The sequence below is a fragment of the Helianthus annuus genome, chromosome 16, assembly GCF_002127325.2.
Source record: "Helianthus annuus cultivar XRQ/B chromosome 16, HanXRQr2.0-SUNRISE, whole genome shotgun sequence".
NCBI classification, from domain to species: Eukaryota; Viridiplantae; Streptophyta; class Magnoliopsida; order Asterales; family Asteraceae; genus Helianthus; species Helianthus annuus.
The window spans coordinates 76363100-76435188 of record NC_035448.2 but is presented as its reverse complement, the minus strand read 5'-3'; the positions used below and the strand labels follow the sequence as shown (position 1 = coordinate 76435188).

Here is a 72089-nt window from a genome sequence, read left to right as displayed (position 1 = left end):
GGCACAACAACTTTCCGTCAACAGTTTTGGTATCTACAGTTTAGTGAGCTTACTGATGGGGTAGCTCCCCACAACGTGATTATAAATGCTTTATCTAAACAACTTACGTTTTCAAAAACTAAAACTTGACACCTCGTGGACTCGCCAACATTATGTTGATACCCTACTGCATGCTTTGCAGGTACCCAGTGATTCAGGAGCTTGCAGCTTGCGGATGTGTAGTGGTCGTCTAACCCGTGTGTTGGGTTTTTAACAAACTTGAACTAAGAATCTTGTCTTAAACTATTTTGTCTATGCTTCCGCTACTTACTTAAACTTGAATACTTTTGAACTTTAGTGATGATATTTGCCAACCTTTTGGTTGGTGAGTATTACTTATGTTATTAATTAAATTGCTTAGTATAATTGATGGCTGGATCCTGGTCAGTCACGCCTCCAAGCGGTGGTGTTCCGCATGTGGATTTTGGGGGTGTGACAGATTGGTATCAGAGCCATTGGTTATAGTGAACTTGGTTTTAAAAAGGGGAAATCTTTTTGAGAAAAACCAGACTATAACCCGTGACTCGTGACGACACTACACTCCAAGTGCAAGACTCAACGCATTAGACCTCATAGCTCGGACTAGTGTTTACTTGCTTGCTTGCTTTATGTTCTCCGTTTTTGCTATACGTACTAGTGTGCCTAGTTAGATAGATACACCTCCCTTTTCTATGTCATTCTCGTTATATTACGACATCACACTCATACTATGTTTTCTGAATATGAAGACAATGAGTGGACGTGGAAGAGGAAACATTAACATGACTCAGGCTCAATTCACTAACCTGCTTAACACGGTGGCTGCAGCTTTCGCAGCTCACCCTAGAGGTAAACTCGTTATCCTAGGATGTTTAGATCCTACCGCCGCATCGTCTTTTACCCCTAAACCTATTCGCTTCGCTTCTCACAACAGGTCAGCATGCACCTGCGCAACCACACGTGTGTACTTTCAAAACTTTCATGGATTGCAAACCTCTCCCATTCAATGGCACTGAGGGTGCCATAGGTCTTTTGCACTGGATTGAGAAAGTCGAAGCCGTCTTTGCTGTCTGTGAGTGTCCCCCTACAAATTGGGTGAAATTTGCTACTGGTACGCTCGAAGGAAACGCGCTTTCCTGGTGGAAGGCGCAAATTCAGATGTTTGGATTGGAAACTGCTAATGCTACTGCGTGGGAGGATTTCAAGGACATGATTAAGGAGGAGTATTATCACAGGGATGATATCCACAAGCTCGAAAACGAGTACTTTGAGCTCAAGATGGTTGGATCAGAGATCGAGGGATACACCAAACAGTCCAACGACTATGCTGCTCTTTGCCCAAACATGTCTCGACCCATGTACCGAAGAATCGAATTGTACATCAAGGGTTTGGCTCCAGAAATTCGAAGCCATGTGACTGCAGCCAACCTCAATACCATTCAGCCGGTCGTTCATCTTGCTCAGAAACTCACTGACCAGGCCGTGGAACAGGGCAAGCTGCCCAAAAGGATCAGTGCTACTGCTAGAACTTCTAATGACAACAAGCGTAAGTGGGAAGGAAATCAAAGCAAGGATGCTAACCCCACTCAGGCCCCGACACAGCAAAGGAAAACTGACAACAACAAGGGCCCTCAACAACACGGTGGCTATCGCGGGAATCACCCCAAGTGCAACAAGTGCAATCGACATCACAGTGGGCCTTGTGGGAAAAGTCAGTGTCAGTGATGTAACAAGATGGGGCATGAGGGCAAGGACTGTAGGAGTCCACGCCCCGCGGGGCAGAACCAGCAGCAGCAGCAACATCATGGGAACGTCAAGGGTTGTTTCCAGTGTGGAGCTGAGGGGCACTTTAAGAAGAATTGCCCTGAACTGAACCAAAACCGCAACAACAATCAGGGAGCTGGAAACAACGGTCAAAACAACAATGCTGGGAATGGTGCAAGGGGAAGGGCTTTTGTGATTGGAGCTGGAGAAGCGAGGAATGACCCCAACGTCGTGGCGGGTAAGTTCCTACTCGATGACCGTTATGTTTCTGTATTATTTGATTCTGGAGCCGATGCTAGCTATGTGTCCCTACGTATTAGTAAGAAGCTTAAGCACCCGCCTTCGTTACTAAGTTCTAAACATATCGTCGAGCTAGCTAATGGTAGAAACATCGAGACCTCACATGTTATCAACGACTGCAAACTAGTACTGTCCGGCCAGGCCTATAGCATCAATCTTTTCCCTATTGCTCTTGGAAGCTTCGACGTCGTTATCGGTATGGATTGGTTATCCAAACATCGCGCGGAAATCCTCTGTAAAGAGACAGTGGTTCGCATTCCCCGCCGTTCTGGCAAACCCCTCATCGTGCAAGGTGACAAAGGCGGAGAAGTCACAGGCATCATCTCATTCTTGATGGCCCAGAAATGTTTACGAAAGGGGCACACCGCTATCTTAGCACTTGTCACCAACACACAGGAAAAGGAAAAGAGGATTGAAGATTTTCCTGTGGTACGCGACTACCCCGAGGTGTTCCCTGAAGAACTACTTGGACTCCCTCCCCACCGTCAGGTCGAATTCCAAATCGAGCTAGCTCCCGGAGCAGCGCCTATAGCTCGTGCGCCTTATCAACTAGCCCCCGCGGAACTTAAGGAACTCTCTACGCAACTGCAGGAACTATTGGATAAAGGATTTATCCGTCCTAGTTCGTTGCCCTGGGGAGCACCAGTGCTCTTTGTTAAGAAGAAGGATGGCACATTCCGAATGTGCATCGACTATCGTGAGCTGAACAAAGTTACCATCAAGAATCGCTACCCTCTCCCGCGTATCGACGATCTATTCGATCAGTTGCAGGGATCGAGCTACTACTCTAAGATCGACCTACGATCGGGCTATCATCAGCTAAGAGTCCGTAATGAAGACATCTCCAAAACTGCATTCAGAACTCGTTATGGTCATTACAAATTCCTTGTCATGCCCTTTGGAATGACTAACACGCCTGCGGTTTTTATGGATCTCATGAACCGAGTTTTCAAGCCTTACCTCGACAAATTCGTGATTGTGTTTATCAACGACATCCTGATCTACTCGAAAAGTCAAGAAGAGCATGAACAACACCTACGCCTTATCCTCGAACTCCTTCGCAATGAGCAACTGTACGCCAAGTTCTCGAAATGTGACTTCTGGCTTCGAGAAGTCCATTTCCTTGGGCACGTGGTCAATAAGGACGGAATTCACGTTGACCCAGCTAAGATCGATTCTATAAAGAATTGGCCAACGCCCAAAACCCCAACCGAAGTTCGCCAATTCTTGGGGTTGGCAGGGTACTATCGTAGATTTATCAAAGGATTCTCAAAGATCGCTCAGCCTCTCATGGCTCTCACTCAGAAGGGTATTGCTTATAAATGGAATGAAGCTCAGGAATTCGCATTTCAGAAGCTAAAGGATAACCTCTGTAGTGCTCCTATTCTCTCGTTACCTGAAGGTACCGACGACTTTGTGGTTTACTGCGATGCGTCCATTCATGGGCTTGGTTGCGTGCTGATGCAACGCGAGAAGGTTATTGCCTACGCCTCTCGACAACTTAAGACTCACGAAAGGAACTACACTACGCACGACTTGGAACTGGGAGCAGTGTTTTTTGCGCTTAAGATATGGAGACATTACCTGTAGGGTACCAAGTGCACCATTTACACCGATCACAGGAGTCTCGAGCATATCTTCAAGCAAAAGGAATTAAACATGGGACAACGCCGATGGGTCGAACTCTTGAATGATTATGAATGCGCAATCAAGTACCATCCGGGCAAGGCGAATGTCGTGGCAGACGCCCTCAGCCGAAAAGATACTACGCCCAAGCGCGTGCGAGCGCTACAACTTACCATCCAGTCTAACCTCCCTACTCAGATTCGAAATGCTCAAGTCGAAGCTCTGAAACCGGAAAACATCAGGGCTGAGTCCCTGTGAGGATCGAGGCAGCGATTAGAACAAAAAAAGATGGCGCTTACTACGTGACAGGGCGCATTTGGGTTCCACTCTACGGAGATCTACGTGAACTCGTAATGAACGAAGCCCATATGTCCCGTTACTCAGTACATCCTGGTTCGGATAAGATGTACCACGACTTAAGGACCACCTATTGGTGGCCTGGCATGAAAGCCCACATAGCAACATATGTCAGCAAATGTTTGACCTGCGTGAGAGTCAAGACTGAGTATCAGAAACCAGCGGGCCTACTCCAACAACCAGAAATCCCGAAATGGAAATGGGAACAAATTTCCATGGATTTCGTCACTGGCCTACCTAGATCCCAACGCAGGAATGATACTATTTGGGTAATAGTAGATCGATTGACCAAGTCCGCACACTTTTTGGCTATTAAGGAGACAAACAAGTTTTCTACCTTGGCGGAGGTTTACTTAAAGGAAGTAGTTTCGAGGCACGGGGTGCCAACCTCCATTATTTCCGACCGAGATGCTCGTTGTACTTCGGAGTTGTGGCAAGCTATGCGCAGATCCTTCGGCTCACGTTTGGACATGAGCACCGCTTATCACCCACAAACGGATGGGCAGTCTGAACGCACCATCCAAACCCTGGAAGACATGCTTAGAGCATGTGTGATCGATTTTGGCAAGAATTGGGAGAAGCATCTACCGCTAGTGGAGTTCTCCTATAATAACAGCTACCACACCAGCATTCAGGCAGCACCCTTCGAGGCATTGTACGGTCGTAAATGCCGATCACCTATTTGCTGGGCGGAAGTTGGTGACAGCCAGGTCACAGGCCCAGAACTGGTGGTAGACACGACGGAGAAGATTGCCCAAATCAGACAACGCATGGCGGCAGCTCGTGACCGTCAGAAAAGCTACGCTGATAAGCATAGGAAACCGCTAGAATTCCAGGTCGGGGACCGGGTTCTACTTAAAGTCTCTCCCTGGAAGGGTGTGGTTCGTTTTGGTAAACGAGGCAAGCTTAATCCGCGATATGTTAGACCATTCGAAATTACCGAGAGGATTGGTAAGGTCGCTTATAGATGGAATCTGCCTGAAGAGCTGAGGGCGGTGCACAATGTTTTTCACGTGTCTAATCTAAAGAAGTGTTTGTCAGATGAAACACTCATAATCCCCTTCAAGGAACTCACTATTGACGAACAACTACACTTTACTGAGGAACCGATTGAGATCACGGATCGCGAGATCAAAACCCTCAAACATAGCCAGATACCTCTCGTGCGAGTTCGTTGGAACTCGCCACGTGGCCCAGAGTTTACCTGGGAGCGGGAAGACCAGATGAAGTGCAAGTATCCCCAGTTGTTCCCAAACGAAACCCCCAGCACTGAAGCTACAACCGAATTTCGGGACGAAATTCCAAACTAACGGGGGAATGACGTGACACCCCGTTGAAACACTCTCACACGTACTAGCTTGTCAGTGGCTGCCTTAACTTTCGGGACGAAAGTTCTTAAAACTTGGGGATAATGTGACACTCTAGGTTTTCCCGAGCAACCTTCTTGTATTAGCCTTTGGTGTACTTATATTATTATATGAAAGTTCGTGAATTACCTTGACGAGTTATGTGATCCTTGTATTAAGTATGTGAATCATATATATATATATGTATGTGTATAATAGTGAACTGAGACCACGAACCCGACTCGAGACCACTCTCGGTCTCGAGTAAACAGTAAACGGTTGGGCCGGTTGGGCCGCAACCTCCCCTAGCCCACTCGGAAACCCACTTAGGGTACACCACGTTACATACATAAACCCGAAAACCCTCACACTCTCCTCTACACTCTCTCTCTCACTTCATCCTCACTCCCTCTCTCTTTAGAAAACCTTAAACCCTAGCAATCAAGCTCACCTCCCTCTCCCTCTCTCGGATTCAATCGGAAACAACAAGGAACTCGGTCAAGCTCATCACCATCACCCGGATACTTCATTTTCTCACCATCTTCCTTGACTTGGTGCCTTTTCATCAACCGGTTAGTGTTAATGTGTGTTAAGAGTTTTGGTGTGTTAATGAATAAGAAACATGTCTAGTCTAGAGGTCTTTTGTATGATTTTTGTTTGATTGGTGAGTTTGATATTGTGTGTGAACTATTATATGATGATGTTTGATAAGATGTTCAAATGGCAAAAGAATGATAGTTTAAGAGTGTTTATGACCATCCGGATTATGTTCAATGTTATAAAACAAATGTTTCTTTTGTTTCTTGCAAGATGATCTTGATATCTAAGCGATTTTATTCATAGAATGCATGGTTATGTAGGAGGAACATGTTTGTTAATAGAGAAACCCTAATGATGAACTAGATGAACATGTGATGAATACGTGTTAAATGTGTTTGAATGTTGTTACAAATATTTGAAAAACTTGTTGTTTGATCCATTTTGGTTAAGTGTTAGACAAGGGAACATGTTTGTGAAACCTTATTGGATAGTACTTAATGGCATGAAATCAGAATTCTGTTGCATAGTACAATTCGGGCAGATGCATCAGAATCAGCAGGTAAACGACTCAAGACCAACTGTTGCGACTCGAGACCATGGAGCTACAACTCGAGACCGCAACGGTTGCGACTCGAGACCTGGGCCAAGCAACTTCAAAACGGACTTCAGGGACTCGAGACCATCAAGGTCTCGACTCGAGACCACATCGTGACAACTCGAGACGGGACTCGAGACCTCCGAAGTTGCGAGCCATGCCTGCACCACTCGAGACCAACCATTACAAGTCGAGACCTCCTGGTTGCGACTCGAGACGCATGTTCTCGAGTCGAGACCACCTTGTCTCGACTGGGCTGTCCACTTTAGTTATTGGGCCATAATGTGATTTGTTTGGGCTGCCGGTTTAACTGAACTATGTGTTAGTTGTTACTGTTGACTGATCGAATAGTAGAGCAGGCCCAATAGCTCAACATGTAACTGTATGCATGCTATGTGTTAGATTATGTGTTAAAAATACGTGACATTCTCTGTACCCAAACCTGACCTATACTGGTAACCATGTTAGGACGTGGTGACCAGCGTGTTTGACAAGTAACCTAATCTGCCGAGCAACCCAAGGTGAGTTTACACACTAAAAGCATGCGCCCCAAGGAGGGACATGGACAAACTGCCAACTTTGGGAAAAAAATACTTTTGAACTATTATTTCCGGGGGAAATCCGAATGGGTATTTACTATCTCTGGGGGAGATACGTTTGGATAATATTTATAAATCACAACTAGCCAAGCTAAACGAAACTCTATCACCTTAAGTCCCTGCTTACTGTACCGATTAATCGCCTGGGGCGAACGGGTTATTAGTTGATAGCGCTATTAGGTTTGACAACCTCACACTGTGACCGGGGGAGATCGGGCGTGAACTAGTAGACCTTGCATCTTGGTCAATGACGATAGACATTGACTCGGGGCACAACAACTTTCCGTCAACAGTTTCGGTATCTACAGTTTAGTGAGCTTACTGATGGGGTAGCTCCCCACAACGTGATTATAAATGCTTTATCTAAACAACTTACGTTTTAAAAAACTAAAACTTGACACCTCGTGGACTCGCCAACATTATGTTGATACCCTACTGCATGCTTTGCAGGTACCCAGTGATTCAGGTGCTTGCAGCTTGCGGATGTGTAGTGGTCGTCTAACCCGTGTGTTGGGTTTTTAACAAACTTGAACTAAGATTCTTGTCTTATACTATTTTGTCTATGCTTCCGCTACTTACTTAAACTTGAATACTTTTGAACTTTGGTGATGATATTTGCCAACCTTGTGGTTGGTGAGTATTACTTATGTTATTAATTAAATTGCTCAGTATAATTGATGGCTGGATCCTGGTCAGTCACGCCTCCAAGCGGTGGTGTTCCGCATGTGGATTTTGGGGGGTGTGACATATAATGTTCTATTATCCAACAACATGATCCAATATAATATTAAACTAAATCCATGGGTGAGGACACCCATGGTGACAGTTTCCAGGGGGGTATAGGTTTGGGTTTCAATGATATAGTTACAATCTAGTTAGGAAGTTAAGTGATAAAGTTAGTGTGTTATGAGTGTTATTAATTATATAGTGTGTTAGGGTGTTCGGGGACCCTAACTAGCCCAGAAAAATAAAAACAATGTGTTTGGCAATATTTTTGTGTTCCGGGTAAAGTCCGGTTGTTCGGTTGGGTGTTGTCTGTTAAAGTGCTAAATTAATCCATAAGGTGTCTTTTATATTACTTTTAGTGACACATTTAATTCCCAACACTTTGGAAAGTATCTAGGACTATTTTGCCAAGTTTTTGCACTTTACTAGCATAGTTAAATGCTGAATTTTGTTTATTTAGTGCAGAATTCTGCATTTAAAGTGTGTTTTAGGCACTTCCCGGCACTATAACTATCACCTAGTGACGCAGTTTTATGGTCCTCACCTCCCTACACTACCTACTAGTGTAGTATTCTATCTCTGGCTCAAACTGGCCTAAAAAACATTGTCTGTCTAGGTGTTGGCATTGTCAGCATGTCTCTGGGTTATCCGCTCACTGTGCTAACTATGCTTTGTGCATCAAGTTTGTCACTAATGTTTTTATGAAATAAATGAAGTGACAGTATGAAATGTGATGCATATGTATGTATGTAAAAGAAAACAGAAAGCAGTTTAATCACAGTTGTAATTTAGCACAGTCATTTATCACAAATTAATTATTAATTAATTGTACGGAAACCTGTAAATGTGAGGGTTGTCACACCACGCTTCTCGACAACTCAAGATCCACGAACGGAATTACACGACACACGATTTAGAACTCGGAGCAGTAGTCTTCGCACTAAAGATTTGGAGAAATTACTTGTACGGTACCAAGTGCACGATTTATTTCACACCCCGACCACGTAAAACAACAAAGCGTGGCGGAAACGTCGGGGAGTGTTGTAACAGAATCATTGTTTCATAACACATGGAAATTGAAATGTTGTTTTATTGATTAAATGAAATTACAATGTCTTAACAACAAATAAGCATAACATAATTAACTAGTCTTGCATCTTTTAATGTCACTAAGGCCCAAGTCCGCCTATGTGTATCTTGATCAATCCTATGCATCATCTCCTGAAACACATGTGAAAATAGGTAAATCAGCATAAAAAATGCACGCAAGTACATAGGTTTTGTGAAAATAGGGTTCATGACTTAAGTTTAAGAAAATGTTTAAGAAAATTCAGTCATGAACCTTGTAAATTGTTTTGTTTTGTAAACCATTTGAAAAGCGATAAAATCAGATGATATGTATAAATAAAAAGAATTATGTATGGTTAAATGATTAACCAAGTAAAATGAGTTGTATAAAATAAACTGTTTTGTAAAACAAGGTCTTGTGAAAAATATGTTATTTATATAAAAATGTATAAATCCAAATTGAATGATTTAAATAACGCTACGACATGTAATATAATACAAGCACTTATATATAGGAAGTACCAGCGGCGTATCCACCATTCTTGTATCACATTACACACGTCTCGTTACTTAAATCACTTACCCAAACAAACCATCAATGTAAATTGCCCATGTCTAAACCATTTGTCAAATGTCTTTGTGAAAACCATGTCAAAATGTTTATATCAAAATGTAGTCCATGAAATGTGTATATCAATATCAAAATGTCTATGTCAAATGTCAATCAAGTGATGTGTAAACAAAATGTCATGTATGGCAAGTGAAGTATGTATCAACTAAACCATAGGTAAAAATGCACAAAACAATGTATTGAAGTAAAACGTGGTTTAAATCAACGTTATGTTTTGTGGAAATGCATGCTATACTGAATACAAACATTTATGCGGTATTGTGAAAATGCATACATCCAAGCCTTATGATTGTGGTGATAAACCCCTAAACGAAGTTAAAGGTCTATCTGTCTTATGTTTTATCGAATTCGGTCATTCCTTCCATCCAAACATACCTAGGATGTCAGGAACGAGAGTTGTCAATTCCTATGGTACCATTACCTACTAACGAGCGGCATGATCAAAGTTAATGAATGTATATGGTCCCACTTAAACAAACCAAATGTCATACCCAAAATGTAAGCTTGTGATGAAAATGTACTAAGCATGATGAACATACATAGCATGTGATGTAAAACAAATGTACTAAGTATGATGAACATACATAGCATGAAAAGGTAATGTAAAACAATGCACTAGGTATGCATTAAATGGACATACATAGCGTGAAATGTCATGTAAAACGATGTATTAAGTATGCACACAATGGACATACATAGCAAAAACATAATGAAATCATGTACTAATAGTGTACTAATGAACATAGCAAGTATATGATATGAAAACATGAAAAGCATGAAAGTAACAAGTAGGCACATGTGTTTCACCCCAAAACGTGTGGAAAAACAGTAAAAGAGGGGACTATTATGACACTTCGGGCTTTCCCAAACAACCTTCTTGTACTAGCACGGTGTGTGCATATATTATTAAATGGAAATTTGTAAATTTTGTAAATTATATGGGTGTGTCATGCGATCCTTGTATTAAACTATGTGCATGTAATACACACATATATATACGGCTATAATAGAGAGCCGAGACCGACGAACCCGACTCGAGACCACTCGGTCTCGAGTAAACAGTAAAGGTTGGGCCGGATTGGGCCATACACCCCTTTGAGCCCACTAGAAACCCTTGTAGAGTGCACCACCCAAACCGAATATAAAGCCCCTATCCACCTTCTCCATTACACTCTCACACACTTTCTCCCTCACTAAAACCCTAGAAACTACAAGACCTCCTCTCCTTTCTCTCGGATTCAACCAACAACAACAAGGAACCTCGGTCAAGCTCGTCATCATCACTCGGACACCTCATTTTCTCACCTTCTTTCTTGACTCGGTACCTTTTCATCAACCGGTTAGCATCTTTGACTTTCACTAGGTGTTTATGTGTATAATAGTGCTATTTGCTTTGAATGATTGAAATGATGGATGATATATGTGAGCTCTTGATAGTTGAACAATGAATGATTGAAAGGGTAGAGTGTTTATGATCATCCGATTTATGTTGTTAGTATAGGTCATAGTGTTTAAAACAAATGTTACATGATTGTTGCTTGTGAAATGCATGTTTGAATGTGTTGAAGGTTTATTGATTTGCTTCTATGTCCACGTGAATAAATCGGTGAATCATAGTGAATGTGTTGGTTGAATAATCAAGTTATGAAAACCCTAAAATGATGAACATATGATGAATATGTGTTGAATGTGTTTGAATGTTGTTACAAATATTTGAAAAACTTGTTGTTTGATCCATTTTGGTTAAGTGTTAGACAAGGAAACATGTTTGTCAAACCTTATTGGATAGTACTTAATGGCATGAAATCAGAATTCTGTTGCATAGTACAATTCGGGCAGATGCATCAGAATCAGCAGGTAAACGACTCGAGACCAACGGTTGCGACTCGAGACCATGGAGCTACAACTCGAGACCGCAACAGCTGCGACTCGAGACCTGGGCCAAGCAACTTCAAAACGGACTTCAGAGACTCGAGACCGTCCAGGTCTCGACTCGAGACCACATCGTGACAACTCGAGACGGGACTCGAGACCTCCGAAGTTGCGAGTCATGCCTGCACCACTCGAGACCAGCCATTACAAGTCGAGACCTCCTGGTTGCGACTTGAGACCGCACGTTCTCGAGTCGAGACCACCTTGTCTCGACTGGGCTGCTCACTTTAGTTATTGGGACACAACGTGATTTGTTTGGGCTGCCTGTTTAACTGAACTATGTGTTAGTTGTTACTGTTGACTGATCCAATAGTAGAGCAGGCCCAATAACTCAACATGTAACTGTGTGTATGCATGCTATGTGTTAGATTCTGTGTAAAATATACGTGACATTCTCTGTACCCAAACCTGACCTATACTGGTAACCATGTTAGGACGTGGTGACCAGCGTGTTTGACAAGTAACCTAATCTACCGAGCAACCCAAGGTGAGTTCACACACTAAAAGCATGCGTCCCAAGGAGGGACACGGACAAACTGCCAACTTTGGGAAAAATACTTTTGAACTATTATTTCCGGTGGAAATCCGAATGGGTATTTACTATCTCCGGGGGAGATACGTTTGGATATTATTTATAAATCACAACTAGCCAAGCTAAACGAAACTCTATCACCTTAAGTCCCTGCTTACAGTACCGATTGATCGCCGGGGGCGAACGGGTTATTAGTTGATAGCGCTATTAGGTTTGACAACTTCACACCGTGACCGGGGGAGATCGGGCGTGAACTAGTAGACCTTGCATCTTGGTCAGTGACGATAGACATTGACTCGGGGCACAACAACTTTCCGTCAACAGTTTCGGTATCTACAGTTTAGTGAGCTTACTGATGGGGTAGCTCCCCACAACGTGATTATAAATGCTTTATCTAAACAACTTACGTTTTCAAAAACTAAAACTTGACACCTCGTGGACTCGCCAACATTATGTTGATACCCTACTGCATGCTTTGCAGGTACCTAGTGATTCAGGAGCTTGCAGCTTGCGGATGTGTAGTGGTCGTCTAACCCGTGTGTTGGGTTCTAAACAAACTCGAACTAAGAATCTTGTTCTAAACTATTTTGCCTATGCTTCCGCTACTTATCGGAACTACTATTTAAACTTAAAACTTTTCAACTTTGACTATGATATTTGCTGACCTTGTGGTTGGTGAGTATTACTTATGTTATTTAATTATATTGCTCAGTATAATTGGTGGCTGGATCCTGGTCAGTCACGCCCCCAAGCGGTGGTGTTCCGCATGTGGATTTTGGGGTGTGACAACTATGTACTCACTTGGGGGTGCTTAGAAGTCTTGAACAACAACCAAGCAAAGCTAGAGGGATCACGGAAAATCAAACAGCACCCTATATAGATAACTACATAATTAACTGGACCAAAATCGGGAGATTGGATAGTATGAGGTTTCGTAAACCAAATGAGTATTGGAACTCATATGATATGGTTTGACAAAGCCTACATACTAAAATGAAACCTAACCTAAGTGCTTACGACCCATTACGACTCGTATAGGTAGCTTATGCTACGTTAACGCGTCGTTCACGTAAAACGCGTTCGGACCACCTAACTAGTCCTATGACAAGTGAAATATGCCTTAACATGTTTAATATTGTTGGTAAATCAGTTTAGATGTCAAAAATTACATTACATAGGCTTAAAATGAATTTTGGCGCGAAAAGGGTATTTTGGTAATTTTCCTAAGGCATAAGAACTACTTATCATACAACTACTTAAACGACGTGACCATAAGGTATAACCTTGGAAGGTTATTCCCTAAACAACTATGGTCACCTAAACTATTTGGTTAGATCCTAAAGATCGACCAAATGGGTCGGGTTCGAAAGCATAAGCGATTGATTAGATCGCTTACCTTTACGACCCTAAACAAGCACAAATCTAAAAGTGACGAGTTAAACATGCTAGAACATGTTTAGTTAAGTTAGAAAAAAGGTTTGGTATCAAAACAAACGGTTTTGATACCCTAGAGTAGTTTGGTTACAAAATACGTGAGAAAACGCGTTTTGGCCGAAATTACGACTCGTCACTGAGCCTAGAAAACGTGGTAATCAGTAGGTATAGTCACTAGGGACTATAACCATTGTGATTACGCTCACGTTATGAAGTTCAAACAAACTTCGCATTGACCATAAACTGGTCAATGCAGAAAGTCAAACGTAGTTTGACTTTAACGCTAAAATGAACGAAAAACGCGAAAGAATACTTACAGAAGGTCCCCGCAAGATTTGACCCGATTCACTCTCGGGTAGGAAGCATATACTTCCACTTAGAGAGTGTAGAATCAGATTCAAATTTGAAATATGAATGAAATGGGTTGGGTTTATATAGGCATGGCACAACCGTTAGGATCGTTCATCGCGAAACGTGCTTTGATCTAGGCCGTCCATGTGTGCCCCTTGTTTTGGGAAACCTTGGGCACCCATAGATTTAGTCCATGGTTTAAGAAATACCATTTGCAAGAGGTTTTGGAGTGCATAACAGCTGTTAACAGCTGGTTACAGCAATTTTGCATATCTGGGGAGGCCTCGCGCCCCGCGTAAGGTTTATACATGTCTTACACGCCCCGCCTGGGTGTCCCAGTTCAGCAACAAGTTTGAAAAATGACAGTTTCAGTCCCTGCATGCTTTTAAGGCCATTTCCGACATGTTTAAGGCCCGTCAAGCCAACTTTAAGGCCCTAAAATGATTCCTAACATTGTGGACATGAAACATGCTAAAAAATAAACCGGATGTCGGTTCGTTTGGTTGTACAATCGCGATGTTTGCTTAATTACGACGTAATGCGCATAAGCGCGAAAAACGATCCAAATTGCGCGACGAATGGATTTTTGACAAGCCAATCACTAAAACATAATACTTTAATGATTACATAAATTTTTGGATGTCCGGATGTATTCAGAACGTAAGTTATGCGCGAAAATGCAAACTTATGCACTTTTTGACGCTTTTAGTCCCTGAATGACCAAAAAGTTTATTTTAGCACACCGAACACCTCAAAGCCTATTTCTAAGCTATGTAAAGGATATTTAGGGTATGTTTAACTTATGGTCAAGTTCCGGAATGTCCGTTAAAGTACAAATTGACATACTTTCGCAGTTTGTCGAATTTAGTCCCTGTAAGCGAATAAACTTGATTTCGGCATACCAAACCTTCCAAAGCTTGTTTCTAAGTTATGTAAAGGTTATTTAAGGTATGTTAAGCCTATGTCACTATGCCAGAGTGTTTGTTGCATTAAACTGGTTATATTTACGCATCAGTGCGCGTATAACCTTCCAGAAGGCGATTTAGAGCCCGAAATTGAACAAGAATTGATATGTGCAAATGATACACATATTTTTACAAATCCCAAGTATGAAATACAATATTTCATTGGTTTTGTATTTGTTTGATGGTTGAAGTGACACAGGTGTCACAGTCTCCCCTACTTCAGGAAATTTCGTCTCGAAATTTATCTTAGAGGATACTTGTGAGAGTTTGAAACATGGAGTTGAAAAGATCAAACAGTACTGGTTGGAGTCCTGAACTTCTAGTAGCTTTGAATAAAATCATGCTTGCAATGTGAGAGGGACACTTATATACAAGTACATAAAGTGTTATTGGTGCGTCCACCGTACCTCCATTACATTGTTCACATTTTGTTTTTGTCGTCATTATCGGTTCTTACACATAATAAATTTTTATTGGGTTTCTGTGCACTGAATTTCATAATTATGTACGGGTCCATAATTACGTAATCCCTTGCATAGTTTGCACAGTGCATTTTATAACGTGTAGGAGAAACCAAATGAACAAACTTGTGATGAGTGTGACAAGACCATACTAGGGTCCTTTTTAATTGAGTCAATAATGATCTCTAGACTGCCAAGGAGTCTTTTCAGCTTTTATCATCACATGTCATTCTTAACCAGATTCTGAATCAATCTTTTGACTAGACCACTCAAAGGGTCTCTTTTTGAATCATGGAATGGTACCATATAATCCAAGGGTCTTGACTATCACGTAGAAGCCCAATAAGGATTTAAGGTAGTACCTTTTTGAATATCCTACTACGAATCCCTCATATGAAGATATGAAAGGTTCTACGAGGATTTGGATAACGAATATCCAGAGTATTCGATTTCGATTATAAGGAACCGAAATGTTCGAATTAAGATACACAAAGAATCCAATTAAGGACTCTGATTTTGAATGATAATCATCCACAAGGATCTAATTGTAATGATAAGAAGATCCCATATGGATTTTAGAGGTTGAAGATGTTTTGAAATCTTACACTGGATGTGCTTAAGTCAAAACATGAAGTAAAAATGCTTATGAAGTTGAGATGCTAGATATGCCAATGTGACTATGAAGGGGAATTTGAAGGTTAAGTCAATGTATGAGGAAAATACTTTGAAAACTATGCATGGGGTTCTAAGATGTGTTCAATGTTTTTGGAAACCTTATATATAATACTTTTGAAATCATAAAGTAGATGTATTAGGTAGGTATATTTAAAAAAATGTTTTAAAATAATGCAAGATGAATTTTGAAATTATGTATAAGGTTTTTGGAAACATGAATGGTGCTTTTGAAATCATGCACTTGATATAAGTAGTTATACTGTATTAATAACATTTTGAAATCATGAAGGTCGTTTTTGAAAACATAGACAATGTTTTTGAAAGCATGCATATGATATGTTAAGTAAATACACTATATTAAAAATGTCTTCGAAATATATATAAAATGTTTTTGAAATTATGAAGGTTGTTTTGAAAACTTATGTTATGCATGTTGGAAAAAAAATCAGAATGTAAGGGGTATGAAATTTGAAAATACCCTTAGTTATCTAACCAAGGATTCAAAGGCACAGATGTGCAAAAAGCACGATTACTCACAATTTCGCTTTATTTCTTGTACTTCGTCTCCTAGAATAAAACGAGTACTTAAAATTTTCGAGGAAATCATGAGCAATCACTTGAAAGGGAGAATCACAAGAGTAGTTTGTAAAGAACATAGTTCCTTGATGTAGGTATCATAGGGAAATGCCATACACACATGTAACGACACTTGTACATCAGAATTGCAAACAACGACTTTTATTTATGAACAAAACAGATTGTTTCACAATACAAGAAAACAAAAGAAACAAAGGCATAAGACAGCAACATCTTTTGCTCGGCCAAATGCTCATCCAAGGGTTGGATTTGCATTGACAATCTTTGGGCATTTGTTCCTGAAATGGCTCGTCTCACCATAGTTGTAGCAAGTACCAGACGGGAAACGAGCTTGAGTAGGGTTGACTCAGAGTTGGGTAGCAGCAAGGTTTGCAACAGCTTTGTTTTGGGTAGCAAAGCGGCATATGTTAACCAAATGTCCTAACCGTCCACAGTAGGTACATTTGGGGCAGGGTATGAGGTTTAAATGATGACGGTTGCATCGCTTGCACCATGGGGCAGCTCCCAAGTACAGCTTCCTAGCTGGTGGCGTCACTACCTAGCTAGGTCCCGCTTGATTAGGTGTAACTGCTGCGGGTTTCTTTGAAGCCTTACGCTTCCTTGATTTTGGTGCAGGCTCAACTTCTGCTTCCTTCGGTGACTCTTGAGTGGCTACATTTTTGAGACGAGACATGGCAATGCCTAAATCCACGGACTTCAGAATTACTTCGCCTATTTGCTGGGCAAGTTTGGCTGCTTGCTCGGACATTTGACTGTTGTTGAGATGAAGAGACATTCTAGAAGGAAATGAAAGATATAGGAAAAAACAAATGAAATGTTATCTGATAAACAAAACAGAAAGGCAATGCATACGAATTGCGATCATTTGTTTGTTACCTAAGGCAAACAAATGAGATGGTGACAAATCAAAGCAAATGGGTCATAATAATGTATCGCTGAAGACATGCTTGCCTATATGTGAACACTCACCCCAAGAGTTCCCAGGTAAGAGTGACTGGTCCGATACTGCGGATTTATACGAACACTCTAGCCTTAGACAGAAAACTCAGAGTACAGGCATTCACCCTTCCAGTTTGCATGTGTTCACATTATAAGACCCAAACTTTGACGAGATTTGAAAACTTAGAGGGTTCAAAACCTAGTAATCAATCATCCTAGAACAGATGATTAGTTTTCAAAGCGGTTTTGAAATTTATGTTCTTGTTGTGGTTGTCGCCTAAGGATAGGTGACGGTATTGTTTTATGACTAAACGCAAGTAAACTCGCGTTAGGGTCCTAGGAAGGTTATAGATTAGGTCAAAGCATTACTAATAACCTAATTCCCTATAACCATGAGCTCTGATACCAACTTTTCTGTCATACCCCAACCATGTAAAACAACAAAGCGTGGCGGAAACGTCGGGGAGTGTTGTAACAGAATCATTGTTTCATAACACATGGAAATTGAAATGTTGTTTTATTGATTAATGAAATTACAATGTCTTAACAACAAATAAGCATAACATAATTAACTAGTCTTGCATCTTTTAATGTCACTAAGGCCCAAGTCTGCCTATGTGTATCTTGATCAATCCTATGCATCATCTCTTGAAACACATGTGAAAATAGGTACGTCAGCATAAAAAATGCCGACGAGTACATAGGTTTTGTGAAAATAGGGTTCATGACTTAAGTTTAAGAAAATTCAGTCATGAACCTTGTAAATTGTTTTGTTTTGTAAACCATTTGAAAAGCGATAAAATCAGATGATATGTATAAATAAAAAGAATTATGTATGGTTAAATGATTAACCAAGTAAAATTAGTTGTATAAAATAAACTGTTTTGTAAAACAAGGTCTTGTGAAAAATATGTTATTTGTGTAAAAATGTATAAATCCAAATTGAATGATTTAAATAACGCTACGACATGTAATATAATACAAGCACTTATATATAGGAAGTATCAGCGGCGTATCCACCATGCTTGTATCACATTACACACGTCTTGTTACTTAAATCACTTACCCAAACAAACCTCAATGTAAATTGCCCATGTCTAAACCATTTGTCAAATGTCTTTATGAAAACCATGTCAAAATGTTTATGTCAAAATGTAGTCCATGAAATGTGTATATCAATATCAAAATGTCTATGTCAAATGTCAACCAAGTGATGTGTAAACAAAATTTCATGTATGGCAAGTGAAGTATGTATCAACTAAGCCATAGGTAAAAATGCACAAAACAATGTATTGAAGTAAAACGTGGTTTAAATCAACGTTATGTTTTGTGGAAATGCATGCTATACTGAATACAAACATTTATGCGGTATTGTGAAAATGCATACATCCAAGCCTTGTGACTGTGGTGATAAACCCCTAAACGAAGTTAAAGGTCTATCTGTCTTATGTTTTATCGAATTCGGTCATTCCTTCCATCCACACATACCTAGGATGTCAGGAACGGGAGTTGTCAATTCCTATGGTACCATTACCTACTAACGAGCGGCGTGATCAAAGTTAATGAATGTATATGGTCCCACTTAAACAAACCAAATGTCATACCCAAAATGTAAGCATGTGATGAAAATGTACTAAGCATGATGAACATACATAGCATGTGATGTAAAACAAATGTACTAAGTATGATGAACATACATAGCATGAAAAGGTAATGTAAAACAATACACTAGGTATGCACTAAATGGACATACATAGCGTGAAATGTCATGTAAAACGATGTACTAAGTATGCACACAATGGACATACATAGCAAAAACTTAATGAAATCATGTACTAATAGTGTACTAATGAACATAGCAAGTATATAACATGAAAAGCATGATAGTAACAAGTAGGCACGTGTGTTTCACCCCAAAACGTTTGGAAAAACAGCAAAAGAGGGGACTATGTACTCACTTGGGGTGCTTAGAAGTCTTGAACAACAACCAAGCAAAGCTAGAGGGATCACAGAAAATCAAACGGCACCCTATATAGATAACTACATAATTAACCGGACCAAAATCGGGAGATTGGATAGTATGAGGTTTCGTAAACCAAATGAGTATTGGAACTCATATGATATGGTTTGACAAAGCCTACATACTAAAATGAAACCTAACCTAAGTGCTTACGACCCATTACGACTCGTATAGGTAGCTTATGCTACTTTAACGCGTCGTTCGCGTAAAACGCGTTCGGACCACCTAACTAGTCCTATGACAAGTGAAATATGCCTTAACATGTTTAATATTGTTGCCAAATCAGTTTAGATGTCAAAAGTTACATTACATAGGCCTAAAATGAATTTTGGCGCGAAAAGGGTATTTTGGTAATTTTCCTAAGACATAAGAACTACTTATCATACAACTACTTAAACGACGTGACCATAAGGTATAACCTTGGAAGGTTATTCCCTATACAACTATGGTCACCTAAACTGTTTGGTTGGATCCTAAAGATCGACCAAATGGGTCGGGTTCGAAAGCATAAGCGATTTATTAGATCGCTTACCTTTACGGCCCTAAACAAGCACAAATCTAAAAGTGACGAGCTAAACATGCTAGAACATGTTTAGTTAAGTTAGAAAACAGGTTTGGTATCAAAACAAACGGTTTTGATACCCTAGAGTAGTTTGGTTACAAAATACGTGAGAAAACGCATTTTGGCCGAAACTACGACTCGTCATTGAGCCTAGAAAACGTGGTAATCAGTAGGTATAGTCACTAGGGACTATAACCATTGTGATTACGCCCACATTATAAAGTTCAAACAAACTTCGCGTTGACCATAAACTGGTCAATGCAGAAAGTCAAACGCAGTTTGACTTTAACGCTAAAATGAACAAAAAACGCGAAAGACTATTTACAGAAGGTCCCCGCAAGATTTGACCCGATTCACTATCAGGTAGGAAGCATATACTTCCACTTAGAGAGTGTAGAATCAGATTCAAATGTGAGGAATGAATGAAATGGGTTGGGTTTATATAGGCATGGCACAACCGTTTGGATTGTTCATCACGAAACGTGCTTCGATCTAGGCCGTCCATGTGTGCCCCTTGTTTTGGGAAACCTTGGGCACCCATAGATTTAGTCCATGGTTTAAGAAATACCATTTGCAAGAGGTTTTGGAGTGCATAACAGCTGTTAACAGCTGTTTACAGCAATTTTGTATATCTGGAGAGGCTTTGCGCCCCGCGTAAGGTTTATACATGTCTTACGCGCCCCGCCTGGGTGTCCCAGTTCAGCAACAAGTTTGAAAAATGACAGTTTCAGTCCCTGCATGCTTTTAAGGCCATTTCCGACATGTTTAAGGCCCGTCAAGCCAACTTTAAGGCCCTAAAATGATGCCTAAGCATTGTGGACATGAAACATGCTCAAAAATATGCCGGATGTCGGTTCGTTTGGTTGTACAATCGCTATGTTTGCTTAATTACGACGAAATGCGCATAAGCGCGAAAAACGATCCAAATTGCGCGACGAATGGATTTTTGACAAGCCAATCACTAAAACATAATATTTTAATAATTACATAAATTTTTGGATGTCCGGATGTATTCAGAATATAAGTTATGCGCGAAAATGCAAACTTATGCACTTTTTGACGATTTTAGTCCCTGAATGACCAAAAAGTTTATTTTAGCACACCGAACACCTCAAAGCCTATTTCTAAGCTATGTAAAGGATATTTAGGGTATGTTTAACTTATGGTCAAGTTCCGGAATGTTCGTTATAGTACAAATTGACATACTTTCGCAGTTTGTCGAATTTAGTCCCTGTAAGCGAATAAACTTGATTTCGGCATACCAAACCTTCCAAAGCTTGTTTCTAAGTTATGTAAATGTTATTTAAGGTATGTTAAGCCTATGTCACTATTCCGGAGCGTTTGTTGCATTAAACTGGTTATATTTACGCATCAGTGCGCGTATAACCTTCCAGAAGGCGATTTAGAGCCCGAAATTGAACAAGAATTGATATGTGCAAATGATACACATATTTTTACAAATCCCAAGTATGAAATACAATATTTCATTGGTTTGGTATTTTTTTTTTATGGTTGAAGTGACACAGGTGTCATAATTTACACCAATCACAAGAGTCTCCATCATATATTGGATTAAAAGGAGTTCAATATGCGGCAACACCGATGGGTCGAGCTCCTTAATGACTACGAGTGCGCGATCTAGTATCACCCAGGCAAGGCTAATGTTGTAACTGATTCCCTCAGCAGGAAAGAGACCAAACCTAAGAGTGTCCGTGCCTTACCGCTTACTATTCATTCGAACCTTCCTAACCAGATCCGAAGCGCTCAAGTCGAAGCCCTGAAGGCGGAGAACCTTCTAGCTGAATCGATGCGAGGCATGGAAAAACAGCTCGAGCTTAAAGACGACGACATTCACTACTTCATGGACCGTATCTGGGTTCCATCCTACGGAAATCTCTGAGAGCTTGTGATGGACAAAGCACACAAGTCTCGCTACTCGATACTGCTGGTAGAATTCTCTTACAACAACAGCTACCACACTAGCATTCAGGCAGCACCATTCGAGGCATTGTACAGTCGTAAATGCCGGTTACCTTTGTGCTGGGCGGAAGTTGACGAAAGCCAAATTACCGGACCAGAACTTGTACTCAACACTATGGATGAGATTGCCCAAATCAGACAACACATGGCGGCAGCTCGAGACCGTCAGAAAAGCTACGCTAACAAGCGTAGGAAACCTCTAGAATTCCAAGTTAGGGACCCGGTTTTACTTAAAGTTTCACCCTAGAAGGGTATGGTACGTTTTGGAAAAAGGGGCAAGCTTAATCCACGATACGTTGGACCATTCGAAATTACCGAGAGGATCCGTAAGGTAGCTTACAGACTAAACTTGCCTGAAGAGCTGAGTGCAGTACACAACGTCTTTCACGTGTCTAATATGAAGAAGTGATTATCAAACGAAACACTCGTTGTTCCTTTCAAGGAACTCACTATTGACGATCAACTATGCTTCGTTGAGGAACCGGTTGAGATCATGGATCAAGAGACCAAGACCCTCAAACGTAGCAAGATACCTATCGTTCGAGTTCGTTGGAACTCACGCCGTGGCCTAGAGTTTACCTGGGAATGGGAAGACCAGATGAGGCGCAAGTATCCCCAGTTGTTTGCAAACGAAACTCCCAGCACTGAAGCTATAGCAGAATTTAAGGACGAAATTCCAAACCCACAGGGGGATGATATGACACCCCGGGAAAACATTGTAACTCATTAGCTCGTCAGTGGCTGGGCTGTAACTTTCGGGACGAAAGTTCTTAAAACTTGAGGATAATGTGACACTTCGGGTTTTCCCGAACAACCTTCTTGCATTATAAAAATATGTGAAGCTATTTAATAAAAATCTATGATTTATTTACTATGTGTATTACGTGATAATGTGTAATTGTTATGTGATAATATTTGTGAATTATGTATATATGTGAGGTCGAAACCTCTCGGTTTCGACTCGAAACCTTCTTCTCTCGAGTTGGGCCTCAGCTGGTTCCAACTCCTCTCATTGATGGCTCTTGGGCCATGCCTTCATGACCTGGCCCAAAAATCCGAGCCCACTCGAAACCGCTCAACCCTATGTGGGATACGACATCTTGGGAAGGCTATATAAGCCTCCTAATCAGCCGACATTGCCACTTTTGGCAGTAATCATTTACATCAAATCCCAAACATTCCCCCATTCTCTCCTCTCTCTCTCTCTCTCTCTCTCTCACACACACACACACACACACTCCTCTCTCTAGAAACCCTAAAAATCCACCCAATACTCTCTTCCTTCTTTGGATCTCGGCGGAAATCTTACACTCGAAAAGGCTAGCAATTATTATTTTGGAAGCTTCATTTTATCATCTTCTTGCACACCTTTGAGTCGTATAATACCCGGTTAGTGCACTGCTAATATTGAATGAAGATTTTTTTTTGTGGTGAATGATATACATGATTTATTGATAAATAAGGTGATGAACTGATGATTTATATGTTGAATGCTTGAATATGAATCTGTTTGATGAATGATAGTCCTTGATGATAGTTAGGAATCGAGTTATGTGTTGGTTTGGTTGATGATTTTTCCCACGAAATGACTGTGTGTGTTATCATGATTCCTTGTGTAGAATGAATGCACATGCTTCTGTTGATGTAGCTTTGATTTAATGAAACAGTGTTGGCTTGATGATATTTAGGATGTATGTTGTGGTGAAAATGACTACATGTGTTCCTGCTGGATTTAATGAATAAAACAGTGTTATAAAAGGTTGGATTAGATCTATTTTGATTAATGAACATGATGAACTATTTGAAGGTGCTATGAATATTTGGAATTGTCGTGTTTTGATCTGATTTGGTGATTGTACGGTAGAATAAAACATGTTAAGGTAATGTGATTGGTTCGTACTAATCTGAATAAGGGTTCTGGAAACATCAGCAATGGTTGCGAGTTGAAACCTACGGTTGCGACTCGAGACCACTTAGTGACAACTCGAAACCAGACATCACACAACAGGGGACTCGAGACCGGGTAGGTTGCGGCTCGAGATCTCATGATCTTGACTCAAGGCTTGACCCGAGTGTGACAACCGGTGATTTACGGCTCTAATTACATGATTAACAAAAGTTTAGGACGGTAATTAATAGTTTTAAGGCATAGATTAACTTAATTGGGCCTTTGGAGTGCCTAGGAACGTTTATCCGACTTTACAGTGCGCGAACGGTGGTTTACGGAGAAACCTGTTAAACGTTAAACGGCAACGAATTGAAACCGAACAAAATACTGACAACGCTGACGAGTACAAATTTTTATACGAATATTTTATGTTCATAAATTTAGTTTCTGCGAATTTATCGTGCTTCCGTACATCACAAAACGCAAACGTGAACAAAAACGCGACCGCAGGAACGCACCAGCAACAACACGGAAGCATCGAACACGCGTGTTACCTTCAAAACTTAAATTTTTCAATATATTTAGCTCTGTAATTAAAGTTTAATATCCGTAGTTGAAATCGGATCGAAAAACGGATTGAAACCGCGAACGACGCAACTTTATGCGATTTTTACCACCATCACCCTCTCTCCAGCCACCTCAGCCTTCACCACCACCCATCCTCTCTCTGGCCATCACCCACATGTTTTTCTATTCAATTAAATAAGATAGAATATGTATGAATCACATTTTCATGGATTTTGCAACAAAAAACGTAGTAATACTTTGTAGATACAGATAGAATATTTTCCCACACTTTTCTTGGGCCTCTTTACAGGGAATAAAAGGACCATCAATGAAATCAAGTAGTTGACTGCTTCAAATACGTAATAACATATGCCCGATCCCATGGGTTCTTCATTCCATGAGACATCTTCTTTGTTCCAGGAATGTATTGCCCTACAGTAAAAAAAATGTGAAATATAATGCCAGAAAACTAAGGATAAAAAATGTTTATGCAAAGAAACATTCAATTTAATAGGATCAGTGCTTCCGCAATTTGGCAGACCTTCCACCCATCGCTTCCATAAACTTCCTCCGACTTTAGACAACACCTAAAACTTTAATTGGTGACAAACGAAATGAATCTGAAATATTAATTAAATAGGTTTCATAATAAAACATCTATGAAATTTATGTAATAAGTTATACATAAACCTAATTGATTCAGATTCAAATAGATTACTACAACTCAACTTTACAAAAGTGTAAAACTTACTTGAATGTTTAAATTTAACAGAGGAAATTAGTTCTTGAATGGAAAAACATGTGGGTGGTGACTGGAGAGAGGGTGGTGGTGGTGGTTTGATTGTTGCAGACAAAGAGGAAGAGAGAAAGGGGAGAGGGATTGGGGTGGGGTAGGAAAAAGGTGGGGCATTTTAGTAATTTCAAACATGCTTAACATCAAAAACTAACCTCCATCCGTGCCAGGGACTATCCGCGAACGAAATTGCAAAAGTTAGGGACTATAGCTATAATTTTAGAAAGTAGGGACTAAAGATGAAAAAGGGCAAACCACAGGAACTATCCGAGCATTTTTCTCGTAAAAAAACAATATATATTTTTCTTTAGTAAACTTATCTAATTTTGGTAATCTTTTAAAAAAACACTTTTTGGTAACTTTCTTCTTAAGGGGTAGGGCCGCCCATCACTCACCACACACTCGTCACTCACAACATCCAATAAATTTTCGCCATGTCATCGAGCTTTATTCCATCACTAGTGATGGATTTTAGGGGAAATGCTCATCACTCACCACACACTCATCTCCATCATCAAAATCATTCACAACAAAACAAAACAACTTAAAATAAAACGCACGATGTACACAACGCGTTATCATCACCACGCGTGATGATAACGGGTGGCGGCGGTGTTTCGTTATGTTACACGCGTAACCACAAGCACACAATGGGGCGCCCCGTCCCCCCTTAGATCAGCCTTTAACCGTCTGACCCTCGATATGTAAATGCAAAGTTTTTTTTAGCGCTAAAATCTCACCACACATATCATTTGTAAAATTTGACCCTCAACCAATTGATTAAAGAATCCATACATCACTTCACCATGATGATACATACAAATTTCTTCTCGCTTAATCTTGGTCAAAATTTGTGCATTAAACAATGTTATATCCAATTGAAATAAACTCCCTAATAGTGGTCAATAATGGCATCTTATTACAGTTTTTAAACTCATATTCACTTTGACGACAAACTCACTTTATCTTTACGTATGCGATGACGATGGCTCAGCCTGTGGATGAACCTGCAGTCACTCCAGTTTGCGTGATAGGGCCTGAGTTCATAATCCCAAATCCACTTGAAGTTATAGTGGAAACAAATTCAAAAGGCAGCCTTCTGGTCACAGATATTAACCATAAAGTAATGCTCAAAGCCAAAGAGTGCAACACTATTTTCCATCATCAACTGTTGCTTCTCCATGCCGATGATAGACCTATTGCGATGGTCCGAGACAAGGTGATCTCTAATCTTTTAGTAATCTTTGAAGGTTTGATTAGACAACCGACATGAACTGATGTTTCATTTGTTCTGCAGTTGATGAGTGGACATAAGCAATGGAAAGTATATTTAGGCGACAGTATAGCGAAATCAGATATGATATTTAGCACACAAGCGGCACATGTCGTAGGATCTAGAACTAATGTTCATGTGTTCTTGGCGAACAAGAAAAGAAAGAAGGATCCATGGGATTTCTTGATCAAAGGAAGTTGGTCCAAGAGAAACTGCACGATATATATGGGAGATGTGTCAAATATAATCGCGCAGGTAAATTTTTCAACATTTTACACGTCTTTTTGGTAATTTAATTTCCGTAAATATCATATTCCATTAATCTTGTAGCTCGAAGCTTGCTCGTTTTGCTCGCTAAAGTAACCCCAACTTTTATATTTTATTGTGCACATTAAATCTTTTAAGCCCAACTTATCATCATTATTTGGTGCAGTTTACATCAATACCTTTTTTTTCTTCAAGTTTTAACAATCAAACTGAGCAAAAACTGAGTTAAGCAAAAAATATTTAACCAAGGCCAAGCCAACATATGAAAATTTGGGAATTTCACGAAAATAAACATTTGACCATAATTATTAAGAAATGAGGATTGACCAAGAATTTTTATGGGAAAACTACGAAAATGAACTTTGACCAAGCTATTTTTACCAAAATAAACATGTGAAGCGGCTAAGGTTACAGAACATACGAAAATTCATTGAGTTCAGAACTTTACATGTGACCGAACCATCTAAAATAAACTCTTAAACTATGGTGGCCCACCCTAATATACAACAGAAAATAACCATATGTTTAAAGAGTCTAGATAGACTCTTTAATTAGTACATGCGTCTGAAATTTAGAGTGTACAACCGAGGAAGCTAAGCTTTTAACTAAAGCGACTAGGATCAAATGTAGAATCTAGGCTTATCGGCTTCAATTAAAAGTTTTGCCTCTCCATTTAAAAGCTTAGATTAGACTCTTTAGTTGTAGAGTCTAAATGTAAGATGCATGAACAGATAAAGAGTATGTATAGACTTTTAAACAGCTGGTTATTTCCTTTTGGATATTTGAGTGGGGCCACCATGATTTAAGAGTCTATTTTTAGACGCTGTCAGGTTCCGAACTTAATGAATTTCGTGTGTTCCCTAACCTTATCCACTTCACATGTTTATTTTGTAAAAAGGGTTTGGTCAAAGTTGATTTTTCGTTATTTTCCTGATTTTTATTCCATGAACATTGACAAATTCAGAAAATAATAAGATGACATGACATAATTCAACTATGATGAAACTTGCACCGGTGACGTGACGGTTCCCGTTCGAGGCATGCGTCCAGGGCCCAAGGGAATCAATAAATTGATGTGGTTTTAGGAAAAGGTAGCTTGACATGTTGCATGGGCCATTTTTCGCCAATTGCCTTTTACCACTAATAGAATTATGAAACGTAACAAAAACTTTAATAGGCCTCTTTACCTCTTTGACAAATTCTTAGACAATGTTGATTTAAATAAAACTTGAGGGTATAACCCCAAAGTAACCATGGAATAGATTGATAGAAGATCTAATCTTGTAGATGCGCACAATGGAAGTGTCAGTGAATGAAAGGTTCGTTAAGGACAGATTCATGTTGGAAGTTTTTGCTAATGTGGACTATGCGTTCGTGGTGGCACTTATTGCGATTGTGGACGCTACCAAAAGCACCACAATGAGAGATAGAGTTATCGAAGTAGTTACTGATGGCATCATTGAATCAGCTTTTGGTGGAATGGGTCCCTAGTTGTATTACTTACATTTACCATACCTAAATTCATCTTAGGATAAATTTCTTTATTTATCTGAATCTCTATGACATTCAATTCATTTATTTCCCTTTTTTAGTCTCATTTATACGGTATTTGCTAGGAAGATAACAAGATCATAGGTTTTAGTTCTATCAATCCTACTTGGCTTCCAAGTGGTTTGTTTTGAAATTTGGTGGGTTTTTTTTTTTACTTTTTTTTTTTTTTTTTTGAAGAGGTACCCTACTCAAAGGTTCATCACAAAGGCGTAAAAATTTGGAACAGTGGAGTTGTATCACAAAGGGGATCATCACTGATAGCATTGACAATGTATTCCAAGTCTTTTCAAGTTGGCTACATATTGTCATTGTATTGACAATATCTTGTATTGACAATATCTAGGATTCCAACAGAAGTTGTTGGATGGAAAGTTAGGGACTGCTAGTATCAATGGTGATCTCTATCCAACATCAAAACGTAACGTTCACGAGAGATCGGTAATGCTACCGACAATGAACTCCCTTCTTCTGCAAATCCAGTTTTCTACCCCATTGTGATAATCCTTTATATGGGGGTACTTTCGGGTCAAGTTATTTTACAAAGTCTCCTAATTGTAAGAAGTGTAAGATATCCAATAACCTAAAACTAAACCCACTACATCACCATCAAAAACCTAAACACCCACCCCTACCCAACCCCACCACCACCCAAAAACCTACCCCCCCAACCCCCCCCCCCCCAAAAAAAAAAAAAAAAAAAAAACCTAAAAAAAACTAAACACCCACCCCCACCACCACCCAAAAACCTAAACCCCTACCCCCACCCCTCTGCAATTTTTTTTTTTTTTGGGTGGGTGATGGGGGAGGGGGTGGGTGGGGGTGGGGGGTTTAGGTTTTTGGGTGATGGTGGTTGTTTAAGTTTTTTTTTAGGAGTTTTTTTTTTTTATTTTTAGTACGCGATATCAATTACGCACGTTATGTTAAAAAATAATAAATTTCGCATGTTACAAGAAAATTCCTTTTCTCAAGAATTCGCATGTTTTACAAATGATTTGAAATTTTTTTTTTTTTGGGTAAAGGGTTATCCCGGTGATTCTATTAAAATGCAACCACAAATAAGTACAAGTAGTGAGGATGAGTTCCACACTAGTTCATATACAGGACATGCCCCATATATGTAAAACAAACACAAAAACCAACAACCAAAGACCTAAGACACCCCATAACCTAGTCTACTATACATCATGACACGACATCTAGTAGACACACATGCAAAAAACCATAAAACATAATCCTCAACCACCATCATCGAAAATAAAGAAGCCACAAAACAGCAGCCCCTTCAGACGAAAAGCAGACAGCCTATCCATTAGAGAACTTGGTAGAAGAGGTGCTTGCCCCTGCTTTCGAAGAGGAAGGATGAGTACCCGATGTCATAAATGCACTAGTTTCATTATATACTTCTTCAACCTCCTCCTCATCCGATTCCTGCCTGTTACTCGACGTTTTCTTCTCCACGCGACCCACAGTGGTACCTCCCTGATTACCAGTATCATCCCTCAGAATGTCAAACGGGTTGGACGTTGAAACCTGATTCTGCATCGGGCTCTTTAAGGACGATTTTGGTTTAGGGTTAACAATTGGCCTGTAAACTACCTTAGGCTTCTGATTTTTCATGTGGATGCCTTGGTTGTTCACTTTCTTCTTCTTGCCCCCTACAACCTGAAATTCATCATTATTCTTTTCAGCATCCCCACTAGAAGATACCTGAATGTTCTTCGGGCACAAGCTGTCATCATGACCAAACACACAACAAGAGGAGCACCTTAGAGGCTCCCAATCATAATCAATCTTGACTTCCACCTTTGAATACCCACTCCCATCCATAGATGGGATAGCAACAGTAACACTCTTTTTTAACTCAGCCCCCGCTTGCACTTCAATAAGCGCTCTAGCATAGCTACTCCTACCCCAAGATTCAGCACACATCGAGGCAGTATACGTATCCAACATCTTAGGTGTCCCAATCATAGAGGCAACCAAGCTAAGTCCATCCTCAGTAAATGCCTCTAACGGCACATCATGCATCTTGACCCAAACTGGAACCACTTTAATGTCCTCTTTTTCCATCTTGATAGAGGGCGACCACTCCTTCAAAATAATGGGAACACTTCTGATTAACCAAGGCCCATCCTCTAGCATTTGATTCATCCCTTCCTTAGACCAAAACTTAAAGAAAAAAAACCCGTTTGCATTCATCATGAGCTGGGATAGACCATATTTAGCCCAGTTGTTTTTAGCAAAGTAATCGACCACAGGAAATGCCAACTGTTTACCCAGAAAATATCCAAACAAAGTGTTAGCATACCTATCAGTAACTTGTTGAACCGACGACAATGGAATAACAACATCAGCACCATCAACTTTCTCGGCAGATTCCATCGCCCGAAAATTCACTTTAACCTTCTCCTTTGTATTCTTTACAATGTGAGCGAAGGAAACAGGTTCTGCAGGCCCCGAAGTTTTACCTTGGACAACCCTGTTGTCAGCCGAGAAAGATGCACCAAATAGGTCTGATTTCGGCGTATACTTGCTAGGGAAATCCCAAAAGTTGTCTGATTTTTCAACATCACGTTTTTCCAAGCGAACCGGAACTGTGACCTTTGTGAGATCATCGATGATGTTTGAAGGCTTAGGGTCATTTTGTGTTCCAATCATTACACCACGCTTTGGCTGCAATGTGTTCCCATCAACATCAAGAAAATGTGCATCAATTTCGTCAAACGATGGTCGCGGCTTCCCACGAATATCCGGTTGGTTTCCACCAGAACTGTTACAGTCATCCATTCCAATATAGACCAAACCCTAGCAGCCGTCACCCGAAATTCGTTCAAGATCAACCACTAATCAGATGTCACGCAATCTGATTAAACTATAATATGTATGACGGCTGAAATTAGACAACAGGCGGTTGACACAAAGCAAACCCTAGCAGCCGTAAGAGACAACCTCGATCAAGAAAACAAAGAATCAGACAAAGAAAATTTATGTAGCCACTCGTAAAACACAAACTCTCTTTGTCAGCCACACTTGGATTGAGAATACGGAACCCTAATCAACAGATTAATGAAAACAGCCGCTAACTTCAAAAGAATGGAACCCTAGAACTCGAACCCTAATCTGACTTCAAGTGATTAGAACTAAAGAACGATTAAGGTTAAATCGAATTCCTTAGATACTAACCAAGATCAATCGAGATCAGAGATTGGCATGATCGTCTAGGGTTTCACCAAATCGCCAATATCGCCCAGAGCTCCATCAGTTCTGCATAAATCTTCAAATGATTTGAAATTCGCATGTTAAAAAACACTTTTTTTGCATGTTATAATCAAAATTCGCATGGTGTAAAAAATACCCAAATCGCATGTTGAAGAATTAAATCGCGCGCACGTTAAAAATACAGTCGCGTACAGTTCGTACGTTAAGCCATTTTATACGTTAACTGAACTCGTTATTTATATATCATATGTGAAAGAACTACTGTGGTTGAAACCGAGAAATTTGATGGTCGAATTAAAGAAAAGAAAATTGGTTGGAGAAATAGAGACCACTTATGATATAATGCATGGAAGTCATGATAATGGTTATGAGTTCTTAAGAAAATCTTTTTTTTTTTGAATGAATATATTTAGGGTATGTGTGACAACTGTAAGATTTGCATACATCCGTACAATTATTAAATAATAATTAGTGCTTAATGACTGTGCTAAATTACAATTAATTACTTGAATTGACTTCTGATTATTACCATATACATACATGTGCATCATATATTGCTTAACGTCATGTCATTATTGCATGAGAACTTTATTGACTCAAATGATGCACGAAACACAGTTAGCACAGTTATCCGGCAAATCAGAAAAATGCTAACAGAGTTCAGTAGATAGACAGACAATGTATTGAGATACAGAATGATCCAGAAACCAAGTATTACACTAGTATAGTGTGTAGGAAAGTAAGGATCACAAAACTGTCTTCCTAGTGATAGTTTAAGTGCCGGAAAGTGCCTAAAACTCACATAAACTGCAGAATTCTGCAGAAAAATCAGCAAATTCAGCATTTAAACGCATTTATATCATGCAGAAATATGCTTAAATGGTCCTGAATACTTTCCTAAGTGTCGGGAATCAAAACTGTCACAAAAGGTAACATAAAGCACACTAAACTGAATAGTTTAGCACCTTAACGAACCGGTAAACAACCGAACAACCGGACACTACCCGAAACACCAAATTTTCACTAGAAGCACTGTTTTAACATTACCAAGCTAGTTATAGTTCCCTTACATCATAACACATCACATAACAACTAGTAACTAAATCCTTAACTAGATACTTAAATTGTAACTAACTTAACTAATTACTAGTTGGAACCTAGCCTAAGACCCCCCCCCCCACCTAGTGGACGACCAACATATGGCCCACACCAAGGTTTTATTTGATTAATTAAATGGATTGTGTTTCTTCTTTTTAAACATATAATCCATTGGAAAATTATGAGATGGAGTGTTATAAGATAACCTATGAGACCATAACCTTCATTTGCAACACATATCACCAACACCCGTCTCCTTCTCCTTCCTCCCCTTACCTACAGCCAAGACCACTCCCACACAACCACCATTCTTCATTCATCTTCCATTCAATCTACATACATACAAGGGTGTAAGAAGGCATATAAGGAAGCTTGGAGCTTTCGGAAGTTGAAGGACCTTCACCATTTGCTTTTATCCACTCTATTTCTTCTCTTGATCATCCCTAGCCTTGAGCTAGTGGTAAGAACATCATACACTCTATTTTACATCTCTTTCAAGTGGTTAAAAGAATGATACATAATGATTAACTTGAAGAACACTAAGAATCAAGAGAATAAAACTTGAACATAAGCTTAAATCATGAAGAAACTATGTTGTTTATGCGTTGATTCACTTGTTGATTGTTGTTTACTTGTGTAAATGATGTAGATCATCATATGATCTTGCTAGATCATGATTAAAAACATAATCTAGCAATATGAGAGGATGAAAGTGTTAAAGATTAATGAATCATCCTCACAAAAGTCATGAACTTGAATGAATAAAATGATTTCTTCTAAAATGATGATTAAAGTAAGATATAAATCTTGTAGATCTCAAATTTCATGGATGATTTTTCAAAGAAACAAAGTTTAAAATACGAGTTTTACTTAATCTTGGTTCTTACCTAAATAAACCTCATTTTTAGTGGTTAAACAAGTGTAGAAACATTTATGTAACAAGAAAAATCCAAGAAGAAACATTTTTAGAAAATATGACTATAAGTTGTAAAGATCTAAATTATTTAAAAATGATGTTTTTAAAGAATCAACCACACTTTAAAGGGTTATAACACTTACTAAATACACTAGTAAGTTATTACATATTTTTATAAATATTCAAGTTCATGAAGTGGTAGTATATGCTTGTTTTTGACAAAATTGGTAAGTAAAGATTGTTTAGTGTTGATGGTGAATTGATTGTGTTGATTTACAAAAGAAAATGATATACCTTCAACGTATGGAAACCTCCATTTTTAGGGGAAACTATGGCAAAATTTTTCTAAAAAGTAAACACTTGGAAATTTTTTTTTAAATAAATATTTACAAGTGTATTTTAAACCATGGATTTTCACATAAAGTTTGCCATAATTTTTGTTACAAAAATTATAAATATTGGAGGTTGGTTTTTATAAATAAAAGTGACTAAATATGTATTTATGAAAATGTATATTTAGATGACACCACATGTGTGATTATTTGTATATTGTGTGTATTAGTTATATTATTTTAGGACATGAAATAATATAACTCATCAAAATACCAAGAAATTACAATCCAAAATATTACCAAAATTCCAAGAGAATGAACATATAAATTATACCCAAAATATTGGACAAACCGAACAAAGGAATATAACTTACAAAATATTCCGGAAATATTATTCATGTGTATATTTTGGTAAATAGTATTTTGGACACCAAAAGAACAAAAATATGATTTTCACAATTAATACAAAGTTATATCATATTTTTTACAAGAAGAAAATGTATTATTTTTTGGTGAATAAAAATATGTATTTTCTTGGAAATATTAGAAGATATATTATTTTTGGAAGGAATATATATATTTTCCCAAACAAACACCAAATATATTATATTTGGGAGAAAAATAAGTTTGTATATATATTTTCCAAGTTAGACTTAAAATATATTATTTTTGAAGTTTACATAAAAATACAAATATTTTTGCCAAAGGAAAATTGTAAGTAATTTTTCCAAGTAATATTCTTAAATTATATATATTTTGGAAATATATATTGATGTATTCTTACTAAAAATATTATTCTAGAAAAGTTGATATAACATTAAGTATAAGGATACTTAATAATTACAAGAAATACGTGTTTTCGTACGTATAAATACACCCCGGAATACGACACTAATACATGGCAAAAATATGCAAGTATAAGAATACGAATACAAATACACTCATCCTTGGGAAGGAAATACATGTATAAATACTTGAGAAGTATCAAGTTAAATTATATTGTTTTAACAATTATCCCAAAAATTTAATAAATATAATTTAAGTTAAAATATTTATTATTTTAACAAATAATTACATAACTTGGAATAATAATGAAGACACTTTGAAACGTAACTCAAAGACACTAATTAATACTAGTGGGGAACCCGTACGTTGCGGCGGTGTCGAAAACGTTCCTTAGTTTCTCATTCGTTTCATTTTATGTTGGTTATGAATCACTTACAAGACTTAGTAATATCATGACTAATAATCTTGTACAAATAAGTGAGTAAAGCATCAACTTGATATGAAAAAGATTGGTCTTGACTTTACATGTTTCTAACTCATTAAGATTAGTATCCATGTTATCCCCTGTTTCTACATTTCACATATATTTCTAACTTTTAAAATTACATATAGAAAGTGTTGTAACCATGATGTGAAGAAGGACAAACATAGCTCTTAATGGTAAGTGGAAGGTTTGACGGTATTTGGTCTCCAATATGATTAGTGCTGAGATCTCTACACCAAAAAAAAAAGAAAGAAAGAAAAAAAACTATAACAAAAAATTCAAGCATTTAATAAGAACGATTTAGTAACATTTTGACAAGACTAACCAATCATGATGTATATTGATAGCAACTTACATTTATATGATGGAAACGAAGGCTCCCAAATTCTCAGCCAATTTGCCTCCCAAATGAGCACCTTTAAGAATTCTGTATACATTCATAAAATTAAAATCTAGACAATATTCCGATAGAAAATGACAAATACTAACTTAGAGCATACGTTGAGCGGTTCGGAACGGTCTTGAGCCATAACCATCAATAATACTCGACCTGTTTCGATTATTACAGTTTTGGTTAATCAATTACCAACATTGGGCCGGTTGGTTAATGAATTACCAAAATTTCTAAATTATTTCCATCTTGCCTATCCAATATGACAATTGACAATCTACGGTTACAATTAAGTAGCAAAGTAAAAGTTATTGAAAATAATTAGTAAGTAAGATGATACCGAAAGCATCTGAACCGAGAAGGATGTCGCGATTTGATGAGCGATCGCCGGTAACGTAAGATTTGAGGCCTCCGATTCTTCGACACTCCCATTTTCAAAAGTATTGTTCATCGTTAATGGATTCGCACAACATTCCGACCCCGATAAGAATGTCGCATACTCTACCACTACTCTTCATGGTGCATTGGATAACCAACTAATTACGAACAGTAAGACAGTGGAAGATGCAGTTAAAATGCTGTCAAATATTGTTATAAGTTGTAAAAAAATGCAGTTGAAATGTTGTAAAAAAGCCTAAAAATGCAGTAAAAACAGTTAAAATGTGGCTAAAACGTTTTATAATGCTGTTAAAAAACTACAGTAAAAAAGAGAGCATATAACTTAAGTCTACTCGCCCTATGGTTTGTAACACTACTGTAAAATGAAGAAAGAATGATCCCGGTGTTATGCGCGTCATCATAAAACCAAAGAAGTGCTCATAAGTGATGCGCATAGCGCATAAGTGCACCTTAGGCAATGATTAGTAACTATTTAATATTTCCTTTATTCAATGAGTGTAATACCAGAGGCAAATATTGCTAATAGGTAAGATAACATACCCACAAACAAGGTTTGCAAATCCAACAATTATACCAGAGGCAAATATTGCATATCCAGCTCTAAGGGATTCTGGAGCATATGTCTGTGATGATGGCACACTCTCCAGCTTTGTTTAAAGAATAATTGCCACAATTACTCCATATATAGCAACCGCCTCATAGAAAATTACACTAAAAATGTACAAAATATTTACACCACTGACTTAGAGATCTATTATAATCAATTAATCAAGATTTACTCATCATGACTAATTTAAAGCTCGAATGATTATATTGCATGTTTGTTTAATGGTGGTGGTTCCTTTTTGTTGTTTGGGTCAGCGGGAGAGGGCTGTACTCTCCCCCATTTACGTCTTAGATATTTTAAATTGATTTGCTTGTTCCATCCAAAATGACTTTTTTGTGCATTTCAGTCCTTCACCATTGGTTTTTCTGCCATTTTCATCCTTGAGGTTGGCAATTCATTGCGACTTTCGTCCCTCGGGGATGAAAAAGGCACCTCAAGGACGAAAGTCGCAAAAGTAGCCAAACCTCATAAACGAAAATGACATTTTACTCTATAAAAAAACAGAAAAAATGGATTACCCGATATCAATAGTAGTCTCTTCCAAACGAGGTCAGGGAGGGGGAGCAATATAGCCAGGTTGGTAAGGATGCATAACTATAATCAATATTAAGCAAAATGTATAAAATAATAACACCACGTTTATCCCTAAACTGGCATGCATTTTTTAAGACTAATAAATATACCATTTGTTAATATTATTTTCTAAAAAAGGGGGTTGAATTGCCAGTTTCATTGTCCCTTGTATATTTAAACGGTTATAGTAAATTCAAAACCAATGAAAAACTTTAAAAAGTTCAAAAGTGTTATAATTGAAGCTTACTTGGTCGCATATTTCACAAGTGATGTCACCCTTTTCGTTGCACCAAACACTTCCTGTGAGCATACTGCATAAACATAAAACTTTATAAAAATCGTAAAATCATGTACAAAACTAAGAACCACAAATAAAAGCTTGCATATTACCAATAGACTTATAGATTACCTTAAGACTGCCGTTGCAAGCACACGGAGTCTCTAAAGTATCAACTGAATCTTCCTCTTGACAAATACGACATTCTGCTGTTGCTAATAAAGGTGCTTGTTCCTCATCATTTGTGGGCCCATTTTGATCAACTGCACGAGCTAATGAGAGGGACCATCTCTCAAGGGCTTAATGACTATTCTTAAGTTGGCGGAAGAGGGCATTGGCGCCCCTCAAATAACTAAAGGGGGTGGTATGTAACGCCCCCAATACTAATTTGGCAGGGTGGCGTTAACCTACAACAGAGTCTAAAACATGTCTTAGAAACGAGAACAAAAAAAGCACCAAAAAACCAGTTTCACTTGCCAACAAACAACATTCCATCATAAAGAAAATCGCAAAAAGCAAACATTCTATGTTCTAACAACATTCCATCATAATAACAAACAACATTAGAACCATAAAAACAACATGGTGAAAACAAACAAGATTCATAATAATCTTTTGATAAAGATTCAAGAAGCAGCATCTCCTCAACCTACAAGCCCAACTCCTGATAACATCAAACAGAAACAATTAGTTTCTAGAAACTTCCATAAGGCGACACGCAAGCAAACACGATATTACCTTTTTCTTCGCAGCCACCCACTCATTACGCCTTGCACTCTTCTGGCTTTGACATTCATCACAAAAGTCTTTAAATCCTTTATCATGTGCTTGCAGCTCTCTAAATACAGAACTGCAAAAAGAATTTAAATAGTAAGATTAGGAAGCATTACAATTACAACAATTGGAAATCAGATAATCACATACCTTTTGAACCACATCAAAAAGTTATATCAATGTCTGAATCTGATGGGTTTCGCACCATATCGTCGACAACCATCCAGTAAATACGAAACCCTAGAAAACCTAGATCCCCAAATTTCACAACATTTGAAACCCTAGAAACCTGAACAACAGCGTTGTCGTCGTGCTAGCTTCTTGTCGGGCCTGCTTCTAAATCGATCTTGCTTCCAAGCGCTTCCGAATTGTCGCTCTCTCTCTCTCTCTCTCTCTCCCTCTCTCTTTCTGATCATGAACCATAGCTTAACAAGGGTGGGATGGAAACGGAGGGGAGGATTGAAGCGACTAATTGAAGGCTGGACGATTGGTATGAAAGGTGGTAGTGGGTTACAATTATACTCAATGCTAATCTCACACTTAAATCCCACAATTGCCCTTTTAGGCGTCTTAAATTTAGTGGAAATTCCAATTTCCGTGGATTTAAGCACCTTGTACATGTTGCTTTAAAATTGATACGCATGGCAAAATTACCATCTTGTACATCACTTCTCCTTTTTAATATAGTATAGACTAGGTCAAGGCACGACCTACCCGTCTAATGGACCGTAGTACGCATGTAGGTAGTCGTGCGTTCTAGAGGAAGCTTTGAGTTACATTGGATACGAAGAACGCAAAACTGTGAGTTCATGTCCCTTTTTTCTTTTAACTGTTTTCAGTTTTATAACTTCGGGGGTGAAGTACATGTTACAAACTATTTACAAACGTTTATACGTGGTATGGTTAGCTAAGGAATGTACTGCTAGATCATGTGAATGGATAGGCGATTGACTTAAGACCATTAATCCTTGTATAAGGACCGAGGGGCATGAGTGATAGATCTATTGGGTGTTGCGAGCCCCCCCATAGGCCTGCGAGTTGGCCGCATGTGATGACTATGTCGTTTCGCCAGAGGGCCCGGTACGAAATACGCAGAAAAGGTTGAGTGCTTCCTATACCATGTCACTTATATTAATGTACTAGCTACACATTAATTGATCTGTTTCCTTGTTGCTTCATACCAATTTACAAATACATACATACTTACAAATGTTTTCAAGGTCGTTCGCGCACACATACAAAACACATGAACTCGCTCAACTTTTGTTGATGTTTTCAAACTACATGTATTTCAGGGAAATAAGAATGGATCTGGCGGGCGTAGAAGATTACAAGATGTATCTTCAATAAATGATTTCATCCAATGCTGAAGGGTTTGGATCATGTATTATATCTTTGATAGGATACATGATTCGAAGCCTTGTTTTGTTAAGCAACTTTTGTGAAGTCCAGTAGAGAACTTAAAACAATAGGTGGTTATGTAAACTTGAAGTCTTAGTTTGGTGTTAAATAATGACGGTTGTATTATTTTGAAAACTATCTATGGATGAACATCTTGGTTTTATCATATAATTGTTTGCTATGGTTGAATGCAATGATATTAAGCAAGTCACACCAAATCACGCTTCCGCAAAAGTTAGGGTGTGACATTATGTTTGGTAAAAGTAGCTGGTGGCTGGTGGTTGGAAGCTGGTAGTTGGTGGCTGGTTGTTGGAAGCTGGTAGCCGGTGGCTGGAAGCTGGTAGCTAGTAGCTATAGCTTTTTAGATATATTTGGTATTTGGCAGAGTAGCTGGAGCTTTTAATAAAATGTATAAAATGACCAAAATGGACATATAACTAAGAATTTTAAAAGTTTGTGCATTAAAAAGTTTATTATATTTAGAGGTTAAAATAGTTATTTTTTCCTTAAAACCTTGTAACTACTTCTAAACGCTACTAGTAGGAGCGTTCAACCAAAAGCTTAAAGCTCCTAACCTAAAAGCTTCAAGCTCCTTCAACTAAACAAGACTTTTTATTGAGTATGAGCTTTTTCATAAAAGCTTAAAATTAGAAGCTCCTAAAAGCCTCTAAAAGCTCCATGCCAAACATACCCTCAACCTAAATAAATCCTTTTTGGTACACATTGGGGACAATGTGCAATTTAAGTGTGGGGGGAGATTAAAACCTTGAATCACTTGTCCTAAAACAAGCCTTACACAAAACTCGTTTGGAACTGCTAAACACCCCAAACGTTTTCAAAAACTTTATTTTCTTTCTTTTATTTATCTTGGTTTAAGTTGGAAAAATTAGTTCTAAAAATGATGTTTTTATTAATTTACACCTAAAAACGTCATGATAAAAAGAACCAATTAAGAGAATTAAAAAATGGGGCTAACAAATCTTTGTAAAAATTTGACTTGTTAATATATAAGTTTTTACACTACAACTCTTTTCCCACAAAAAGTGAGTTTTCAGCCTTTATTGAACATAAATACACATATATACTAATCGCTCAAATTTTCGTTTCTTGTGTGAATAGCTCATTTGGTTTTTACACGTCTAGAACTTGCCAAAGCAATACATCCCAAGTCCTTAGACGCTAATCCAAGTAAGTAAATGACAGAGGCATTAGAACCAAACCCGTTTTCATCCAAAAACTTTATTTTTCCTCGCTTTTTCACAAAAAAATACTCCCCCTAGACAAACCATTTTGAGCCTTAAAACCTTTCGTTTCTTAAACCCGCAAAATTTTTGCAAAAATAACCACCCATCACCCCAAAAGTCCAGCCTTTTTATCTTTACACCCTTTATTTTCAGTAAATGCGGCACTTTTGAAAATTAAAAAAAAAAAGTGACTTAGTTATCTTATTCAAAAAAAAAAAAAAAAAAACTATATAGCCACTTAGAATAAAATAAGCAAAAACAATATTGCTTATAATTATGTAGTTTAAACTAATTCACAACAAAAAATTTTTTTCAAAAGAAAAGCCGAAATTTTACTATTTTAGCCACTTCCAAATAAAACACACCTACCCGAGCCTTAGCCTACCCTTTAAAAGTCCTCTCGATACCTACAAGGATTAAAATGTCAAAAAGGAGGAGGTTTGATTACTTGTCAAGCCTATAGAAAGAGTAATTCCAAATCGGGTACGAGCGTTCTCACCTATACATTTTCGGCCGAGTGTTGAGTGATTACTTGTGACGTTTGTAAAACGTGTATATAACCAAAAAGAGTTTTATAAAGGCATGTTATGCCTAAAAGTAAATAATTTTTCTTAAATTGTGTTGCAAATAAGTCATGACCAAATAAGAATGTAAATGAAATAAAAACAAAATAATTTAGAACTTGGATTCCCGACACTCTAAAGACAAGTCTAAAACTTTCTCTTCTACCCATTCCATTTGGGAGTGTGAGCCACAATAAAGAGTTTTGCTTGAGGACAAGCAAAGATTCAAGTGTGGGGGTATTTGATGTGCTTAAAATACAACATATAAATTATATCAAATACGGTGTAAAAGCAACCTTTTTTTAGTACTACTGTTGGAAAAAGCTTGTGTTTTTTTCCTTTTTAATAAACAGGGTTAAAAGAGCATAATTGAACAAAAAGGAGCGAAATAACAACAAAAACCAACATAAAATACAATAAAGAAGGATTGACGCAACTTGTTGAGCCCCCATCCACATCCAAACCCGAGAAATAACAAAAACAGAAGCTCTAGCACGGGGTTGTGCTCACCTAGCACGGGCCGTGGCCGGTGTTAATTCACTGCAGCAGAAAGAGACAACAACAAAAGACAAATCCAAAGCTCAACACGAGGTCATGCTAAAGTAACACAGGGTGTGGTCAACTCTTGGATTTCTAGAATCTAAAGAAGTACAGCAAGTGCATTGGCCACGGGCCGTGCCATTGACGCACAGACCGTGTTAGTACAACTCTGACACTGCAGTTAATGTAGAAGAGAGAGACTGATGGCCACGGGGCCGTGCCAGATGGGCATGGGCCGTGGTGGACGTTCTGTTTTCAGCTATAAATAGGTATGCTTGGTTTCCCTTCAACTCATCCCTTGGCAAACCACTTCTCTCTCACTAGCCACCACTCCACCACCACTACACCACTATCATCCACTGCCATCATCCATTTTCCATCTTTTAGAGTGTGTGTGTAGTGTCACACCCCGACAGCGTTAAAACAACAAAACTGCGAAGGAAACGTCAGGGAGTGTCGTGGCAGAATCATCGTTTCACAACCATGGATACAAAAGTTTCGTTTTATTGATTCAATAAGTAATTTACATTGTCTTAAACCAAAACAAACAAGTTAAACATAGTCTATTATTGTTATTATGTCACTAAGGCCTCGTCCAGATCCTAAGTGAACATGCTTCCTAGCAATCAACATCATGCAACACCGCCTGAAACATATGTAAGAACAAAGTCAGCAAAGAAATGTTAGCGAGCACATAGGTTTTATGAGAGTATCGGATTCATGGCTCGTTTACATGTTGCAGTACCTCATTAGACTACAAGAGTCAAAAGTATAAACCTCTCTTTGAAAAGTGTATTGCAACATAATGAACCAACTCAAATCAAGTTGGTTATAGTTTATAAAATCTCGTAGCCATGATTCTTAACCACAAAACATTTGTTTTAGTAGACCAACTCGTAAAACATCTTGTAAAAACTCGTTAATAAGATTCGTATGGTTTATATCATTTCAAAAACCTCGTTGTGTGACATCGTTTCAAAATCGTTTATCCAAGTGAACTAAATAATGACACGGATATGATAAAAGCACTTATATATAAGATGTACCAACGGCATATCTACCATGCTTTTATCATGCTACACACATCCCATTATCTAATCACTACCAAAAACCAATCGTTTATCCAATTCGTTTATCTCGTTTAAGACGTATCAAATCGTTTAACTCGTCCCAAAATTGTTTTCGTTTTAGTTGTGAAACTACTTATGGTCGTCTCGCTAATAACATTCAAACCTTCGTGACTCGACTATCTCGAAACTCGCATTAACAAACCAGCAAAGGGTAAGTTAACAATCATCAGATTCGGTCGCTACCTACATAACCCCTACACATAACCATGGGTGTAGTCTGATAATGTAACATTTGTGCTCGAAATCATTATGAATATTTCAATTATCAATAAAACAATGTAATTTGATCCCAATGTTTGTTTGGTTGTGTTTTACATTTTTTCATGTTTTGACTTTTGTTCAAATTCAAACTCTACATCGCTTTCTGGAGAATTATACGCAAACTGGTGCGTAAACGTAATCAGTTTAATACGAAAAATACTCCAGAACATCAACATATACTCAACATACCTTAAATAGCCTTTACATAACTTAGAAATAAGTTTTGAAGGCTTTGGTATGGCAAAAACAAGTTAATTCGCTTACAGGGACTAAACTTGACAAACTACGAAAGTATGCCAATTTGAACTGTAACAAACATTCCGGAACATGTCCATAATGTGACAACTCGAATTTCCAAGATTCTATTTCGCATTTATTGCATGTTTATTGATTGTTAATTGTTGGCTTGCACAATTGGTTTGCTATGAAACTGTATACGTTTTGGATTTGATAAGGCTTATGAATGGATTGATAAATACTTGATTTTGGTGATGAAAATGTAAATTGTGTATTTTGTGCATATAACATGTAATAGACAATACTTAGGGGTGCTTTGTGCTAATAGTGGAACTTAAATCATTCTTAACCCTAATTCCTTTCTCTAATCATTCACAAGAAACCAAAACACGTATCCTCACATTCTCTAATCCTCTCCTCAATCACCTTCTCATCATTCTTGGATTCTCAAGTCTTTTGCACGTTTATTGATTGCCAATCCATCTAGAATCGAATCAAGGTAATGGTTTAATCATTGTGTGATGTTAATTGTTGAATGATTGATTGATGTTAAAACCCTAGTTCTTCATATGATAATCTCTGCCTATTTGATTGATTCTGATTAATGAGAAATGATTAGAATTGTTGTAGAATCACTGCTTGATGATTAAGATGCAAGATATGTTAGAATGATCGATGGATGATTGATTATTGCACTGTGGAAACGTATGAAGTTAGGGTTTTGATCGTATGAATGATAGAATGTAACTGATGTTTTGATTCTGTGAATAGCTTGGGAAATCACGTATGTTGATAGTCCGTGGTCAGAGTTTTAATGAATATGTGTGTCAGAGTTTTGTAACCTTAAATAATTGTCTGAGTTTTTATTATAACCTTGCATAATCCGAGTTTGATGCCATCTATTATAGCCCGACCTTTGGTTTGATATGGCCGAGTTTCACAAGATGTTACATGTCTGAGTTTCACTATGGTAACACCTTGCCCGAGTTTTCAAAGAAACAATAGGTCCGAACTCTTTGCCATGCTTGTAGTCCGAGTTTAACCCCCACTGTTTTATAAACAAAGCAAGTCCGACTTTTGTATATTAAAAAGCATAGCCCGACTTTATATAGATATCAGATGGCCCGAACTTTGTGGATGTGTAGGTGATCCGAGTTTGTTAATGAAACACTAGGTCCGAGTTTAGCACTCTAGTCCGAGTTTAACATTTGAAATGGAAGGTCCGAGTTTATTAGATGATAACTTGTCCGATTTTTGTTTAGTGACAAGGGTCCGACTTCTGTTAAACTATATGGTCCGAGTTTCTTGCATAGTGGGGGATCCGACTTTTAAGTGATGCCTCATGGTCCGACTTTAAACATGAATGATGTCCGAGGTTTATGAGTTGATCATGATTGTCCGACTTTTGACCCATGTCTCCATTTGGTCCGAGTTTCAAACCTCTATCCTCATGTCCGACTTTTGTATGGTGTTGTGTTCGAATTCTTTAAAGGATTGGATGGGGTCCGACCTTTAAAGGGGGTGTGTAGAGGTCCGAATTTTATTGTATGATTGATTGTCCGAGTTTGTTTGTGTTATATGTTTCCACCCTTGGCCGAATTTTGAACTACACAATCATGCCTGACTTTTATATACACATCGCATAAGGGATCCGAACTTTATTAATACATGATGTCTGAGGTTAATATGCATGCAAGATCCGACGTTTGTTGATGAACTGTTTGAATTGTTGATTTGATATATATGATATGAATTATAGCGACGTTACATGCCCTGAGCTTTGCTTATTCTAGAAAAGACTGTGTGTTTGTGATTCAAGTTCAGTAACCCGTATGAGAAACTATATGATACTATACTGAATAATACCGTATGTGCAAACAACCATTATCATATCAAATCATGCACAAATGTCACACGGATCACAATTGCTTGATATCATAGACTTGTAAACCCTAATTTGATGCAACCACTTACATCGTATCATGTGCAACATATCCTAGGTCGTGTGTAACGGAACTTAGATATTTGATAAACCCTAGAGCATAGCATACCGAGCAAACCAAGGTGAGTTCACACAGCCAAGGCATGGGGTTCCCAGGGTGGGAATGGGATTTGATTATTTACTGGTACTTATCTATACTGGAACGTAGTGATGTGAATTGATGAGCTATTGTACATACTCCACGGTTAGAACTACTACTAGACTAGTAACACTTATTGAACTGATCTTCGCACACCTGCCAAGGGTTGGCCGCGATATTATGACTGACTTCGCACACCTGCCTTTGGAAGGCCGCGAACTGAAATTTACTAATCTTCGCACACCTGCCTGGTAGGCCGCGATACAGGTAAACCTAGTCTAGAATACCTGGGATGAACAACCCCTAATATCTTCGCACACCTGCCTGGGAGGCCGCGATGGAAACTAATACGATACACGACATAACGAACGAACATACTACTACTCACACTATACTATTACTGAACTGTAAACTGTGAACTCGCTCAACTAGTTGTTGATCCTCTGTTACATGCCTTGCAGGTCGTTAGATACTTATGGAGCTTGCACAGGGTGGAGCAGGTCGTTGTGGAGCATGGATTATGTTTTGAAACTTATTGAACTTATGTTACACATTTGGGTTTCGTACTTATGCTTCCGCTATACTTTAAAACTATGATTATGTTTTGAACACCTATCGTATTGAATGATTGGTCTACATTTGTTTTACTTGATATTAATTACATGTTCAATATGATTGGTGGCTTGATCCTGGTCAGTCACGCTCCCAAGCGGTGATACTCCGCAGGTGGATTTTGGGGGTGTGACAGATTGGTATCAGAGCCATTGGTTATAGAGAACTTGGTTTTAATATGGGAAAACGTTTTATTAAAACCAGACTATAACCAGAACAGTGCTCTCAACGATCCACAACGACGCTTCGCTCCACGTGCAAGACTCAACATCCTAGGTAATAAGGTTTATGTTTATTGCCTACATGCTAGAATTGCATAGAACTTTGCTCGTAGTATGCTTACATTACTTTGCTCACTACTTGTTATTGCTTGAGAACACTTACGTGCTTACACTCTTCTGTCATCGCACTATTCGCGAACCTTTCTCACTTATGTTGCCTTTGATGTGAAGATCAATGGCCGGACGAATTAACATGACTCAAGCCCAGCTAGAGGCTCTCGTTCAAGCTCAAGTTGCTGCGGCACTTGCAGCTGCTCAAGCATGTAGTATACCCTGCAGTATAGACACCCACTAGGATCCTTAGATCCTACATTAACTCTCTTATTTAACTTTGTCCTATTCGTACACAATAGGTCAGCACGCGCAGCAGCCTGTCTGCACATTTAAGAACTTCATGGACTGTCGTCCAAGCTCATTCAGTGGCACCGAGGGGGCAGTGGGACTCCTCCATTGGTTCGAGAAGCTAGAATCTGTGTTTGAAATGTGTGAATGCCCTGAGGCTCGCAGGGTCAAGTACGCCACTGGCACTTTGGAAGGAATCGCGTTGACTTGGTGGAACGCGCAAGTACAGATCCTAGGGTTGGCAGCTGCTAACGCCACCCCTTGGAATGATTTCAAGGAATTGATCAAAAGGGAGTATTGCACTCGTGAAGACATTCACAAGCTGGAAGATGAACTGTATCACTTGAAAATGGTTGGGTCAGAGATCGAAGCCTATACTAAACGGTCGAATGAGTTGGCCGTGCTGTGTCCAACTATGGTGGACCCTCCTTACAAGCGTATTGAGTTGTATCTCAAGGGGTTAGCGCCAGAGATCCAGAGCCATGTGACATCGGCCAATCTTGATAATATCCAGGCTATTCAGCGCCTTGCTCATCGTATTACAGATCAGGCAGTGGATCAGAACAGGCTGCCAAAACGTGTCAAGGCTACCACTACTGCTATCACCACTTCTGCTACTCCCAGTGACAACAAGAGGAAATGGGAGGGGGATTCCAGCAAGGGATCAGTTTCTGTTCAGTCTCAGCAGCGCAAGACAAATGATTACCAGAGTTCAAGTCAGCAACCATCTGGCAGTCAGGGGCAGGGTGGATATCGGGGAATTCACCCACTGTGTAATAAGTGCAACAGACACCACAGCGGAAGATGTCGCAGGGAACGTTGTCAAAGATGCCTCAAGATGGGTCATGAGGCTAAGGATTGTAGAAGCTCGCGGCCAGCAAATCAGAACCAGCAACTCCCACCGCCAGCTCCACAGAACCAGCAGCAGCAACCACAGCGTGGAAACCGGGGATGTTTCCAGTGTGGGGCAGAAGGTCATTACAAACGCGATTGTCCTCAGTTGAACCAGAATCAGAACCACAACAATAACCAGGGTAACGGGAACAACAACAACAACGGGGGAAACAACAACAACAATGGCAACGAGGCAAGAGGTCGAGTTTTCGTGTTAGGACGAGGAGACGCAATGAACGATATTTGAACGTATAACTTATTTTGGGTTTTCATTATTATGTTTCCGCTACTCAAACAAAGTTTGGTTTGAACATCAATTGTATTGGGTTTTATGAATTATTTTAACTACTATACTTTATGTTTGATATGATGGATGGTTTGATATTATTGAGCGCACCTGCCGTATTTATGGACCTTATGAACAGGGTGTGCAAACCCTATCTCGACAAGTTCGTCATTGTTTTCATCGACGACATTCTGATCTACTCCTAGAGTCAGGAGGAGCACGAGCAGCACCTACGTCTTATCTTGGAACTTCTTCGAAAGGAACAACTGTACGCCAAGTTTACTAAATGTGACTTCTGGCTTCGTGAAGTCCACTTCTTAGGCCATGTGGTGAATAGGGATGGGATTCATGTCGATCCATCCAAGGTAGATTCATGAACGGAACTACACGACGCACGATTTAGAGCTGGGAGCTGTTGTTTTCGTGCTTAAGATATGGCGGCACTACCTGTACGGTACCCGGTGCACGATTTACACCGATCACAGGAGTCTCGAGCATATTCTTAAGCAAAAGGATTTGAACATGCGTCAACGGAGATGGGTTGAACTACTGAACGACTACGAATGCGCCATCAAGTATTATCCAGGCAAGGCCAATGTCGTGGCCGACGCCCTCAGTCGAAAGGACACCCTACCTAAGCGCGTGCGAGCGCTACAGCATACTATTCAGTCCAGTCTTCCTGCACAGATACGAACTGCCCAGATAGAAGCATTGAAACCCGAAAACGTCAAGGCTGAAGCCTTACGCGGCTCAAGGCAGCGAATGGAACAAAAGGAAGACGGCGCCTACTATGTAACGGGGCGTATTTGGGTCCCACTTTATGGCGGTTTACGAGAGCTTGTGATGGACGAAGCACATAAGTCTCGCTACTCGGTACATCCAGGGTCGGACAAAATGTACCACGACATCAGAACTACTTATTGGTGGCCTGGCATGAAGGCTCACATCGCCACCTATGTTGGCAAATGCTTGACTTGTGCGAGAGTCAAGGTTGAATATCAGAAACCCGCAGGTCTACTTCAGCAACCCAGGATACCACAGTGGAAATGGGAAGAGATTTCCATGGATTTTGTTACAGGCCTACCCAGATCCCAGCGTGGGAATGATACTAAGTGGGTGATCGTGGATCGACTAACCAAGTCCGCACACTTCCTGGCTATAAAGGAAACGGATAAGTTCTCCACTCTCGCAGACATCTATCTTAAAGAAGTTGTTTCTAGGCACGGGCTGCCCACCTCCATCATTTCGGATCGGGATGCACGATTCACGTCAGAGCTATGGCAAGCGATGCATAAATCTTTCGGCTCACGGTTAGACATGAGCACAACATATCATCCTCAGACGGAGGGGCAGTCTGAGCGAACGATCCAGACTCTTGAAGACATGCTTCGGGCATGTGTCATCGATTTCGGCAACGGCTGGGAAAAGCATCTCCCTTTGGTGGAGTTTTCTTACAATAATAGTTATCACACCAGCATACAAGCCGCTCCATTCGAGGCATTGTACGGACGTAAATGCCAGTCACCTCTCTGTTGGGCAGAGGTGGGGGATAGTCAGATTACGGGTCCAGAGATTGTAGTGGACGCCACAGAAAAGATTGCACAGATACGACAACGCATGGCGGCAGCACGCGACCGTCAGAAAGCCTACGCGGATAAGCGTAAGAAGCCATTGGAGTTTCAGGTCGGGGACCGGGTTTTACTTAAAGTCTCACCCTGGAAGGGTGTGGTTCGAATTGGTAAACGAGGAAAACTCAATCCACGGTATGTTGGACCATTCGAGATTATAGAAAGAATAGGCCCAGTAGCCTACAGACTGAACCTACCAGCTGAACTCGGTGCAGTTCACAATGTATTTCACCTGTCGAATCTGAAGAAGTGCCTGTCAGATGAGACCCTCATAGTTCCTTTTAAGGAACTCACTATCGATGAGCGGTTGCAGTTCGTCGAGGAACCAGTTGAAATCACGGACCGGGATGTTAAGGTCCTCAAACACAAGAGAATCCCTCTTGTCCGAGTTCGTTGGAACTCCCGACGTGGCCCAGAGTACACCTGGGAACGCGAAGACCAGATGACAGAAAAGTACCCCCAGTTATTCGAAGCCAATGCAACCACTACTGAGGCTGAAGCTACTACTACTGAATTTCGGGACGAAATTCCAAATCAACGGGGGGATGATGTGACACCCCAGGAAAACCAGTGAACGATATAACTTACCTAGCTTCCTCGGTGAGTGCGTACCAAATTTCGGGACGAAATTTCTTTTAAGTTGGGGATAATGTGACAACTCGAATTTCCAAGATTCTATTTCGCATTTATTGCATGTTTATTGATTGTTAATTGTTGGCTTGCACAATTGGTTTGCTATGAAACTGTATACGTTTTGGATTTGATAAGGCTTATGAATGGATTGACAAATACTTGATTTTGGTGATGAAAATGTAAATTGTGTATTTTGTGCATATAACATGTAATAGACAATACTTAGGGGTGCTTTGTGCTAATAGTGGAACTTAAATCATTCTTAACCCTAATTCCTTTCTCTAATCATTCACAAGAAACCAAAACACGTATCCTCACATTCTCTAATCCTCTCCTCAATCACCTTCTCATCATTCTTGGATTCTCAAGTCTTTTGCACGTTTATTGATTGCCAATCCATCTAGAATCGAATCAAGGTAATGGTTTAATCATTGTGTGATGTTAATTGTTGAATGATTGATTGATGTTAAAACCCTAGTTCTTCATATGATAATCTCTGCCTATTTGATTGATTCTGATTAATGAGAAATGATTAGAATTGTTGTAGAATCACTGCTTGATGATTAAGATGCAAGATATGTTAGAATGATCGATGGATGATTGATTATTGCACTGTGGAAATGTATGAAGTTAGGGTTTTGATCGTATGAATGATAGAATGTAACTGATGTTTTGATTCTGTGAATAGCTTGGGAAATCACGTATGTTGATAGTCCGTGGTCAGAGTTTTAATGAATATGTGTGTCAGAGTTTTGTAACCTTAAATAATTGTCTGAGTTTTTATTATAACCTTGCATAGTCCGAGTTTGATGCCATCTATTATAGCCCGACCTTTGGTTTGATATGGCCGAGTTTCACAAGATGTTACATGTCTGAGTTTCACTATGGTAACACCTTGCCCGAGTTTTCAAAGAAACAATAGGTCCGAACTCTTTGCCATGCTTGTAGTCCGAGTTTAACCCCCACTGTTTTATAAACAAAGCAAGTCCGACTTTTGTATATTAAAAAGCATAGCCCGACTTTATATAGATATCAGATGGCCCGAACTTTGTGGATGTGTAGGTGATCCGAGTTTGTTAATGAAACACTAGGTCCGAGTTTAGCACTCTAGTCCGAGTTTAACATTTGAAATGGAAGGTCCGAGTTTATTAGATGATAACTTGTCCGATTTTTGTTTAGTAACAAGGGTCCGACTTCTGTTAAACTATATGGTCCGAGTTTCTTGCATAGTGGGGGATCCGACTTTTAAGTGATGCCTCATGGTCCGACTTTAAACATGAATGATGTCCGAGGTTTATGAGTTGATCATGATTGTCCGACTTTTGACCCATGTCTCCATTTGGTCTGAGTTTCAAACCTCTATCCTCATGTCCGACTTTTGTATGGTGTTGTGTTCGAATTCTTTAAAGGATTGGATGGGGCCCGACCTTTAAAGGGGGTGTGTAGAGGTCCGAATTTTATTGTATGATTGATTGTCCGAGTTTGTTTGTGTTATATGTTTCCACCCTTGGCCGAATTTTGAACTACACAATCATGCCTCACTTTTATATACACATCGCATAAGGGATCCGAACTTTATTAATACATGTTGTCTGAGGTTAATATGCATGCAAGATCCGACGTTTGTTGATGAACTGTTTGAATTGTTGATTTGATATATATGATATGAATTATAGCGACGTTACATGCCCTGAGCTTTGCTTATTCTAGAAAAGACTGTGTGTTTGTGATTCAAGTTCAGTAACCCGTATGAGAAACTATATGATACTATACTGAATAATACCGTATGTGCAAACAACCATTATCATATCAAATCATGCACAAATGTCACACGGATCACAATTGCTTGATATCATAGACTTGTAAACCCTAATTTGATGCAACCACTTACATCGTATCATGTGCAACATATCCTAGGTCGTGTGTAACGGAACTTAGACATTTGATAAATCCTAGAGCATAGCATACCGAGCAAACCAAGGTGAGTTCACACAGCCAAGGCATGGGGTTCCCAGGGTGGGAATGGGATTTGATTATTTACTGGTACTTATCTATACTGGAACGTAGTGATGTGAATTGATGAACTATTGTACATACTCCACGGTTAGAACTACTACTAGACTAGTAACACTTATTGAACTGATCTTCGCACACCTGCCAAGGGTTGGCCGCGATATTATGACTGACTTCGCACACCTGCCTTTGGAAGGCCGCGAACTGAAATTTACTAATCTTCGCACACCTGCCTGGTAGGCCGCGATACAGGTAAACCTAGTCTAGAATACCTGGGATGAACAACCCCTAATATCTTCGCACACCTGCCTGGGAGGCCGCGATGGAAACTAATACGATACACGACATAACGAACGAACATACTACTACTCACACTATACTATTACTGAACTGTAAACTGTGAACTCGCTCAACTAGTTGTTGATCCTCTGTTACATGCCTTGCAGGTCGTTAGATACTTATGGAGCTTGCACAGGGTGGAGCAGGTCGTTGTGGAGCATGGATTATGTTTTGAAACTTATTGAACTTATGTTACACATTTGGGTTTCGTACTTATGCTTCCGCTATACTTTAAAACTATGATTATGTTTTGAACACCTATCGTATTGAATGATTGGTCTACATTTGTTTTACTTGATATTAATTACATGTTCAATATGATTGGTGGCTTGATCCTGGTCAGTCACGCTCCCAAGCGGTGATACTACGCAGGTGGATTTTGGGGGTGTGACACATAAGTTAAACATACCATAAATATCCTTTACATAGCTTAGAAATAGGGTATGAGGGGTTTGGTATGCTAAAACAAACTTTTGGATCATTCAGGGGCTAAAAGTGTCAAAAAGTGCACAAGTTTGCACTTTCGCGCATAACTTACGTTCTGAATACATCCGGACATCCAAAAATATATGTAAGCATCCTTATATTATTCCTTAGTGTTTGGCATGAGAAAAATCCATTCATCGCGCAATTTGGATCATTTTTCGTGCTTATGCGCATTCCGTCGTAATTAACCGAACATCGCGATCGTACGGCCAAACGAACTGACATCCGGAATATTTTTGAGCATGTTTCATGTCCACAATGTTTAGGCATCATTTTAGGGCCTTAAAGTTGGCTTTACGGGCTTTAGAAGTGTTGGAAATGGCTTAAATATGCAACAGGGACTAAAACTGTCATTTCTGAAAGTTTGTGCAGATTAGACAAGGCCAGGCGGCCCGCCTGAGTTTTATCTGTATCCTGACGCGGGCCGCGTCAGCCCTGCAGATGCAGCAACTTGTTTTTTTTTTGCTGATTTTGTCCTTTCAATCACTCCAAAGGGCAATGCCCTTTCACAATCTCTTGAGTTAGGGTCATTATATGATACCACAACATCTTGACAAGTGTACGCATGAGATCGTGGCACGATATTCAAGAAACGATCCTAACAGTCTTGCTTTTCCTATAAATACCCCCCCCCCAATTTGTGTTAAAACCCACAAAACTGATCAAAGAGCTCTAAGTTGATGCCATTGCTTCATACCTGAGCTCCTGGATCAAGTTTAGCTTTCGGGGACCCTTCGTAAGTGTTCTTTCGTTCTTTTAATCGCTTTCTAGTGCTAAAGTCAAACTTTGTTTGACTTTCCACGTTGACCAGCTTATGGTCAACACGAAGTTCGTTGGAACTTCATAACGTGAGAGTGATCACGATGGTTATAGTCCGTAGTGACTATACCTACTGATTACCACATTATCTAGGCTCAGTGACGAGTCGTAGTTTCGGCCAAAATGCGCATTCTTGCGTATTTTGTAACCAAATTACACGTGACTATCAAAACCGTTTGTTTTGATACCAAACCTGTTTTCTAAACTTAGTTAAGCATGTTCTAACATGCTTAGCTCGTCACTTTTAGTTTAGTGCTTATATAGGGTCGTAAGGTAAGCGATCTAAACAATCGCTTACACTTTCGAACCCGACCCATTTGGTCGATCATTAGGATCCGACCAAACACATTAGGTGACCACAGCTGTAACCTTCCGAGGTTATACCTTATGGTCACGATGTTAGGCGTTCCAAACGCGTTTTACGCGAACGACGCGTTAAGGTAGCATAACACACCTAAACGGGCCGTAATGGGTCGTAAGCACTTAGGTTAGGTTTCATTTTAGTATAAAGGATTTGTTAAACCATATTACACGAGTCTCCATACTCGTTTGGTTTACGAACCCGCATACTATCCGATCCTCCGATTTAGGTCCGGTATATTAACATAGTTACCTATATTAGGTGCCGTTTGATATCCATGATCTCTAGCAGTATTTGGTTGTTATACAAGAACTTCAAAGCAATCTCAGGTGAGTACATAGAACCCCATCTTTCAAATGCTTTCAAGGTGTCTATGTGAGTACATAGACCCCTCTTTTACTATTTTCCAAACATTTTGGGGTGATACACATGTGCCTACTTGTTACTTTCATGCTTTCCATGTTTTCACATCATATACCTGCTATGTTCGTTAGTACATTATAGTACATGATTTCATTACATTTCATGCTATGTATGCCCATTGTGTGCGTACTTAGTACATTGTTTTACATTACATTTTATGTTATGTATTCCCATTGTGTGCGTACTTAGTACATTGCTTTACATTACATTTCATGCTATGTATGCCCATTGTGTGCGTACTTAGTACATTGTTTCACATTACATTTCATGCTATTTATGCCCATTGTGTGCATACTTAGTACAATTGTTTACATCACATGCCTTCATTTTGGTATGACATTTGGTTTGTTTAACATGGAACAATACATTCATTAACATTAGCTACGCCGTTCGTTAGTAGGTAGTGGTACCATAGGAATTGACAACTCCCGTTCCGGACATCCTGGGTTGGTTTGGATGAAAGGAGTGACCGAATTCGATACACATAACTTAGATAAACCTTGGGAACTCTTGGGGTGAGTGTTCACTTATAGGCGAACATGTCTTCGCGATACATTATTTTTGACCCATTTACTTTGACTAGACATTGTGTGTCGCTTGTTTGCTTTGCGATGCATAACCACCATCTTTGCTTTTGTTGATTTTGTTTCATTTCATCCTCTTCATCCAATCATCTCACTCGTTTCCTTTCATGTTTTTCCTCTTTTAGAATGCCTCCTCGACGCGAAAACCAGATAGCTACTGCCGAGCTGGCAGAAATTATTGCACAGCAGATGGCTGCTCAATTCCCAAATCTCTTTGCTCAATGGAACCAAGCCAACAACAACAACAATGCTCCATGCAATTTCAAGAATTTTAACTCAGCTATACCACTCAAGTTTAGTGGTTCTGAGGGAGCAACTGGGCTTCTTCAATGGTTCGAGAGCATTGAGAATACTTTTTCGCCACGTTCAGTGTCCGGATAATCGCAAGGTCGAGTTTTCTTCGAGCGTGTTTCAGAAGAGGGCTCTTACATGGTGGAATGGGGCAATGAGAGACCGTGGTGCAGAAGTTGCTCTAGCACAGACATGGGCTGAACTTAGAGCTCTTATGATGAGGGAGTTTTGTCCTCGTCATGAACAACGAGCGTTGGAGAAAGAGTTTGATGTTTTGAAGCAAGATAGTGGCGAGCACAGGGCATATACTGATAGGTTTGAGGAGTTGAGTCTGCTTTGCCCGACTATGGTTACCCCACTTGACAAGGCTATCGAAAGGTACATCGATGGCCTGCCTGACTCGGTACAAGAAATCATTACTGGTAGTAACCCTACCACACTCCGTCAGGCGATCGAGTTATCAGCGACATTGACTGAGTCGCAGATTCGGAAGAATAAATTACACAAGAAGGGTGACAAGGGCAAGAAACAGTCGTCTGACAAGGAAGATAGCAAGAAAGGTCAAAACAAAAATGGAAAGGATTCTGGTTCATCGAAAAGAGCAAGGAAGCGTAAGGCTTCCCAAAACTATGCTGTCACTGCCCAAGCTAACCAGGCAGCTCCCAACCAACCCGCACAGCCTCCAGCGAAGAAGCCCTATTCAGGGAATGCACCTTTGTGCAATAGATGCAACAGTCACCATCAGCCGCAACATCAGTGCCGTTTCTATACTAACTGTGGGAAGTCAGGTCATCTTGTCGATGTTTGTCGGTTTGCTCAAAATCGCGCAGTTCAGAACCCGGCTCAACAAGTTGCTCAGCCTCCTGCTCAGCAACAGGGTCAAGCTGCATGACCACACTACCCACCAGGTGCTTGTTATAACTGTGGGGATCTGACCCATTACAGAAATCGGTGCCCAAAGCTAGCCAACCAGAATCAGAATGCCTATCAGAATCAGGCTCAGGCTCGAGGTCGAGTCTTCAACATGAACGCACAAGAGGCACAAGCAGATGATAATGTGGTGAACGGTACGTTCTTTATTAATAATCAGCCAGCATCTGTTCTTTTTGATTCGGGTGCCGATAAGAGTTTTGTGTCGTTATCTTTTGAACCATTGCTTCGAGTGTCTAGAACGAAACTAGGTAAACCATTGACAGTAGAAGTGGCGAGCGGTGAACCCATTGTTCTTAATTCTGTTCTCCGCAACTGCCAGTTGAACCTTAACAACCATCTTTTTCCTATTGACCTCACGCCTATGCAACTTGGAAGCTTTGACGTTATTGTGGGTATGGATTGGTTAGCCAAGTATCGCGCAGAGATAGTTTGTTTCGAGAAGATTATTCGCATGCCGCTTTCGTCAGGTGAGATCCTACAGGTTTGTGGTGAGAAACCTGCTGGTGGTCTCAAACTCATGTCTTGTTTTAAAGCTCGGAAGTATCTGCGGAAGAACTATGTGGCCTTTTTGGCACATGTTGTAGCAGATAACGGCAAAGGTAAGTCTATTCAAGATATTCTTGTCGTTCGGGATTATTCAGAGGTTTTCCCTGAAGAGTTACCTGGTCTACCCCCAGCACGCCAAGTCGAGTTCCGTATTGATCTCGTACCTGGTGCAAATCCCATTGCCAGAGCTCCATATCGTCTTGCACCGTCTGAGATGCAAGAGTTGTCTAAGCAGCTACAGGAACTCTCCGACAAAGGTTTTATCCGTCCTAGCTTTTCACCTTGGGGTGCTCCCGTTCTTTTTGTCAAGAAGAAGGATGGATCTTTTAGGATGTGTATCGATTATCGTGAGCTTAACAAGCTTACCATCAAGAATCGATATCCCCTACCTCGCATTGATGATCTCTTTGATCAATTGCAAGGCGCTTCTTATTTTTCAAAGATTGATCTGCGATCTGGATATCATCAACTCCGTGTGCATGAAGAAGATATTCCCAAGACAGCGTTCCGCACTCGTTACGGGCATTACGAGTTCACAGTCATGCCATTCGGTTTGACTAATGCTCCTGCTGTTCTCATGGACTTGATGAATAGGGTCTGCAAGCCTTATTTGGATAAGTTCATCATGGTTTTCATTGATGACATCTTAATTTATTCTAAGACGCGAGCTGATCATGAGCAACATCTTCGTCTTACGTTGGAACTCCTAAAGAAAGAGCAACTTTTCACCAAATTCTCCAAGTGTGAATTCTGGCTTAAGGAGGTTCAATTCTTAGGACATATTGTCAACGAACAAGGTATTCATGTAGATCCCTCCAAGATCAGTGCGATTAAGGATTGGGATACGCCTACTACCCCTACTGAAGTTCGTTCATTTCTTGGTCTTGCGGGTTATTACCGCCGCTTCATAGAAAATTTCTCGAAGATTGCAGTTCCTCTAACTGCTCTAACACAGAAGAACAAGCCCTTTGATTGGGGATTCAAGCAAGAGGAAGTGTTTCTGACTTTGAAACAAAAACTTTGCGACGCGCCTGTCCTAACCTTGCCTGAGGGCAATGATGATTTCCTTGTTTATTGCGATGCATCTAAATTAGGTCCTGGCTGCGTCCTGATGCAAAGAAACAAAGTCATAGCATACGCATCGAGGCAGTTGAAGATACATGAGAAGAACTACACCACTCATGATCTTGAGTTGGGCGCAGTTGTCTTCGCTCTTAAGATTTGGAGACATTATTTGTACGGTACAAAATGTGTGGTTTTCACAGACCACAAAAGTCTTCAACATATCTTCAATCAGAAGGAACTCAACATGAGGCAACGACGTTGGGTGGAGCTTCTAAACGACTATGACTGCGAAATTCGCTACCATCCTGGTAAGGCGAATGTCGTGGCCGATGCTTTGAGTCGCAAGGAACGTACTAAGCTTCATTGTGTTCGTGTCCAATCTGTTATTCAAGCTCAATCCGATATCCAAGCACGTATTTCTCAAGCTTAACAATCTTGTGTTTCACAAGGTTTGATGGATAAGGAATTTCCTTATCACATAACACCTGCTCTAGAACTGAAGGACAATGGATCGTATTACTTCATGGACCGTTTGTGGGTCCCAAGCCAGGATAATCTTCATACCTTGCTTATGGATGAAGCCCATAAGTCCCGTTATTCTATTCATCCTGGCTCAGATAAGATGTATAAGGATCTTCGTATTCAGTATTGGTGGCCTGGTATGAAGAAAGACATTGCCTTATATGTATCAAAATGCCTTACTTGTCTTAAGGTGAAGGTTGAACATCAGCGTCCTTCCGGTTTATTGGAGCAACCAGAAATCCCAGTTTGGAAATGGGAAAACATTACCATGGATCTCATTACTAAACTCCCGCGCACAAAGAAAGGTCACGATGCCATCTGGGTAGTTGTTGATCGTCTTACTAAATCAGCGCATTTCTTGCCAATCCGTGAGGATTTTTCGGCTGACAAACTTGCTCAAATCTACGTGGATGAAATTGTAGCTCGACATGGTGTTCCTTTGAACATCATTTCTGACAGAGATGCTCGTTTCACTTCTCATTTTTGGAGAACCATGCAATCTGCTATGGGGTCCCAACTTAATCTGAGCACAGCTTATCATCCACAAACGGATGGCCAATCTGAAAGAACAATCCAGACACTGGAGGATATGCTTAGAGCTTGTGTGATCGATTTTGGTGGTAGTTGGGATTCACATCTTCCGTTGATTGAGTTCTCCTACAACAACAGTTATCACTCCAGCATCAACATGGCTCCTTTCGAGGCTCTCTATGGTCGAAAATATCGTTCACCAGTCTGCTGGAATGAGATCGGCGAGGCTCAGCTTACTGGACCTGCCCTCATTTTAGAGACAACAGATAAGGTTAAGAAAGTTCGTGATAACCTTCAGACAGCTAGAAGCCGTCAAAAGAGTTACGCGGACCTAAAACGCAAGCCCTTGGATTTTCAAGTCGGTGATCGTGTATTACTTAAGGTCTCACCTTGGAAAGGTGTGATCAGATTTGGAAAGAAAGGAAAACTTGCACCTAGATACGTTGGACCATTCAAGATCGTCGAAAGAATCGGTAAGGTAGCCTACAGACTTGAGTTACCTCCTGAACTTGGAAATGTTCATCCAACCTTTCACGTGTCCAATCTCAAGAGGTGTTTAGTTGATGAGAACCACCACATACCGCTTGACGAAATTCGTGTTTATAAAACACTGAAATTTGTTGAGAAACCGGTAGAAATCATGGAACGTGAAGTCAAGTGGCTTAAACGCAAGCGCATTCCTTTGGTCAAGGTTCGCTGGGAATCTAAACGTGGACCTGAGTTTACTTGGGAACGCGAAGATCAAATGAAGGCAAAATATCCGCATCTTTTTCCATGAGTTTCCTCTAAATAAATTTCGGGACCAAATTTCCACAAGTAGGGGAGACTGTAGCATTTGTGCTCGAAATCATTATGAACAGTTCAATTATCAATAAAACAATGTTATTTGATCCCAATGTTTGTTTGGTTGTGTTTTACATTTTTCATGTTTTGACTTTTGTTCAAATTCAAACTCTACATCGCTTTCTGGAGAATTATATGCAAACTGGTGTGTAAACGTAATCAGTTTAATACGAAAAATACTCCGGAACATCAACATATACTCAACATACCTTAAATAACCTTTACATAACTTAGAAATAAGTTTTGAAGGCTTTGGTATGGCAAAAACAAGTTAATTCGCTTACAGGGACTAAACTTGACAAACTGCGAAAGTATGCCAATTTGAACTGTAACAAACATTCTGGAACATGTCCATAAGTTAACCATACCATAAATATCCTTTACGTAGCTTTGAAATAGGCTATGAGGGGTTTGGTATGCTAAAACAAACTTTTGGATCATTCAGGGGCTAAAAGTGTCAAAAAGTGCACAAGTTTGCACTTTCGCGCATAACTTACGTTCTGAATACATCCGGACATCCAAAAATTTATGTAAGCATCCTTATATTATGCCTTAGTGTTTGGCATGAGAAAAATCCATTCGTCGCGCAATTTGGATCATTTTTCGCGCTTATGCGCATTCCGTCGCAATTAACCGAACATCGCGATCGTACGGCCAAACGAACTAACATCTGGAATATTTTTGAGCATGTTTCATGTCCACAATGTTTAGGCATCATTTTAGGGCCTTAAAGTTGGCTTTACGGGCCTTAGAAGTGTTGGAAATGGCTTAAATACGCAACAGGGACTAAAACTGTCATTTCTGAAAGTTTGTGCTGATCAGACAAGGCCAGGCGGCCCACCTGAGTTTTGTCTGTATCCTGACGCGGGCCGCGTCAGCCCTGGAGATGCAGAAACTCGTTTTTTTGCTGATTTTGGCCTTTCAATCACTCCAAAGGGCAATGCCCTTTCACAATCTCTGGAGTTAGGGTCATTATATGATACCACAACATCTTGACAAGTGTACGCATGAGATCGTGGCATGATATTCAAGAAACGATCCTAACGGTCTTGCTTTTCTATAAATACCCCCCCCATTTGTGTTAAAACCCACAAAACTGATCAAAGAGCTCTAAGTTGATGCCATTGCTTCATACCTGAGCTCCTGGATCAAGTTTAGCTTTCGGGGACCCTTCGTAAGTGTTCTTTCGTTCTTTTAATCGCTTTCTAGTGCTAAAGTCAAGCTTTGTTTGACTTTCCACGTTGACCAGCTTATGGTCAACACGAAGTTCGTTGGAACTTCATAACGTGAGCGTGATCACGATGGTTATATTCCGTAGTGACTATACCTACTGATTACCACGTTATCTAGGCTCAGTGACGAGTGTAGTTTCGGCCAAAATGCGCATTCTTGCGTATTTTGTAACCAAACTACACGTGACTATCAAAACCGTTTGTTTTGATACCAAACTTGTTTTCTAAACTTAGTTAAGCATGTTCTAACATGCTTAGCTCGTCACTTTTAGTTTAGTGCTTATATAGGGTCGTAAGGTAAGCGATCTAAACAATCGCTTACACTTTCGAACCCGACCCATTTGGTCGATCATTAGGATCCGACCAAACACATTAGGTGACCATAGCTGTAACCTTCCGAGGTTATACCTTATGGTCACGATGTTAGGCGTTCCAAACGCGTTTTACGCGAACGACGCGTTAAGGTAGCATAAGCTACCTAAACGGGCCGTAATGGGTCGTAAGCACTTAGGTTTCATTTTAGTATAAAGGATTTGTTAAACCATATTACACGAGTCTCCATACTCGTTTGGTTTACGAACCCGCATACTATCCGATCCTCCGATTTAGGTCCGGTATATTAACATAGTTACCTATATTAGGTGCCGTTTGATATCCATGATCTCTAGTAGTATTTGGTTGTTATACAAGAACTTCAAAGCAATCTCAGGTAAGTACATAGAACCCCATCTTTCAAATGCTTTCAAGGTGTCTATGTGAGTACATAGACCCCTCTTTTACTGTTTTCCAAACATTTTGGGGTGAAACACATGTGCCTACTTGTTACTTTCATGCTTTCCATGTTTTCACATCATATACCTGCTATGTTCGTTAGTACATTATGGTACATGATTTCATTACATTTCTTGCTATGTATGCCCATTGTGTGCGTACTTAGTACATTGTTTTACATTACATTTTATGCTATGTATGCCCATTGTGTGCGTACTTAGTACATTGCTTTACATTACATTTCATGCTATGTATGCCCATTGTGTGCGTACTTAGTACATTGTTTCGCATTACATTTCAAGCTATTTATGCCCATTGTGTGCATACTTTGTACAATTGTTTACATCACATGCCTTCATTTTGGTATGACATTTGGTTTGTTTAACATGGAACAATACATTCATTAACATTAGCTACGCCGTTCGTTAGTAGGTAGTGGTACCATAGGAATTGACAACTCCCGTTCCGGACATCCTAGGTTGGTTTAGATGAAAGGAGTGACCGAATTCGATACACATAACTTAGAAAAACCTTTAATTTGTTTAAGGGTTTATCGCCACAGTCTCAAGGCTTGGATGTATGCATTTTCACAATACCGCATAAATGTTTGTATCAGTATAGCATGCATTTGTTCCACAAAACATAACTTTGATTTAAACCATGTTTTACTTCAATACCTTGTTTTTGTGCATTTTACATATGGTTTAGTTGATATATTTCACTTACCATACGTGATATATTTTGGGTACACATTACATGATCTACAGTAAACATAAACATTTTGACATTGATATACACATTTGGTGGTTTACATTGAACATAGACATTTCGATATGGTTTACACAATAACACTTGACAATTGATTTATACATGAACAATTTACATGGTGGTTGGTTTGGGTAAATGGTTTGAGTAACGTGGCGTATGTAATATGATACAAACATGGTGGATACGCCGCTGGTACTTCCTATATATAAATGTTTGTATAATATTACCTATCGTAGCATTATTTAAATCATTTCAGTATAGACATGTTACCTTTTTCACAAATAACATATTCTTCACAAGACATTGTTTTACAAACAAACTTATCTTATACAAACTCATTTTTACTCTCATTTAACCTTACATTTTACTTATACATATCATATGATCTTATCGTTTCTCATATGATTTACAAGACTAAACAATTTACAAGGTTCATGACTGACTGTTATTAAACGTTTTCTTTAAACTCAAGTCATGAATCCCATATTCACAAAACCTATGTATCTCACAGGCATTTTTATGCTGACGTACCTACTTTCACATGTGTTTTCAGGAGCTGTTGCTTAGAATGATGATTGTGATACTAGGGCGGACCTGTGCCTTAGAGACATAAAACGAAGATAGACTAGTTTAATTTTGTTATAAAGTTTTTATTTCCTGTTTAAGGACAATGTAATACGCTTGTTTGATAAATAAAATGTAACTTTAATTTCCAAGGTTATGAAACAATTTATTCTGTCCCAACACTCCCCGACGTTTAAGCCGCGGTTGCATGTTATACGAGGTCGGGGTGTGACAGATAACGGGATTTGTCAGATCCTATGGTACCATAACCTAATACTGGTCGGTTCGGCCAAAATTAATGAATGTCATTGGTTATGTAACTACAACCAACAAGTTCGTTCACATTACCGAAATCGTTATTAGTTTAATATAACCCATCTTAGTCGTTTTTGAAACCATCGTTAAAATATCGAAATCGTTTAATACATATGAATCATCCCAAAACAATTGAAAACAGTAAAATAGGGGAACTATGTACTCACATCGAAGTGCAAAGTATCCTCAATCTAAAGAACTCAACAAGCTCAGGCAAATCAAGGAAACTCAAGCAGCACCTAATAATCGAATCACTAGAAAATAAATCGACACCTAAATCGGAAGATCGGACAGAATGAGGTCTTGTAAACCAAATGAGTATTGGAACTCATGTGATATGGTTTAACAAAGCCTACATTCAAAATCGAAACCTATCCTAAGTGCTTTCGACCCGTTACGACCCATTTAGGTAGCTTACGCTACTTTAATGCGTCGTTCGCGTAAAACGCGTTCGAGGCGTCTAACTAGTCCTATGACAAGTATTATATGCCTAACATGTTTAAATATGTTGCATAATCAGTTAATGTGACAAAAGTTAGGTTACATATGCTTAAAATCCAATTATGCATGAAAAGGGCATTTTGGTCATTCACCTAAGGCGTATAAACTACCTATCATACAACTACTTAAACTAGGTGACCATAAGGTATAACCTCGAAAGGTTATTCCCTATGCAACTATGGTCACTAAACATGCTTGGTCGGATCCTAATGATTTACCAAACGGGTCGAGTTCGAAAGTCTAAGCGGTGGTTTAGACCGCTTGACTTACGACTCTAAACAAGCACTAAAATAAAAGTGACGAGCTAAACATGTTGGAACATGTTTAACTAAGTTAGAAAACAGGTTTTGATATCAAAACAAAGTGTTTTGATACCAAGAGTAGTTTGGTTGCAAAATATGCTTAAATGCGTATTTTGACCGAAACTACGACTCGTCACTATGCCTAGTCAACGTGGTAATCAGTAGGTATAGTCACTAGGGACTATAACCATTGTGATTACGCTCACGTTGCGAAGTTCAAACGAACTTCGTGTTGACCAACTCGTAGTCAAAGCAGAAAGTCAAGCACTGTTTGACTTTCACGCTCGAAAAGCGATAAAAGAACGAACGAAGCTTACAAAGGGTCGATGCTAGGGAGAACATGATCTATAACACTCAGATATGAAGCCAAGGCTTCAACTTAGAGCATTAAAATGATCAAGGGTGCAGAAAATGGAAGGAGGGCATGACTATTTATACTTTTCGGTTCACCGTTAGGATCGTTTCTTGCTAAAGAGGGAATGATCTAGGCCATCCATGTGGGCACATGGTATTAGAAACCATGGGGACATGTAAAAACCATCAAATCTTGCCCAAAGTATCCCAAATCAGCTACCAAAACCATCAAAAAACAAGCCCAAATGACGAGGTGCAATGTTTCTATCTGACAGGCTGTCACGCCCCGCGTAAGATGAGACCCTATCTTACGTGGCCCGCCAGGGCTAGTTTGACAGAATTGCAAAAATGGTCCCTGCACTTGAGAAACTTGTGTTTTGATGCATATTTGACACGTTTAAGCCCCGTTAACCTCATTTCAAGGCTCTAAAATGAAGTTAAAGTATAGGGAACCTCAAAACATGCTCAAAAACATCTTAGATGTCGGTTCGTTTGGTCGTACGATTGCGTTATTCGGTTAATTACAACGGAAGTCGTAACGAACGCGTATACGATCCAAAATTCGCGACGAATGGCGTTTTATCATGCCAATCACTATAATAAAATATTTTAATGATTACCTAAATTTTTGGGTGTCCGAATATATTCAGAACGTAAGATAGGCGCGAAAATGCAAACTTATACACTTTTTTACGCTTTCAGTCCCTATTGATCAAATAAGTTTATTTTAGCATACCGAACCCCTCAAAGCCTATTTATAAGCTATGTAAAGGATATTTAGGGTATGTTTAACTTATGATCAAGTTCCGGAGTGTTCATTACTATAAAAATCGGTATAGTTTTGCAGTTTGACACAAATAGTCCCTACGATCGAACAAACTTGTTTTCGACACAGCAAACCATCCAAAACTTATTTCTAAGTTATGTGAAGGTTATTTAAGGTATGTTAAGCCTATTTCACTATTCCGGGGTGTTTGTCATGTTAAACTGACTACGTTTACACACCAGTTTGCGTATAACTTTCCAGAAAGCGATATAAAGCTTGAAATCGGAATCGAATCAAATCGTAAAATCATCAAACATAAATACACAAATAATAACACCAAACACATTGTTTTATTGATAATTAACATTTTTTTACATTGTACATCGATTATAGAGCACAGTTGTCACAGTCTCCCCCACTTTAGGAAATTTCGTCCCGAAATTTTAAGTAGAGGAAACTTGTGAGAACAGTTGCGGATATTTCGCTTTCTTGTGGTGCTCACGTTCCAAAGTAAACTCTGGGCCACGTTTGGATTCCCAGCGAACCTTGACCAATCGAATCCGTTTGTTCTTCAACTGTTTGACTGCGCGGTCCACTATCTCCATAGGTTTCTCGACAAAGTGCATCGTTTCATCAACTTGAATTTCGTCGAGTGGAATGTGAAGATTAGAGTCAACTAAACACTTTCGCAAGTTGGACACGTGAAAAGCCGGATGAATATTTCCAAGCTCTGGAGGTAGCTCTAGTCGATAGGCAACCTTTCCAACTCTTTCAACAATCTTAAATGGTCCAACATATCGTGGTGCAAGTTTTCCTTTCTTTCCAAATCTCACCACTTGAAATTCTATGGGCTTACGTCGCACATCCGCATAACTCTTTTGATGGCTTCTAGCTGTCACAAGATTATCGCGAATTTTCTTGATTTTGTCTGTTGTTTCCAGAATGAGCTCAAGTCCAGTATGCTGAGCTTCATCGATCTCATTCCCATAGACAGGTGAACGACATTTTCGACCGTAGAGAGCTTCGAATGGTGCCATATTGATGCTAGCATGATAACTGTTGTTGTAAGAGAACTTGATCAACGGCAGATGAGAGTCCCAATTACCACCAAAGTCTATCATGCATGCTCTAAGCATATCCTCCAAAGTTTGAATCGTCCTCTCAGATTGTCCATCTGTTTGGGGATGATAACCAGTGCTTAGATTTAGTTGGGTTCTCATAGCAGATTGCATGGTCTTCCAGAAATGAGATGAAAATCGAGCATCACGATCGGATATGATATCCAAAGGGACACCATGTCGAGATACAATCTAATCAACATAAATCTTTTCAAGTTTATCAGCAGATAGATCCTCGTGAATCGGAATAAAATGAGCTGACTTCGTTAATCGATCGATGACAACCCAAATGGCATCGTGACCTTTAGATGTACGCGGTAATTTAGTGATGAGATCCATCGCAATGTTCTCCCACTTCCAAACCGGTATCTCTGGTTGTACAAGCAAACCAGATGGTCGTTGATGTTCAGCCTTAACTTTGAGACAAGTTAGGCATTTCCATACATACAAGGCAATATCCTTCTTCATACCAGGCCACCAATACTGAGCATGAAGATCCTTGTACATTTTATCAGCACCAGGATGGATAGAATATCGAGACTTGTGAGATTCGTCCATTACTAAGGTGCGAAGATCCTCTTGTTTCGGGATCCACAAACGATCCATGAAATAGAGCAAACCATCGTCTTTCGCTTCGAGTTTAAGCTCAAGTTGACGTGGTAATTCCTTACCCATCAAATTTTATGAAACACAAAATTGTTGAGCTTGAAGGGCACGAGTTTGAAGATCAGATAGAGTTTGAACAGAATGGAGCTTGACTCGCTCCTTTTGACTAAGCGCATCGGCTACGATATTCGCCTTACCAGGATGATAGCGAATCTCGCAATCGTAGTCGTTCCAGAGCTCAACCCAACGTCGTTGCCTCATGTTCAGCTCCTTTTGATTAAGAATGTGTTGGAGACTTTTGTGGTCTGTGAAAACCACACACTTCGTACCATAGAGGTAGTGTCTCCAGATTTTGAGAGCAAAAACTACAGCTCCTAACTCAAAATCATGAGTCGTGTAGTTCTTCTCGTGAACTTTCAATTGTCTAGACGCATATGCTATAACTTTACCTCGTTGCATGAGAACACAACCAAGGCCTAGATTCTATGCGTCCCAATAGACAACGAAATCATCATTTCCCTCGGGAAAAGATAGAACATGATTATCACATAGATTCTGTTTCAGCGTTTGGAGCGCTTCTTCTTGTTTGGGTCCCCACTCAAAAGGCTTATTCTTTTGAGTCAAAGCAGTGAGTGCAACCGCAATCTTCGAGAAGTTTGAAATAAAACGACGATAATATCCAGCAAGGCCAAGAAAAGATCAAATCTCTGTAGGTGTCGTTGGTGTATTCCAATCCTTAATAGCAGCTATTTTGCAAGGATCCACATGAATTCCCTGCTCGTTGACTATATGTCCCAAAAACTGAACTTCTTTAAGCCAAAAAGTCACACTTAGAGAATTTAGCAAAAAGTTGTTCCTTCTTCAGGAGTTCCAGAGTCAAACGAAGGTGTTGCTCGTGATCGGCTCGAGACTTCGGATAAACAAGAATATCGTCAATGAACACAATAATGAACTTGTCTAAATAAGGTTTACAGACCCTGTTCATTAAGTCCATGAAGATAACTGGGGCATTTGTCAAACCAAAAGGCATGACATTGAACTCGTAGTGCCCATATCTCATGCGGAAAGCAGTTTTGGGAATATTTTCTTCGAATACACGAAGCTGATGATACCCAGAACGCAAATCGATCTTGGAAAAGCAGGTAGCACCTTGCAGCTGATCAAAGAGATCATCAATTCGAGGTAGGGGATATCAGTTCTTGATGGTAAGCTTATTAAGCTCATGATAATCGATACACATTAAAAAAGACCCATCTTTCTTTTTCACAAACAGGACAGGAGCACCCCAAGGTGAAAAGCTCGGACGGATGAATCCTTTATCAGATAACTCTTGAAGTTATTTAGATAATTCTTGCATCTTGGACGGTGCAAGACGATAAGGTGCTTTCGTAATTGGGTTGGCATTGGGTACAAGATCAATAGGAAACTCAACTTGACGAACTGGAGGCAAACCAGACAGTTCATCAGGAAACACCTCAGGATAATCCCGAACAATCGGAATATCCTGAACACTCTTGTTCTTTCCCTTCTCCTCGGTGACATGTGCCAGATGAAAGAGGAATATGAACGATCTTATCAAAACAAACCACCTCAGCATGATGTTTGGTTAACCAATCCATCCCCACGATAATATCGAAACTCCCAAGTTGCATCGGTGTGAGGTCAATAGGAAAAAGATGGTTATCGAGGTTCAATTGACAACCACGAAGAACAGAATCGAGTACGAGTGGTTTACCAGTAGCAACTTCGACAGATAAGGGTTTCCTCAGTTTAGTTCTAGGTATCGCAAGTAAAGGCTCAAAAGATAACGAAACAAAACTCCTATCGGCACCAGAATCGAAAAGAACAGATGCAAGTTGATTGTTAACAAGGAACGTACCGTTAACAACCTCGTTGTCTGCCCTCGCCTCGTTTGCGTTCAGATTGAATGCTCGTCCACGAGCGGGATTCACATTCGCGTTTGCATTGGCATTTGCATTCGCATTCACCAACCTTAGGCAGTTATTGCGGAAATGACCCATTTCTCCACAATTGAAACACGAACCAGGTGGGAATCTTGCAGCAATCCCTTGAACTTGTGCTGGAACCTGAGCAGCCTGATTTTGGCCCAAACGACAAATGTTGGCCAAATGCCCAAGTCTACCACCTGTAGTGAACTGCTTACAGGCCTGTTGGGCAACATTATGACCATTGATCGAGCACAGTGAGGTGCGGTGCCAGCATATTGCTTCTTCGCGGGAGGTAGGGCTGGTGGGTTCTGAGGGTTCTGGTTGGTGACAGCAAAGTTCTGGGAAGCCTTGCGCTTCCTTGACTTTTTCGAAGACTCACCCGGCTTCTTACCTTTACCCTTACCCTTGTCCTGTGTAAAATCAACTGTCTTCTTCTTATCACCCTTACGGGCCAGTTTCCCTTTTCTGACCTGAGACTAGGTCAGAGTAGCAGCCAATTCGATCGCTTGACGGACAGTGGTAGGATTACTGCCAGTCACAATGTCTTGCACAGAATCGGGTAATCCATCGATATACCTCTCAATTGCCTTCTCCAATGGGGTAACCATCGTAGGACACAACAAACTGAGCTCCTCATATCGATCCGTATAAGCATGGTGTTCTCCCACGTCTTGTTTCAAATCATCGAATTCTCGTTCCAAAGCTCGAATCTCATGACGGGGACAGAACTCTCTCATCATGAGAGCTCGGAGCTCTTCCCATGTTTGTGCCATAGCCACATCGACACCCCTATCGCGCATCACACCGTTCCACCATGTAAGAGCACGCTTTTCGAACACACTAGATGCAAACTCAACCTTACGCTCATTCGGACATTGCATGTCACACCCCCAAAATCCACACGCGGAGTATCACCGCCTGGAGGCGTGACATGACCAGGATCAAGCCACCAATCATATTGAACATAGTATAGTATAAATAAGATAGTTCGTATAACCCAATTCAATACAATTGATGTTTTAAACCAAACATAGTATCAATAGCGGAAGCGTAATAATGAAAATCCAAAGTATGTAAATGTAAACCCAAAGTAATGTTAAGTTTGATTGTTTAAACGTTTTAACATGGCATCCACGATCCATGCTCCACAACGACCTGCTCCTTCCTAGTGCAAGCTCCACAAGTACCTAAGGTCCTGCAAGACATGCAACAGAGAGTTAACAACTAGTTGAGCGAGTTCACAGTTAATAGTTCAGTAATAGTATAGAGTGAGTAGTAGTATGTTCGTTCGTTATGTCATGCATCGTATTAGTTTCCATCGCGGCCTCCCAGGCAGGTATGCGAAGATTAGGGGATGTTCTTCCCAAGTATTCTAGACTAGGTTTATGTGTATCGCGGCCTCCTAGGCAGGTGTGCGAAGATTAGTAAATTTAGTTCGCGGCCTTCCTAAGGCAGGTGTGCGAAGTCAGTCATAATATCGCGGCCAACCCTTGGCAGGTGTGCGAAGATCAGTTCAATAAGTGTTACTAGTCTAGCCGTATCTTATCGTTAGGTTCTATCATCTGAGTATATACAATAGGTCATCCAATTCCATTCCCACCCGGGAACCCCATGCCTTGGCTGTGTGAACTCACCTTGGGTTTGCTCGGTATGCTAAGTATGTGCTCGATGTAAATCAATCACGTCCTATGGTATGCACGTATACACAATCAGTTTGTATTCATTATGTTCACGTATAGACATATCACCAAGTAGCACATTGCACGTATTCAAGATTATGCAAGTCATGTTCATCATTTAACAGCAGTTAGTTAATACAGTTAACTTCTAACAGAGTCTAACTAAGTTACTGTGCAAGTTATCCGAGTTGACGAATTACAGGTCGGCGAAACATATGTTGACGAAACACATTCTGTTTCGTCAACTACCCTCGGCGAAACACCCTTCCTATTTCGTCGATTACCCCTTGGCGAAACACATTCTCTGTTTCGCCAAACTCCTATTTCGTCAAACAGTCTGATACGTCGAACAACATCAGTTACGTCAAAAACCCTAACAGCCGTCATCATCATCATAAGAAAATCATGCAATCATCATCATAAAGTAACCATTGATCATACCAATTACATCAAGGCACATATCATCTAACATGAATCCCAATTACCAATAACAGTTACGTAACGGCTCGGTCATGATTTGTATTATAACAAATCATTGATTTATACAAGGTGCCTCATTCATTCACTAGATTAATCAGAATATACAACAATAGTTGAACATGGACAGTAAGCATAACACATCCGATCACATCATTAGGTTATAAGAGTCCCTATCATGCTAGTCAATTCAATAAACGACAAAAACACATCACAGTCGATCCGCATATAAGTGCATATCATTCGCAATACATGTATGTATAACAATCATCCAACACATAACAACAATCAAGTCACCAAGACGGAATACTAACCAAAACGATACGAGACTAGCAAGGGTTTGGGAGAGAGGGAAAACGTCAAGAGCTCCGAGTGAGAGAGAAGCAACTGTCTGTTCATAGAGAGGGGCTCTAGGGTATCACAAAAGATCACAACTCATGAGCCTATGACCCTTAAATACGTAAACCGTAACTGTTGGGCCCTAAATGGGCTTGGCGAATCAACGGGCCGTCGAATCACACTTGATTCGTTGAGACTAGGTTTGGCGAAACACTCTCTTGTTTCGTCGAAGAGTGCTTGGCGAAA

The 72089-nt window shown here is 39.7% G+C and overlaps 1 protein-coding gene and 1 long non-coding RNA gene across 4 annotated transcripts; one reads left to right on the top strand and one right to left on the bottom strand.

Annotated features, from left to right (window-relative positions):
• The first annotated feature begins 26205 nt into the window (after positions 1–26205).
• Positions 26206–39795, top strand: LOC110917298 (protein LURP-one-related 10). 3 transcript variants are annotated; one of them, XM_022161882.2, is made up of 3 exons: positions 26206–26485; positions 26564–26794; positions 39509–39795. In XM_022161882.2, the coding sequence occupies exons 1-3, from the start codon at positions 26246–26248 to the stop codon at positions 39581–39583; spliced, it is 546 nt and encodes a 181-aa protein (XP_022017574.1). In that variant the 5' UTR covers positions 26206–26245; the 3' UTR covers positions 39584–39795. The 3 variants fall into 3 exon arrangements, with proteins under 3 accessions (XP_022017574.1, XP_022017575.1, XP_022017573.1); XM_022161883.2 differs by lacking the exon at positions 39509–39795 and adding an exon at positions 28535–28839; XM_022161881.2 differs by lacking the exon at positions 39509–39795 and adding an exon at positions 28094–28403.
• LOC110917300 lies at positions 35102–36126 on the bottom strand. Its single transcript, XR_002580466.2, has 4 exons — positions 35924–36126; positions 35693–35742; positions 35548–35619; positions 35102–35422 (listed from the first exon to the last, which is right to left on the bottom strand). It is a non-coding gene; the product is annotated as an uncharacterized LOC110917300 (long non-coding RNA).
• Positions 39796–72089: the final 32294 nt, after the last annotated feature.

Coding starts and splice junctions, on each gene's coding strand:
- LOC110917298 (XM_022161881.2), top strand. CDS start 26,246: ATGACGATGGCTCAGCCTGTGGATGAACCTGCAGTCACTCCAGTTTGC. Junction 26,486..26,563: donor TTGCGATGGTCCGAGACAAG/GTGATCTCTAAT, acceptor TTTGTTCTGCAG/TTGATGAGTGGACATAAGCA. Junction 26,795..28,093: donor TGTCAAATATAATCGCGCAG/GTAAATTTTTCA, acceptor CTAATCTTGTAG/ATGCGCACAATGGAAGTGTC.